The following is a 72,089-nucleotide window of genomic DNA, read 5'->3' as shown; positions in this document are numbered from 1 at the left end:
GATGCGCGTCAGAAAGGCAATGTCATGATAATCATCGGAAATATTAACATGAAAGCGGATTGGGAAAAGCACGTCACTACTGGACCACAAGAGAGAGAATTTGCAGAATGTTTAAGGGATGGCTTTTTACAACAGCTTGTTGTTCAGCCCACTATCGGATCGGCTGTGCTGGTTTGGGTGTTGTGCAATGATCGGAGCTGGTCAGAGAGCTGAAGGTTAAAGGACCCTGAGGGAACAGAGATCACATTATTATCAAGTTCATATTGATATTTGAGAGGGAAAAATAAAATCCAATGAGTCGGTATGTCAGTGGAATAAAGGAAATTACAACGGCATGGGAGGGAAACTGGCCGAAGTTGACTGGAAAGGGACATTTGCAGGAAAGAAAAATAATGATACATTTTCAAAGGTAGGAAGGACACTACGGTGGCTGACAAGTGAAGTCAGAGCCGAAGTAAAAGCAAAAGAGGGGGCGGAAAAGGAAACCACAGCTATTGGAAAGATAAAACATTGGGGAGCTTTTAAGAACCTGCAGAATTAAACAAAGAAGGTCATTTGGAAGGAAACGATGAATTACAAGAGGAAGCTGGTGACTAATATCAATGAAGATACTAATCTGTTTTAAGTACGTTAAGGGTAAAAGAGATTCGAGGGTCGATATTGGATTAATAGAAAATGACGCGGGAGATATTGCAATGAGGGATGCAGAGATGACAGAGGAATTGGATGCGTATTTTGCATCAGTGTTTACAGTGGAAGACGTCTGCACCATACCGGACATTCAGGAGCGCCAGGGAAGTGAAGTTTGTGCAGGAAAAATTACGACTGAGAAGGTGCTCAGGAAGCTAACTGCTCTGAGGGTCGAAATATCTCCTGGACCTGATGGAATGCACCCTCAGGTTCTGACGAAAGTAGCGGGAGAGAATAACCATATAACAATTACAAGAGAGTGCCGAACGGGTACTCTCACCTCATCCCACCGAGCTGCACTCAGCCAATAACCCTCCACTCCTTTCCTGTCCATATACCTATCCATTTTTTTAAAGGACAATATCCAATCTGCCTCTACCACTTCTACTGGAAGCACGATCTACACAGTTGCCACTCTTTGAGTAAAGAAGATCCCCCTCGTGTTACCCCTAAACTTTTGCCGCTTAACTCTCCTCATGTCCTCTTGGTTGAATCTCCCCTACTCTCAATGGAAAAAGCCCATCCACGTCAACTCTATCTATCCCCCTCATAATTTTAAATACCTCTATCAAGGCCTCCTTCAACCTTCTACGCTCCAACAAATAAAGACCTAACTTGTTCAACCTTTCTCGGTAACGTAGGCGCTGAAACCCAGCTAACATTCTAGTAAATCCCCTTTGTATTCTCTCTATTTTGTTGACATCTTTCCTATAAGTGACCAGAACTGTACACAATACTCCACATTTGACCTCACCAATGTCTTGTACAATTTTAACATTACATCACAATTCTCGATATGCTCAATTCTCTAATTTATACAGGCTAGCATGGAAAAAGCTTTCTTCACCAACCTATCCACATGAGATTCCACCTTCAGGGAACTATGCATCATTATTCCTAGATCACTTTGTTCTACTGCATTCCTCAGTGCCGGACCACTTACCATGTGTGGCCTATTTTGATCAGTCCAAGCAAAATTTAGCACCTCACATTAGCGCAATTAATCTTCAATAAATGAAATTGCATTCTATATCATCGCTGTGGTCACTTTTGTTTATTTTTGAAGGGGACACCTGGATTTGAACCAGGGACCTCTTGATCTGCAGTCAGTTGCTTTACCACTGAGCTATACCCCCACATTTTTAATGCTACAGATTGTGGAGGCATTAACAATAATCTTTCAAGAATCCATAGATTCTGGCGTACCGGATGACAGAAAAATTGCAAACGTTATTTCACTATTTAAGAAGGCCTGTTAGCCAGTTATCAGTGGTTGGGAAGTTGTCGGAATCGATGTTAGCGATGAGATTACGGAGTACCTGCAGGCACATGACAAGACAGGACAAAGCCTGTATAGTTTTCTGAAAGGAAACTCCTGCGCAACTGGTCTGGGTGCCGGTTACCAGTGGTGATTCACTGGTGCAGCATTAGTGTGGAGCGGGTAGTGTCGAGGAAACAGAGCTTGCAGAGCGACTTAGGTAGTTTAGGGGAATAGGGAAAGAAATGGAAAATGAAATACAATGTTGGAAATTGTACGGCCATGCATTTTGAAGGAAAAGACTAAACATGCATACAATTATTTGGATGGAGAGGGAATTCAAAGTACAGAGATCAGAGGGACTTGGGGGTTCTTGGGCAAGATACCCTGAAGGTTTCCCTCCAAGTTGAAACGTTTCTGAGGAAGTCGAATGCACCGTTGGCATTACTTTCTCGATGTATAGTATATAAGAGCAGGGATGTGATGTTGAGGCTCTATAAGGCACTCGTGAGACCACATTAGAGTATTGTGTGCAATTTGAGACTCTTATTTTAGAAATGTGTACTGCTGTTTGAGATGGCTCAGTGAAGATTCACCTTAATGATTCGAGAAATGAAAGGGTTACCGTATGAGGAACATTTGGCAGCTCTGGGGTTGTATTCCATGGAGTTCAGGAGAATGAGCCGGATATCATATAAACATTTCAAAGGTTAAAATGTCTGAACAGATCAGATATGGCGAAGTTATTTCCCATTGTAGGGGATTCTAGGACAAGAGGGTACGACTTCAGGATTGAAGGACGTCTATTAAGAACTGAGATGAGGAGAAATTTGTTTAGTCAGAGGGTGGTAAATCTGTGGAATTTGTTGCCACGGGCGGCTGAGAGACCAGGCCACTCGGTGTATTTATGTCAGAGATAGATGGGTTCTTGATTAGACAGGGCCTCAAAGGATAAGGGGTGAAGAGACAGGGTCGTGGGAATGATGGATGTTTGGGATCAGCCCATGATTGACTGGCAAAACAGACTGAATAGGCCATATGGCCTACTTCTTTCTTATATCTTAAAGTCTTAATACGAGATTTCAAAACCAACATAAAAAGCAAAAGAGCAATTGAGTAATAAAAAGTACAATTGAGCAATATTAGTTGGAAGTTGGAGTACTGGAAAGGCATGATGAAGGTAAAGATAGAGTACGAAAGTAAGCTGACTAATAATATTATCAAAGTTACCAAAATTTTCTTCTGATACATAAAGTAAGAAAAGTAGTGAGATTGAACATCGGATCGCTGACAGCGATGCTGGAGATGTAGCACTTTAGGACCTTGAAATACCGGACGAACTAAATAATATTTTGCATCAGTCTTCAGTCTGGAAAACACCAGCCGCGTGATGGAAGTTCCTGGTGTCAGGGGCATGAAGTGTGTGAAGTTACCATAACGGGACAGAAGGTAAGTGACTAACTCAAGAGTCTGAAGGTAGACTGGATGGACCAGATGCTGTACACCCCAGAGTTTAAAAAGCGCTGGCTGAAGACATGATGGGGTATTAGTGATGATCTTGCAACAACCACTCGGTTCTAGAATTTTTTCGGAGGACTGGAAAATTGCCAATATCACTTCACACTTCAAGCATGGAGAGTCCGAAGACAGGGAAAATCTAAGCTGCTCAGTCTGACCACAGCGGATGAGAAGATGTTGGAGTCAATCATTAAGGCTGAAGTCTCAGGGGACTTGGAGACACATGATAAAGTAGACCAGAAACAGCATGGTTCCGTCAAGGGAAAACTTGGCCTCAAAAATCTGTTGGAATTATTTGAAGAAATAACAATCCGGCCGGATTAGGCTCATTTAGTGTCCTCTACACCACAAACTCTCCCCCAGAGGTCTACGTGTCTTTAGTGAAAACAGGAGCCAAATCACAGTGAAGGACCTCGTCCGTCTCCGCCGGCATCGGGACCGAGGTGCCAAAAATCATTACTCTTGAAAACCAAGGTTATTCACTCTAGTTGTCTTTATCTTTATCTTTGACAGGCACATACGAACTTTCTACGCTCCGATTTTCATTTCTGAACGCGTCCCACTTAACAGAAAACATCCTGCCCCAATCGACAATCGATAAATGTGTTTCATTACCGTCTAAATTGACCTTCCCCAAAGAAAAATCTCAACGCACGGACTAGAACGATCTTTTTTCTATATTTATATTGAAACCGATGGCATTGTGATCACGAGTTACAAAGTGTTCGTTAAATCAATCTTTTATCGCTTGTCCTGTCTCATTTATTTCATCATAGCAGATCAAATATCGCGCACGCTCTCGTTGGTTCGTCAACGCACAAAAGAAAAAAAAATATCCTGAACGATCACCTACCCATTTTGTCCTTTACAAGTGTGGAATTAACATTCAACGTGCGGAATGTTAAAAACACCTACTCTCACAACCGTAATGCTCCTGCAATACACAGCGATATCTCCACAAAGCTTGCCGTCTAAATACTCTTGACCATTGGGTGGTTAGAATCTTTCCCCATTAACGTGATCATACCTTTCCTTGTTTACGGTTTCACCCATTGCGCGTCTGTCCGTGCCTTTGAGCGCGTTAAACGACCCCGCGGAGGAGAGGGACACGGATTAGTCGAATTCAGGATCTGCACTGACGGAAGACAGCCGAGAATTTTCCCTGACCATTAACTCTACTCTCCTACTTCAGTCCATCCCGCTCTATCACTTCTGCAGCAAAGGAACTCTGAAATACTGAACTGCCAGACCAGACTCTCCTGCAACCCAGTCTCATTATCGGCTCAGATACCATGATTCCAGGTTTTGATCCAAGCAGTGAGTTCACCGGCTTATTCTCAGATACTTCTACCACTGAAATATACGCACCTCAGGTCACCAGTCAGACCTTGCTCAATGATTGCATTCCTGACGTTGTGTGAGATCTTATCAACATGTCTGCACAATTTCCGCATTAGCTGTTCTGGCACCCTGGTTCCAATTCCCCTGTAAATGTAGTTTAAGCTTCATCATACAGCGCTAGCTAACCTTCCGACAAGATATTACTACACTTCCAGTTACGCACAAACCATCTTTATCCACAGGTCTCAGTTTCCCTGGAAAAGAGATCAGTGATCGTAAAATCGTATGGCCTGTCTCCTATACCAAACCCTTAGCCACGTGTTAATCTGAATCATATTTCCATTTCTCGCCTCATTAGGACGCGACACGTGTCGCTGTCACAACCCCGAAGATCCTGACCTCCACCTCAGCACCTAACTCTCTGAATTTCCATTGCAGAAAGTCGTCACTCCGATGTCATTGGTACCACAACCGCTGCCTGCTCACGCTCCTGCTGAAAAATGTTCAGGATTTGATCCACGTTGTCCCGGACCCCGGCACCCGGGAGGTAAAATACCATCCAGGAATCTGTCTTCCCCTTCCCTTTTGAGTCCAAAAACCAGACTCAGTGCCAGCGGTCCGACCACTGTGGCTTTTCCCTACCAGGTCATCCAACAGCAAACCGCATCCAGATGTTTCTGATGGTGATGGCCATAGGGATAGTCTGCACTGCCTATTTAAATCCTTTCCTCTTCCTGACTGTCCCACAGATCCCTGTGTCCTGCACCGTGGGTGTATCTACCACTCTGTTTGTCCTAGTCCATCACGCCATAGGGCGGATTGTTACAAGCGGCAGCTGTGTGCACTTCTCGCAGTTGTCGTCATCAGGAACTCTGGAGGTCTCCCCGCCTTCCACATCCCGCGAGGAGCCTTCCACTTAGGCGGTGGCCGCCCGCTTGTCCCTGTCTTACTTTAATGTGTTCTGTGCCTGTAACACTGGATCAGTGAACCTGAGCGAATTACGAACTGTTCAGCGTCTCATCTCTCAGAATGGCCACTGCTCTAACGTCCAAAAGACCCTGTTTCCGTCTCCTCTCTCAGATTAAACATTTACCTACAAGCCTGAACAACATTCTGACTGTTATAACTCATCCATGATGGAAAGATGAAACAGACACAGGAGACCGAACGGCCTTTCCGCACGATGTCTTATGTTCTTGTGAACCTTGTCACATCTTCGCTTTATCCCAAAATCATGAGATTATTGAGCCTTGTAGTCTACTTACCAACATCCATCTGTAAAGCAGCGTTGCCGGGTATAATTGAACCTCCTGCGTTCAGTTTCTGTTGACATTGTTGCGATAAACTCCCACCCAGTTTTTAGATTCAGTCCTGTCTGTAAACGTTTATTTCTCCGCTTCCCTAAATGTGAAAGCGATGAGACTTCCAAGCGTTCTCATCCATCTCAACAAACGTCCTTCCCAAATTCTTGCCGAGACGCGTCTAACGAGTCTTCGAATTGTAATATTTTACAGCTTCACCCTCCACAGAAGCTGCCTAACCTGAGCAAACTGTAACACTCTCGCTTTTATTTCCGATTGACAAGATGATATATGTGTTTGAGTGTATATGACTTTTCTTACAAATCAGGCATTTATTCTGTTCTCAAACACACATCAAAAGTTATCAGGGTGGCCGAGTGGTCTAAGGCGCCAGACTCAAGGAATGAAAGTCCTTCCGACAAACGGGAGTGTTCTGGTCTCCATCTGGGGGTGTGGGTTCGAATCCCACTCCTGACAAGATTTGTCTTTAAGCATTCAATCGAGGCGACGTTATTTCTGCAAACAAACCCTGTGTTTTTGAGGTGGATTAGAAAAACTGTTGGAGGATAAGATTATGTTTTTGACACTGTTCATCGTATTGCAACAGGTCACCGTACACCGAGTTCTGAGTGAGTGATTTATTCAGAAAAACAATTCACGGTGAAGCATCTCGTCCCGAAACGCCGACTGCTTACGCTTTTCCACAGGTGCTGCCTGGTCTGCTGAGCTCTTCCTAGCATACTCAGCTATTCAATATAGAAAAGTTTCTGAAGTGAAATCATTGGTTGTCAGATTATTTAATGGATGGGCATGTGAGCGTACATTAGCACCAGTTGATCAAAGGTCTGATTGCTGATGGGTAGTAACTGTTCTTGAACGTGGTGGTGCGAGTCCTGAGGCTCTTGTACCATCTACCCGATGGCAGCAGCGCAAAAAGAGCATGGCAGGATGGTGACGACCTCTGACGGTGGATGCTGTTTTCCGATCACATCGTTTTATGTGGATCTGCTTAATGTTTGGGAGTGTTTTCCCGTGATGGACTGGGCCGAAATCACTAACTTTTTAAAGATTTTCCTTCAAAGGTATGCTATTTCTGTACCACGTCTTGATGCAGACAGACAATATACTTTCTACGACACAACTATAGAAGCTCATCAAGGTTTTTGATGTCATGCTGAATCTCCGCAGTCTCCTAAGAAAGCAGAGGAAAGAGTTATACCAACAATTTAAAGTTACTGACGCGCCCCGCCTCTGATCCTCCAAGGAGAACTGGCTCAAGGAACTCTGGTTTTCCCTCTGCTGAGGACAACAATCAGTCCTTGGTCTTGCCGACATAGAGTGGTAGGGTGTTGGCATATCTTGTTTAAAACGATCCCCTCTTGATAAAGAGGTCAACATGTGCCTGGAGGCGCAGGAGGTTGGAGAGTTCCTCAATGGATACTTTGCTTCAGTATTCATAAGTGAAAAGGATCTTGATCAGGGTGAGGTCGAAATAGAACAGGCCTGTGTGATGGAGAATGTGGAGATTAAGGAAGAAGAAGTGTTGGATCTTCTTAAAAACCACAAATCCCCGGTTTCGGACGAGATATACCCCAGGTTGCTGTGGCACGTGAGAGAAGAGTTCGCTGGAGCAGTAGCTATGATCTTTGAATCCTCTTTGGCTGCAGGGGAGGTGCCGAAGGATTGGAAAACGGCTAATGTAGTTTCCTTGTTTAAAAAGGTAACAGAGAAACCTGTTGTGACCTGGTATAGACCAGAGAGTCTTACGTCGGTGGTCTGCAAACCATTGGAAAGGATTCTTAAGGGTAGGATCTACGAGCATTTGGAGAAGTACAGTCTACTCAAGGATAGTCAACATGGCTTTATGAATACTGAAGCAAAGTATCCATTGAGGAACTCTCCAACCTCCTGCGCCTCCAGGCACATGTTGACCTCTTTATCCTTTTGCGGCCCCATCTTCATTCTTGTCATCGTTGCTCTTCACATACGCATAGAGCACCTTGGGGTTTTCCTTAATCCTAGATGCCAAGGCCTTTTTATGCCCCCTTCAAGCTCTCCCTAATCCTTTCTTAAGCTCCTTCCTGGCTATCCTATATTTCTCATGAGCCTCTCCTGCTTCCTGCTTCTTATATCTAACATATGCTTTCTTCTTTCTCTTGACGAGTTGCCTCACATGTTTTGTTAGCCACGGTTCCCTTTTCCTACCATTTTTTCCTTGCCTCAGTGGGACAAACCTATCCTGAACCCAGCACAAGTGTTCCCTAAACTTCCTCCACATGACTTCTGTGCTTTCACCTTTGAACATCTGTTTCCAATTTACTCCTGCTCGTTCCTGCCTCATTCCTTCAGTTAGCCATTCCCCAGTTAAGCACTTTCCCATTGCCTGTTTTTATCCTTTTCCATAGCAATGCTGAAGCTAAGGGAGTTGAGGTCACTCTCACCAAAATGTTCTGCCACCTGATCAGGTTCATTACCTGGAAGTAGACCCAGTATGGCTTTTCCTCTTATCTGCCGGTCCACATACTGTATCGGGAATCTTTGAACACACCTGACAAATTCAGCCCCATCTATCCCCCTTGCAGTCAGGTGGTGTCAGTCAATATGAGGGAAGTTGAAATCACCCATAACTACAACCCTGTATTTCCTGCACCATTCTAAAATCTGCCTGCTTATCTGCTCCTTGGTGTCCCGAGGGCTATTTGGGGGCATATAGACTACTCCCAGCACACGTGATTGTTCCTTTCCTATTTTGACTTCCACCCTGACCAACTCAATGAACACGTCCTCCCTTTCTATAGACGTGAAACTATCCCTGACCAGTAATGCTACTTCCCCCCGCCCCCCCCCCCTTTCTACCTCCCATCCTATTCCTTTGAAAACACCTCAACCTCGGTACCTCCATCAGCCAATGCTGTCCTTCCTCCAGCCAGGTTTCAGTAACGGCCAGTGTCATAACTCCACATACTGATCCATGCTCTGAGTTCATCCCCTTTATTCTTAATACTCCTAGCGTTGAAATAGACACATTTCAACCCCTCTAAGTGGCTACATTTATGTTTTATCGCCTGCCTGTCCTTCCTCACCAACTCAAAACATATAGCATCATGCCCTTGTCCTTGTACCCTAATCTCTGCACTCACATTCTGATTCCCACCCCCTGCCAAATTAATTTAAACCCTCTCCAACAGCTCTAACAAACCTGGCCGCCAGGATATTGGTCCCTTTCCAGTTCATGTGCAGCCGGTCCACTTTGTACAGGTCAGACCTTTCCCAGAAGAGATCCCAATGTTCCAGAAGTCTGAACCCCTGTCCCCTGCACCAACTCTTCAGCCACCCATTCAACTGCCATGACTTCCAGTTCCTCCCCTCTCTGCCTCGTGGCACAGGCAGCAATCCTGAGATTACCACCCTTGCTTTTTAACTTTTGTATTAACTCTCTATATTCCTTCTTCAGGACCTCATCCCTACTCCTATCTATGTCATTGGTCCCCACTCGGACCACAGCTGACTGCTCACCCTCTTTCCTGAGAACACCGAGAACTCGATCCAAGATATCACTGACCCTGGCACCAGGGAGGCAACACACCATCCAGGATTCTCGATCTTTCCCACAGAACCTCTTATCTGTCCCCCTAACTATCGAATCCCCAATCAATACTGCTCTCCTCTTTTCCCTTCTTCCTTTCTCAGCAAAGGGGCCAGTCACTGTGCCAGAGACACGACCACTACAACTTGTCCCTGGTAGGTCATCCCCACGAACAATATCCAAAACAGTAAACTTATTGTTGATGGGAACGGCCACAGGGGTGCTCTGCTCTCTCTATCTATTCCCCCTCCCTCTCCGGACAGTCACCCAGTTAGTTACCTGTCTCCTGACTTTAAGGGGAGACTGTCTCCCTGAAACTTTGATCTATTACTGCCTCTGCCTCCCGAATGATCCGAAGTTCATCCAGCTCCAGTTCCCTAACTCAGTTTGACAAGAGCTGAAGCTGGATGCTTCTCTTGCTGGTGTAGTCATCAGAGACAACTGTGCTGTCCCTGACTCCTACATCCTACAATCGGAGCACTGGACTGTCCTATCTACTGCCTCCATCACCAACTCCTAAGTTAATTAGATTAATTAAAGGACCTTACCCGGCCTTACCCACTGGGAGCAAGTTCGTCCTCCGCCTCTGCTCGCCAAAACCTCTCGAGTCAAAGCCTCAAAGCTCCACTGCTGCTCTGGCCCCACTCACTCACTGGCCGCTCCGCTTGAGCTACCCCTCTTTTTATTTGTTTGTTGAGCTTTTCAATTTCCGATTGCCCAATCAGACTGCTTGGTCACCTGACCTCGACAGCCCAATCAGCTGCTTTCTGCTGAGTCTGATCTATTCAAATCTTTTCACTATTATTGTCCAAAATAACAAGAGTACATCGAAGTAAATAACACTTACAATGTGTCAAGAAAAAAAAACATTGTTTTAAAGATTGAAAAATATGGTGACACAAAAAAAGGGAAAAAAACACTAAAGCAAAGAAAAGTGAGGAAAAAAAATATTAAGAACTCAACCCCGGAGCCATGCATCATACAAAAAGCTTCTAAAGATAACCATCAAACCTCCAGCAAGAAAAAAAATACAATTAGATCGTGGAGAAAATTATCAATTAACTCAAATGTTAATAACGAGAAAATGAACCCCTTCTTTTCTCAAAATCAAACACAGTTTCAAAGGTTCAACTTCTAATTTTCTCCAAACTGAGACATAGCATCACTTGGAAGAACCACTGTAACAGAATGGGAGCCGACGTATCTTTCCACTTCAACAGAATTGCCCTCCTAGCTATTAATGTAACAAATGCAATAACATGTTGGTCAGACAAAGAAATAGCTTGGATATTTTCAGGAATTATTCCAAAAAGTACAGTTAATTTGTTAGGTTGTAAATTAATTTTAAGTGCTTTAGAAATTGTAGAAAAAAACTGACTTCCAGAACTGTTCCAGTGTAGAACAAGACCAAAACATGTGTGTCAGTGCAGCTGTCTCAGTTTTACATCTATCACAATAACTATCGACATCAGGAAACTTTTAGACAATCTCTCCTTCCTCAAATAGTAATGATGTACAATTTTAAATTGAATCAGTGCATGACAGCACAAATCGAAGAAGAGTTAACCAACTTCAGAATCCATGTCCAGTCCTCCATCAAAAAAGTCAAATTAATTTCCAATCTTGTTTAATCTTAAATAAAGGACACTTATCCCATTGTGATAGTAATTTATAAATTCTTCCAATGGAACCCTTCATCAAAGGGTTCATACTCGTAATAGTACCTAACAAACCGGCATTCAATATGTAAGGAAAATTAGTTAAATGTTTTTGTAAGAAATGTCTAACTTAAAGGTATTGTAAAAAGTGTGAGTACGAAAGAGAATATTTATCAACTAATTGTCTATCTTCTTTAAATAGATCCAAAAAAGAATTAATACCTTTATTTTCCAAAGTAAAAAAATTGGATCACTCAAAGAATGCTTTAAAAAATTATAATAAATTAAACTACAAAGTTTACATTTTTTAAGATTAAAAAATTACAGAACTGGAGCCAAATTTGTAAAGAATACTTAATCACAGGATATAAATTTAAATTAGCAACTTTAGCTAATTGTATAGCCAATTGTAAAGCAGCTCCAAATAACGAGGTTAAATAAAACTGTTTCACAGCTTTCAATTCCAAATCTACCCAAATTGGCCGTTCCTTCTTATCAACCCAGTGTAACCAAAAGGACATATATGGCACATTAACAGCCCAGTAATACATTCTTAAATTAGGTGAAGTAAGACCTCCATCCTTTTTCAATTTTTGTAAGTGACATTTACTAATTCTTGGTCTCTTATCATTCCATATAAAAGATGAGATAATAGAATCAATCCGATCAAAAAAACATCTTCCTCAAAAAAACAGGAATATTCTGAAATAAATATAACATTTTTGGTAAAATTAGCATTTTGACTACATGGATGTGACCAACAAGTGAAAATGTAAGTGGGTTCCAACCACTAAATAAATACTTCATAGAATCTACTCAGGGAACAAAATTAGCTTTGTAAAGATCCTTATTTTTTTTAGAGATTATAACGCATAAATATCTAAGAGAATCCATAATGTTGAAAGGAGTATTACCATATATAGAAACAGATTCATTTAAAGGAAACAGTTCATTTTTATTAAAATTTATTTTATATCCAGAAAAATCTCCAAATTCATTAAATAATTTTAGCAAGGCAGGGAGATTCCTCGGGATTAGATACATAAACCAGAAAATCGTCAGCATAAAGAGAAATCTCATTCACAAGAATCCCATGAATATGTTTAGCTACACGAAGAGTGATACCAAGGGATTCTAATTTTAAGTTAAATAACAAAGGACTTAATAGACAACTTTGTCTTGTCCTCCATGAAAACTGAAAAAAGAGATCTATAATTATTAGTAATAACAGAGGCAATAGGAGTTTTATATATCATTCTAATCCAATTATTTAAATTAACACCAAAACCAAATTTCTCTAAAACATTAAATAAATATTTCCATGCAACTCGATCGAACGCTTTTTCAGCATCGAAAGAGATGACACATTGTGGAATTTTAAAAGAAGATGGGTATATAATGTTAAATAATCTCCAAACATTTGAAAAGGAATAACGGCCGTTTATAAAGCCTGTTTGATCTTTAAAAATAACTTTACCCAAAAATTTTCCAACCAATTGGCCGTTATCTTTGACAGGATCTGAGCATCAAAATTCAATAATGAAATAGGTCTATATGAGGCACAATCAGAAGGACCTTTATCCTTTTTAAGAATTAAAGCAATAGAAGCGTCTTAAAAAGTAAAGTGTAAATCGCCTTTCACAAAAGAGTCCTTAAACATTTCCTACATATACGGCGAGAGCAATTTTCCAATTTTTTAATAAAATTCTACAGGGTACCCATCAAGTCCAGGGGCCTTACCAGATGGCATTGAAAAAATAGCTTTATGAATTTTGGCTTCAGTAATTTGGGCATCAAGAGTTTTTTGATCCTTAACAGAAATTCGAGGAAAAACAATCTTTTGTAAAAAAAAATCATTTTAGAAGAATCTACTGGAAATTTAGATTTATAAAGTTCAGCATAAAAATCTTGAAAAATCTTATTAATGTCTTCATATTCCCAAGTCAGGGTACCATCTTTCCTACAGATTTTCAAAATTTGCCTTTTGGCTCTGGCCATTTTTAATTGAGATGCAAGCAGTTTGTTATTTTTATCTCAAAACATATAAAATTGACTTTTTAGCTTAAGCAAATAGCCTTCAATAGGATGAGTTAATAATAAATTATATTGTGATTGATGTTCCATCCATTGTTTAAATAAGTCAATATCAGGGGAAATTGCATAAATATTATCTAAGTAACTTGTTTTGTAATCTTATCTAATTCTACTTTAGTGTGTTTTTTCAGGTTAGCAGAAGAAGAAATGATCTGACCACCTTAAAATGCTTTAAATGTATCCCATATGATTAATTTAGATGTACCCCCTATAACATTAAAAAGAAAAAATTATTTTACCTGGTTTTCAATGAAGCTAACAAAGTCTGAATTCTGCAATGATGTCTGAGACAGGCGCCAAGGTGGGTGGGCAAGGATGGCATCATCGAATTCGAAAGACAAACTGAAAGCTGCATGAGCAGATACAGCGATAGTGTCATATTCACAATTCTTAACACTGGGCAAGAAGCAAAGGTCAACTATGATATAATCGTTCCTTGAATATTTTCTATAAACATGTGACAAAAAAGAATATTCTCTATCATCAGGGTGTAAATATCTGCATAATCCAATCAATCCAAAAATCAGTCAAAAAGGTATTAATAAGTAATGCGGAGTGATTTGGAAGTTGCTGGTAGGTTGAGCTCTTGTCAATCAAAGGATTTAAACAACAGTTAAAATCCCCGCCCATTATCAACATACATTCATTTAAATGAGGCAGTACAGCAAATACATTTTTTTAAAAAAGATCATCTAAGTTAGGACCATACAAATTGACCAAAACAGCTATCAATTAAAAATCCACTAAAGAATCTGACTTAATATCCTCTTGAATGAACAAAATACTGGATTTAATAAAAACAGACACTTCTTTAGTTTTACTTTGAGAAGAGAAGTGAAATTGCAAAGTCTTCCACGATCCAAAAAACCTATTTTGATCTCCCGCCTTGATATGCGTCTACTGGGCAAAAATTGTATCAGGTTGAAATCGATTAATGATTTTAAAAGTCTTTTTTCATTTGATCGGATGATTCCAACCATGTACATTCTAACTTATTACATTAATCTGTTTAGATTCCATACTATAATTTTATTCTACTTTACACATACCAATTGGCACATACCAATACGGGATGATCAAAAATGGTGGCGATGGAGAATACAACCACACAGAAAACACACATGCTCCAGAACCACCCAATGGGGAAACAAATCCTCATTCTAACTCCATCCCACTCCCCCCACAGCCCAGAAAAAGCAGGCACCCTATGACAGAAAACACAGCCAAGACTGCTCTGTCTGTCTGAAAAAAAAGATTAAAAAAACTTCTCTATCCCTCCCCCAGTTAAAAAATGAAACCCACTGACCTTGTAAGAGGAACGACAAAGTCTCAACAAAGGAAAATGTTTACATTCCAGCATCTACAAACTATCCCATGTTTATATTTAATCTTTTTTTAAACAAAGAGGACACCAAAAAATTGTTATCTCTTAAAAAGTAAAAAACAGCTCCATCTTAAACTTAACATTAAATCCCCCAAAAAAGCTTTAAATTCAGTTATAAGATGCAATAATATTCATTATATAAAAAACATACTAATATATTGAAAAGAATTTAAAAAATAAGCAGTTATTAAAATCTAAAACATATTACCTAGAGAAACCAAGCATAGTGTTTAATAACAGATCAACACAATCTTTAAAACTAATAGTATACAAATAATTGAAACCTCCGCTAAGTATATATAAGAGAAGGAAATAGCCCCATTAGTAGGAAAAACTACCAGTTAGTTAATTAAGAAAAAAAAACACAAAAAATATCAAACCAGATATTAGGTTAAAGGAGTAAGTCCTTTTATGTTCTTTTTCTCCATCGAATGTCCAAATAACCATTTAAACAGTCATACTTGAACCATAAATCTTCTTACCAAAAACAACAATGGTATGCAATAATAAACAAGTCCCCTAATCTTCTTTTAATAGTCTCTCAATGAAATGTCCAAGTAGCCTTCATAAATCTTCTTTCCGAAATGTTATTATGCAGATAATATGCCAGACAGTTCAATCGGCAGTCACAGCAGGTATAGTTTAAACAAACGGCAGGGCAACTTTAGGATCACAAAATGTACGAGGAGGAGAATCAGGAGGAAAAACTTTAATCCTTGTTGGGTGACGCAAGGAAGGAAACAATTTCTTATCATATGCATGTTTCATTACCAGAGCAAATTTTAATCTTTGTTCAATTACCTCCTTAGAAAAATCTTCATAAAAACCGAGCTCAGATGTCTCAAATCTAAAAACTCTGTTTTCTTGCCTGTCACATTATTTGACCTTTAATCCTAAAATAATGAGAACAAACCAGAACAGCCCTTGGTTTATTTGGATCTTGAGATCTCGAAGTAAAAGTTCTGTCTGCTCTTTCTACAGTAGGCGGCTGTGATAATATAGAAGGAAATAAGGTATGAAAAAGCTTACCCATGTAAGCAGTTAAATCTCCATTTTCAACTCCTTCTGCAGCCCAACAATTTGTATACTCCTTCGGCGAGACCTAGTTTCCAGGTCTATAATCTTATTTCGATATCATTCCAAACGAGTTTTACTTTATTTTACTTTCAAGCAATTTTTGCTTAATTATCTTCAATTCCTCTTTGTGTGTAGTGACTTGAGCTTCCAGATCCTTAAGTTTTCCCAGAAATGACATCATTTCATTACTATTCTTTTCAAGTTCGTCTTTAAATGAACTGTGTCCAAGCCATATCTTCAGCCCACAATGGCATTTCATCAGATCCTTCCTTTTGCATCTTTCCTTTCCCGTTGCCTTTATCACTAGGTTCAGACAAGTATTTCCCACTCCTCAAAGACATATGGTTCCCCTTCAAGAATCAGCAACTGAAGATAGTAAATTCAGTTTAAACTAGGGGGAAAGGGACAAAACTAGGAGCAGCTCAGAAACTGCTGTTACTCCATTCACAGACAGGCGCAGCCTCCAGGAGCTATTCAAATCTTGATTGCACAATCCATCTGCCAAAACTACTTGAGCCAAAGCCTCAAAGCTCCACTTCTTCACTGGCCACACTCCACCCCAGTCAATTTTAATCTCCAGTCCCATTAAAGGTGAATATGCAGTAGAAGAAACTCCTCCCATGCCCAGAACTGGGTGTGGTGAGCAGCAGCAATAATTGCAGAGTTCAGCACCGATAGTCACTCTCAAAATAGCTTTAGCAACAGTGATGGACAAATATCCAGCATGCAGCTTATTGAAACTTTCTTCCCAGTGTGAACCCGGTAGTGTGTCACAAGTGTAACATTTTGTGAGATTTCACTGCTAACGTAATGGTCTCTCTGTTATGTTTCACTGCTGAGCTAATGGTTTCTCTGCAGCAGCAATGTTTAGCTTATGACTAGAAATAACAGGATTTTGCTGTGCCTAGCTATCCAATGAGAGAGATATTGTTCTTTCCTGTGAGTCTGGAAGGTAGATTTTTATGGTCTTTTGCCAGGGAGAGATGAGAAGACACGAATGGAAAGAAAGGGCCCTTTTACTTTTCTTTGTTTCCTTTACTAATCCTATAGTCAAAATAAGAATTAAATAGCTCAATTGTTTAATCGCATATTGTGTACCATTTGTTATTTTTGGGGTACTGATTTGTAACAGGGGACACATCATGCAGCATTCACACAAACGAGATTGCTTATATTTGGCCAAGCTCAGGGGCTATCACCCCCTATATTAAGTTGCTAGCTGAAGCAAGAGTTACATAAGGTTAAATGACTGAGTGAATCGCTCCCCACATTCACAGCAGGTGAACGGCATCTCCCCACTGTGAACTCAATGATGCACATTTGGTTGGTTTTGCTGACAGAATTACTTCCCAAAGTCTCAGCAGCTGATCGGCCTCTCTCCTGTGTGAACTCGCTTGTGTGTCTGTAGATGAGATGACTGAGTCAATCCCTTCCCACACACTAAGCAGGTAAACGGCCTCTATCCAGTGTGAACTCGCTGATGTACCTTCAGTTGAGATGAACAAGTGAATCCCTGCCCACAGTCTGAGCAGGTGAACGGCCTCTCCCAATGGGAACTTGCTGGTGTGCCATTAGGGTGGATGATCGAATGAATCCCTTCCCACAATCTGAGCAGGTGAACAGCCTCTCCCCAGTGTGAACTCACTGTAGATGAGATGACCGAGTGAATCCCTTCCCGCAGTCTGAGCAGGTGAACGGCCTCTCCCACTGTGAACTTGCTGGTGTGCCATTAGGGTGGCTGATCGAGTGAATCCTTTCCCACAGTCTGAGCAGGTGAACGGCCTCTCCCCAGTGTGAACTGACTGATGTCTCTGTAGATGAGATGACCGAGTGAATCTCTTCCCACAGTTTGAGCAGGTGAAACACTGCTTCCCAGTGTGAACTTGCTGGTGTGCCATTAGGATGGATGACTGAGTGAAGCCCTTCCCACAGTCTGAGCAGGTGAACGGTCTCTCCCCAGTGTGAATTCTCCGATGTACCTTCAGTTTAGATGACTGAGTGAATCCCTTCCAACAGTCTGAGCAGGTGAACGGCTCCTCCCTAGTGTGCACTCTCTGATGTGTTAGTAGGTGAGATGACAGAGCAAATCCCTTTCCACAGTCTGAGCAGGTGAACGACCGCTCACCAGTGTGAACTCGCTGATGTACCATCAGTTGGGATGAGCAAGTGAATCCCTTCCCACAGACTGAGCAGGTGAACGGTCTCTCTCCAGTGTGAACTCGCTGATGTACCTTCAGTTCAGATGACAGAGCAAATCCCTTCCCACACACTGAGCAGGTGAATGGCACCTATCCAGTGTGAACTCGCTGATGTACCTTCAGTTGAGACGAAGAAGTGAATCCTTTCCCACAGTCTGAGCAAGTGAATGGCCTCTCGCCAGTGTGAACTCGCTGATGTACTTTCAGTTCAGATGACTGAATGAATCCCTTCCCACACACTGGGCAGGTGAACGGCCGGTCGCCAGTGTGAACTGACTGGTGGCTCAGTAGGTGAGATGATTTAGTGAATCCCTTCCCACACACTGAGCAGGTGAATGGCCTCTCTCCAGTGTGAACTCGCTGATGTACCTTCAGTTCAGATGATTGAGTGAATCCCTTCCCACAGTCTGAGCAGGTGAATGGCCTCTCTCCAGTGTGAACTGACTGGTGGCTCAGAAGGTGAGATGATTTACTGAATCCCTTCCCACACACTGAGCAGGTGAATGGCCTCTCTCCAGTGTGAACTCGCTGATGTACCTTCAGTTCAGATGACTGAGTGAATCCCTTCCCACACTCTGAACAGGTGAACGGCCTCTCTCCAGTGTGAACTCGCTGATGTACCTTCAGTTGGGATGAGCAAGTGAATCCCTTCGCACAGTCCGAGCAGGTGAATGGCCTCTCCCCAGTGTGAACTCGCTGATGTACCTTCAGTTTGGACGAAGAAGTGAATCCCTTTCCACACTCTGAACAGGTGAACGGCCTCTCTCCAGTGTGAACTAGCTGATGCACCTTCAGTTGGGATGAGTAAGTGAATCCCTTCCCACAGTCTGAGCAGGTGAACGGCCTCTCCCCAGTGTGAACTCGCAGATGTAACTTCAGTTGGGACAAAGAAATGAATCCCTTCCCACAGACTGAGCAGGTGAACGGCCACTCCCTAGTATGAACTCGCTGATGTACCTTCAGATTAGATGACTGAGTGAATCCCTTCCCACAGTCTGAGCAGGTGAACGGCCGCTCGCCAGTGTGAACTGACTGGTGGCTCAGTAGGTGAGATGATTTAGTGAATCCCTTCCCACAGACTGAGCAGGTGAACGGCCTCTCTCCAGTGTGAACTCGCTGATGTACCTTCAGTTGGGATGAGTAAGTGAATCCCTTCCCACAGTCCAAGCAGGTGAACGGCCTCTCCCCAGTGTGAATTCTCTGATGTACCTTCAGTTGGGATGAAGAAGTGAATCCCTTCCCACAGTCTGAGCAGGTGAACGGCCTCTCCCCAGTGTGAACAGGCCTGTGAAACTGTAGGTGGGATGATTGAGTGAATGCCTTCCCACAGACTGAGCAGGTGAATGGCCTCTCTCCAGTGTGAACTCGCTGATGTATCTTCAGTTTAGATGAGCAAGTGAATCCCTTCCCACAGTCTGAGCAGGTGAACGGCCGCTCACCAGTGTGAACTGACTGGTGTCTCAGTAGGTGAGATGATACAGTGAATCCCTTCCCACAGACTGAGCAGGTGAACGGCCTCTCTCCAGTGTGAACTTGATGGTGTGCCATTTGGTCAGATGATCGAGTGAATCATTCCCCACAAATTCAGCAAATGACCAGCCTCTGCCCATTGTGAACTGACTGGTGTCCACAAGTGGGATAACTGACTGAATCCCTTCTCACACTTACAACAGGTGAATGGCCTTGTCCGGTGTGAACTTGCTGATGTACCTTCAGTTGAAATGACCAAGTGAATCCGTTCCCACTGTCTGAGCAGGTGAATGCGTTCCCCCCGTGTAAAATGCCAGTTGGTCTGATGACCGAGTGAATCCCTTGCTCCTCTTCTTAAATATCTGGACAGAGACAGCAAAACTGGTGTGTTGTGTTTGAGATTCCCATTGACAAATTCCTTGTCATATTTAACCTGTAAAAAGATTTACAAAATCGATCAATGGGTGTGGGACAACATTTCAGATGAGATCACTTGAGTTGGCAAGGTGTGAGCTGACATCACACTGTTACAGTGAAGTTCAACCCAAGTTGGAGAGAGAAATCATCTTCTAACTGGGCACAGTGCTGGTATCTGGAATGCCAATCAAACACTCTGATGCTCTTCCTGTCTCTATAACATAGGGGCAGTTCTGCCATCTCCAACCTGTGATCTGGCTTAGTTGTCTCTCTCCATTGGTATTATTCCCTGTTCCCAATGAGCTGCATGGGTGCCTGGTCCCACAGGAACTGAAACACTCTCTGTGTAAAAAAAACTTACCCCTGACATCCCCTCGGAATCTATTTCAAAGCACCTTAAAACTATGCCCCCTTGTGTTAGCCATTTCAGCCCTGGGAAAGAAACCTCTGACTATCCACACAATCAATGCCCCTCATCAACTTATCCACCTAAAAAAAAGGCTCTAAACATAAACAAGGAAATTATACATTGCTTTGAGGATTTATTAGAAGTCTACAAAACTATGAGGGAAACGATAGGTTAAATGCAAGCAGCTCTTTCCACTGAGGTTGGGTGGGATGACAACCAGAGGTCGTGGGTAAGTGGGGGAGGTGAAAATTTAACGAGAGCATGTGGAAAAGCCATTCACTGAAATGGTCGCGAGAGTGTGGAATGAGATGCCAGCACAAGTGATGAATGTGAGCTCGGTTTCACCATTTAAAAGAAGTTTGGATGGGAGCCTGGATGGTAGGAGTATGGAGGACGATGGTCCCAGTGCAGGTAGATGCATTAGACAGCTTAAATGTTTTTTTGGCATTGACTATATGCGCCAAATAGCCTGTTTTTGTGCTGAACTTCTCCATGTTTCTATGATGGAGAAGCTGGTCTAACTTGCTTCGAAGGGAAAACAAGTAGGAGTGACAATGGAACAGCAAACTACCTGCGTCTCAATATCACCAAGACCAAGGAGATGGTGGTGGACTTTAGGAGATCTAGGCCTCATATGGAGCCAGTGATCATTAATGGAGAATGTGTGGAGCAGGTTAAGACCTACAAGTATCTGGGAGTACAGTTCGACGAGAAGCTAGACTGGACTGCCAACACAGATGCCTTGTGCAGGAAGGCACAGAGTCGACTGTACTTCCTTAGAAGGTTGGCATCATTCAATGTTTGTAGTGAGATGCTGAAGATGTTCTATAGGTCAGTTGTGGAGAGCGCCCTCTTCTTTGTGGTGGCGTGTTGGGGAGGCAGCATTAAGAAGAGGGACGCCTCACGTCTTAATAAGCTGGTAAGGAAGGCGGGCTCTGTCGTGGGCAAAGTACTGGAGAGTATAACATCGGTAGCAGAGCGAAGGGTGCTGAGTAGGCTACGGTCAATTATGGAAAACTCTGAACATCCTCTACATAGCACCATCCAGAGACAGAGAAGCAGTTTCAGCGACAGGTTGCTATCGATGCAATGCTCCTCAGACAGGATGAAGAGATCAATACTCCCCAATGCCATTCGGCTTTACAATTCAACCGCCAGGAGTAAGATATGTTAAGGTTCCGGGGTTAGGACTCAATGTATTTAAGTAAACTACTTAAGAAATTTTTAAAAGCTATTATTAATGCTTTTTGAGAGGGTGATTTTAGATGCATATCATATTTTTACTGAGTTAAATATTGTATGTAATTAGTTTTGCTACAATAAGTGTATGGGACATTGGAAAAAAAATGTTGAATTTCCCCATGGGGATGAATAAAGTATCTATCTATCTATCAACTCAGGAGTTGAGCGATCGATACTTACGAAAAAAGTGGAAGCATTGGAAAGGCAGGAGGACACAACCATGGCTGAAATGAGAAGCCAAAGAGAGGGCAAACAAAAGAGCAAAAACTATTGGGAAGCTTTTAGGAACCAACAGAAGACGACTAAAAAAAAAAGTCAGATGAGCTCAGGAATTGGAATGATGATTAATGAGTCAGTCGTTAATGAGTCTTGGCAGCACCCAACAGTCTGATGCATTTAGAGGAACAAAATATCCGGGGCCTCAATATCTCTTGAGAACCAAGGTTCCCTGCACCAGTTACCTTTCAACTTTTATTTTGACTGGCACATACAAACTCCACACCCTCAAAATTTCACTTCTGAAGGCCTCCCACTTACCAAGTACTCCTTTGCCAGAAAACAGCCTGTCCCAAACCACACTTGTCAGATCCTTTCTGATACCATCAAAATTGACCTTTCTCCAATTGAGAATATCAACCCGTGGTCCAGACCTCTCTTTTTCCATATTTACTTTTGAATCTCATGGCATTAGGATCACTAATTTCAGTCATCAGCCCTGGATCATTTCCTAACAGCTTATTGAACACTTTACGTCAGGAATTCAACGTCCTGATTATGGGGACATTTGACAAACTCTACCCCATTTTGTCCTTTCACAGTGTGGGAATCCCAGTCAATATCTGGGAAGTTAAAATCACCAACTGAATCAACCTTTGTTTCTTGGCATGGTCTGTGATCTCTCTACAAATTTGTTCCTCTAAATCTCTCAGACTGTTGGGTGCAACCAAGTCCCAGTGATGGCTACAATATCATAATTCCCTGTCCTGTGCTCATCTTGCTTTCCTACGATGCTTCTTGCATTGTGATATACACAGATCAGCACTTTCATCGCACCATGCTCAACCATTTGATTGCTGACTCTATCTGAGGTCTGAACAACATCTGACTGGTGTCAAGAAAACAACCTCTCAATCATTGTCACAAAACCAAAGGAGCTAATTGTGGATGACAAAAGGAATGGAGACAGGCTAAACCGTATTGGCATCAATGAATCTGGGGTTGAGAGGGTCACCAAGGATCTGACATGGTCTGTATATACTAGCTGTGTTGTGATAAAAACACAACAGCACCTCTTTCACCTCAGACGGTTGAAGTTTGGGATGGGGACCCAAATCCTAAGGACTTTCTACAGGAACACAAATGAGAGCATCCTGACTGGCTGAATCACTGCCTGGTAAACTGCACGTTCCTTAATTGCAGGAACCTACAGAGAGGGGCGCGCACAGCCCAGCACATCTCTAGATGTGAACTTCCCACTATTCAGGACATTTGCAGAGGCAGGTGTGATAAAAGGGCCCGGAGGATATTGAGGACCCAATTCACCACAACCACAAACTGATCCTGCTGCTACCATCCAGGAAACGGTCCCACAGCAAAAGGACCAACGGGCTCCGGGACAACATCTTCCACCAGGCCATCAGACGGATTAATTGATTTCTATGTCTTATTGACTGCCCTATCTACATACTATTTGTTATAAATTACTATAAATTACACATTTAGACAGAGACGTAACGTGAAGATTTCTACTACTCATGTAGATGCAGAATGTATGTAATAAATTCAGTTCACCCTCTCCACTGTCTGTTCTGTCATTCTGGCTCCCGTTCCCCCTACAACTTACTTTAACCCCATCACACCCCCACCCCCACACACTAGTTCTAGCAAGCCTTACCACTAGGATATTATATCCTTTTTGTTCTGTTCCCATAACTAACGAATCCCCTATCAGCCCTTTGACTTTCCTCTGCTAATAATCCCCAACAGTTTCTAAAGTGGTCCATCTGTTGTTGTGTGGGATGGTCACAAGAGTATTTTGTGAGGGATGTTTAACCTCATCCCTTTCCTTTCCTGTGTCCTGTACCTTGGGTGTAACTCACCTCACTTCATGTCATATCTATCACCCCCTCCAACTCCTGGATGATCCAGAATTCATCCATTTCAAGTTCCAACTCTTTGAAGTGCAGGGTTACAAGCTGCAGCTGGATGCACATCTGGTAGGTGAGGGCATCAAGGACAATGGAGGTCTCCCCACCTTCCCACCAATGTCCCCTCTGACTTGTAATGACCAGTGGGCACATAAATCTCGTAATGTGCATTTTTTACCCAGTGACAACATGTGCACAGTGTACTTTATATAGAGAGGTATTCATTTTCACAGCTAGCAAAGCATTGTCCATAAGAACTTTGATCTCTGAGTTAGATCAAGTTCACCTGCACTCTCACACAACCTGTGTAACAGGCCTGTAACGGGTAATGAAGGATTTTCTCTCCAGAGCTTTTGCACTTTGTCCATATGCGGTTTGCTTGCTAAATTACACTTTAAAATGCCAAATTTCCAAATATCACTCCACTTCTTCACACTTCTAAATTCTCCGGCAACTTCTGCATCGCCACAATACACACAGGTAACATGAGTATTTCCCCTGAGCACTCCTGAGGAATTGAGGATATATAACAAAATCATTTTGAACCTCTGTAACCTCTGGCTAAAAGAATAATTGGGACTGAATAGGAATTTCTGAACTTAAGTAAACTCTGTCTTCAGCGGTTAACTAAGACAGGCTCATTCCCAGTTCTCTGTGGCTTGCAGAGAGACACACTGAGAGCTGATAACATTATACATTGTACCCTTATTAGTTGATAACATTATACATTGTACCCTTATTTGAGTAAAGGGAGGAGGACTCGCTGAAAAGGACAGGAATGAACATCTGTCTGTAACTAAGTCAGGGCCTTGCAAAGGGAATAACTGATAAGGACAGAACAGTACGTGCATCTGCAATTAAAACCTTCATTTAGTGAACTCTCTTATCTAAGTAATTAAGTTTTGCACCAACAGACTTGGTGAGCAAATCAGTTCAAATAACATCTTGCAAATAGTAATGTATGGGGCTTACTATGTATAAATACACGACTGTAACCTGACTGAGTCAGTCCACTTGTCAGATGGTGGCAGTGCTTACGTGCCTTCCCTTTGACAACTGGGTCTCAAACTCCTACAGGAGAATGCGCAATAAACTGTGGTGACGATAGCTGGTCTCCCGTGTTTTATTCAGATTCACTTTAACATTTGGCGTCATGAACAGGATCCCAATATAGGGAGTGCCAAACAAACGGGCTGAGTAAGCAGCTGGACCACTCTGGGGACTGCGGAGACCGACCAGACACCCAATAGGTATTTTGTCATTCTCCGTTAATTCCTTTCGAGGTACAGTCCCTCGCCCAAGCTGATCGCATACCTTGACGGGATCGGGAAAGAATCTGTTGGGAGACTCGTATAAGGTGGGCAAAATTTTACTGAGGAGGCAGATGGGCCAGGTAAATTTTAGTAAGTGGGCAGGAGGTGGTCCCAGGTAAATTTATCAATTTAACTGGAGGTGCCAGCCGTGTAAATTTATCTGATTGTTAATTGAGCAGAAGGCTTTGTGCCGGGTAAAGAACAGAGGTCAATTGCAGTCGAGTGATATGAGTGGGACAAGAGCAGACAAACACAATATGTGTGAGAGTTTTCCAGACAAGGAAAAAGATTTGCAAATGTTGAGTGCAGCACTGAATAATAAATTGGGGAACAAAATCTGGCCACTGGGGGGGAACCTGGGATATTACCTCATGAGAACAAGCAGTAAATTTGCTAAGGAAAAGGAACTGTGGAAAGAAGTGGAAATTACTGAAAAGGGAATGGAAGGATAAGGCAGATGCAAAGTGGAACAGTACAGTATTAGCAAGTTGGTGGAATAATGCATGTGATAAAGGGATAGAGGTATGCACTGCAGAAGGAACGCCAAAGGTTGGGAGAGGCTAACAGCGGAGCATGAATGGGTGGATGGGCGCCGAAAACGAGAGCAGGGAAAACAACGTAAGCAAACCAAAGCCGGCCTAGATAGGACAGCAGGGCTGGAAAGTCAGTCTGAAGTTCTAACTGATAGGGAAACAATGGATCCCGAACCCACGTCCGGCATACCGACCCTGTTTGAGGACAGTGACTGTGATGCTGAGTGCATAATGCGACTCCACAAGATTTATTCGCTCTGCTGCATGATTCTCTCAGCTGATGAGGGGTGGAAACGGAAGGCAGAACTGAGATACCAAACCAATCTGGAGTTACAGGCGGGAATCCATAATGAGAATGAACAGACAGACCAGATTATTCAAGCCTTGGAAAGGGCTCTCCAGCAACCTGCAAACATCACCAAAGTACATCAAAGCAAACCTAAGCCTGGAGAATCGGGACCAGTCTATTGGGAGCGATTTATGGCCTGCTAGAGCACTTTCACAGGAGACCGAGTCTTTAATGATGGGAATCCGTTCCCCAGTTTAAAGCCTTACTGCATCATCACGTGATGACGTAGGGTCGAGACGTTGGAAATCCAGCTCCCTCGTAAAAAGTAATGAAATAGAGTTTAAATGAAGAAGAGTCAAATAATATCTATTAGAAATTACTTATAACCAACTCGGGAATATCTTTTGATATGGCTCCTAAACTGAAACAGAAGAAAGCTATTACTTCGAAGACTGCGCAAATTGGTGGGGAAAAAGGCCTAACCGCTTCGGTGAAGCATCAGAATCAAGTTGGATCTCCTCCCGGCGAAGTGCACAATACTTCTGATGATGAAGGGAAGGAAGATGTAGCAATGTCGGCGGTCTCTAAGAAGAAACGGAAGGAACGCATGCGCGGAAGTATCTATGGGAAGATGTCAACAGAACTACAAAGCCTAACTACGGCTGGAAGTGAAATTGGATCGGAATCGGAAGGGGACACGGACTCTTTGGGAAATTCGAAGGAGGAAGAAAAGGAAAAGAAGAAAGAGATTAAAGGAGACATAAAAGATATCCTGAGATATATAATGAATGAATTAAAATCTATAAGAGTAGATATGATGAAAGAATCAACAGTTACAAGAACAGATATGACGAAGGAATTAAGAGCTATAAGAATAGATATAAGAAAAAATGGATGCACTTGAGAACCCTAGTAGACAAAATAATATTAAAATTTTTGGTCTTATAGAAGGTACAGAGGGAGAAAATCCAATAAAATTCTTTCAAGATTGGATTCCGAAAATTTTGGAAATGGAAGAAGGAAGTCAAGTAATTGAAATTGAAAGAGCACATAGAGCTTTAAGACCAAGATCTCAACAAGATCAAAATCAAAGATCAATTTTGATAAAATGCTTAAGGTATCAAGATAAAGAAATGATCTTGAAGGCAGCTACTCAGGGTGCCAAAGAGAGAAAAGGGCCATTGATAATAAAAGGGAAAAGAGTTTTTTTTTAACCCAGATATAAGTTACGATCTTCTGAAGAGGCGGAAAGAATTTAATCCAGTGAAAAAATCTTTATGGGAAAAGGGTTATAAATTTTTATTGAGCTACCCAGCAAAATTGATAATTTTTCTGGAAAATGGAGAAAGAAGTTTTTTTGTTGACTACCGGAAAGCGGAGAAATTTGTACAAGAACTACCCGATGTTCATGAAGAGGACTAATGAATTATAGAAATGAAATGGACTTATGATGAAAATTGAAATAAGGTTGGACTTGATGTACATTTATAAAGAAAAAATAGTTGAAGAGAATTAATTGGGAGTGGAGATATTAATTATTTTCTTTTTTTTTCTTCATTAATATATATATATATGTTTTATTTATTTCTTTTTGCGGGGGAGCTGGAGGAGATCCTGATCGATGGCTGCGAGTTTCACGTGTACAATCATGGCGATTGCCATGACCCGTAAAATGGGGGGGGCAATGCTGTGTTCTTTTTATTCGCAACATTAGTTGGGGGTATTTTGTTTTTTTTTCTTATATATTAGTTATCTTTTTTATATCTTTCTTCTTTTCTGCCTGGATGGTTGGGGAGAGACTCATAACAACATGGAGAATTTTAAAGAGTTCCCAAGGTATTATGAATGACTAATTTGCTTAATTTATTAAGTTCTAATGTTAATGGAATTAATGGACCTGTGAAAAGAAAGAGAGTTTTAATATATATTAAGAAAATGAAAGGAGATATAGCTTTTTTACAAGAAATGCATTTAACAGAAACAGAACATAAGAAATTAAAGAGAGATTGTATTGGAAGTGTTATTGCAGCTTCATTTAATTCAAAATCGAGAGGAGATGCAATTTTGATTAATAAGTCTTTACCAATTAAAATACAAAATGTAATAATTGATTCTGGGGGGAGATATGTAATTATACATAGTCAAATTTTTTCAGAATTACGGACTTTTATGAATATTTATGCACCAAATGAAAATGATACAAAATTTATACAAGAAGTCTTTTTGAAATTGGCTGATGCACATGATAAAATATTAATAGGTGGAGATTTTAATTTTTGTTTGGATCCAGTTTTGGATAGGTCAACCAAAGTTGCTACAAAATCAAAAGTAACAAAATTAACTTTATCATTAATGAAAGAATTAAACCTGATTGATATATGGAGAAAAATGAATCCAAGAGAGAGAGATTATTCATTTTATTCAAATAGACATAAAACTTATTCAAGGATTGATTTTTTTTATTATCAAAAAATATTCAAGATAGAGTGAAAAGTGTGGAATATAAAGCAAGAATATTGTCAGATCATTCTCCCTTGATAATGACAATGATAATGATGGATAAGGAGGAATCGATTTATAGATGGAGATTTAATTCAATTTTATTAAAACATCAAGATTTTTGTGATTTTATGAAAAAACAAATTTAGTTGTTTTTGGATACAAATTTACATTCAGTAGAGGATAAAATTGTATTATGGGAAGCGATGAAAGCATATTTAAGGGGTCAGATTATAAGTTATACATCTAAAATCAAGAAGGAATATGCAGCAGAAATAGATCATTTGGAAAAAGATATTATAAAGTTAGAAAAAGAATCTCAAAGACACATGACAGAAGAAAAACGAAGACAACTTGTTAACAAAAAATTACAATATAATACACTTCAGACATATCGTACAGAAAAAGTAATTTTGAGAACTAAACAGAAATATTATGAACTAGGTGAAAGATCACATAAAATTCTTGCTTGGCAGTTGAAAACAGAACAGGTTTCTAAAACAATAAATGTGATTAGAACAAGTGTAAATAAGGTTACTTATAAGCCTTTAGAAATTAATGAAACTTTAAAAAAAAATTATACTGAACTATATCAATCAGAATCAAAAAATAAGATTACTGAGATAGATAAATTTTTATCACAAATAACCCTTCCAAAATTAAATTTTGAAGAACAGAAAGGATTAGATATGCCTTTTACATTAAAAGAGGTTGAAGAAGCTTTAGGTTCACTTCACAGTAATAAATCTCCAGGGGAAGATGGTTTTCCTCCTGAGTTTTATAAAAAATTTAAAGATTTATTAATTCCTCCTTTTATGGAATTAATATATCAAGTGGAAAGAATGCATAAACTCCCACAATCCTTTTTAACAGCGATCATAACTGTACTGCCAAAAAAAGATAGAGAACCTTTAAAACCAGCATCATATAGGCCTAATTCTTTGTTGAATACAGATTATAAAATAATAGCAAAAATTTTATCTAATAGAATATCTAAATACTTACCAAAATTAATACATATGGACCAAACAGGTTTTTATTAAAAATAGACAATCAATGGATAATATAACCTGGTTAATTAGTATAATTCATTTGGCACAAAAAAGAGAGGAAATGAGTGTGGCAGTTGCTTTGGATGCAGAAAAAGCATTTGATAGATTGGAATGGGATTTTTTATTTAAGGTATTGGAAAAATATGAATTAGGAAAATCTTTTATACAATGGATTAAAATTCTAAATACTAATCCTCAAGCTAAATTAGTTACAAATGGTCAGATTACAACACCATTTTGTTTAACAAGGTCAACTAGACAAGGCTGCCCCTTATCACCTGCTTTATTTGTATTGGCAATAGAACCATTAGTTGAATTAATTAGAACAGATTCAGATATTGAGGGCTTTAGGGTTAATCAAGAAGAATATAAGATTAACTTATTTGCTGATGATGTTTTGATTTACTTAACAAACCCATTGCAATCTTTGCAAAGATTATCTTTTAGATTGGAAGAATATGGGGAAGTATCGGGTTATAAAGTAAATTGGGATAAAAGTGAAATTTTACCCCTTACCAATGGAAATTATAATCAATGCCGATTAGCAACTCAATTTCGATGGTCAATAAATGGGATAAAATATTTAGGTATTAGATTTAATAATGATGTAAAAAAATTATATAAACAAAATTATTTGCCATTATTAAAAACAATAAAAGGGGATCTTGATAAATGGATGATATTACCAATAACATTAATAGGTAGAGTTAATGTTGTAAAAATGAATATATTTCCTAGATTGCAATATTTATTTCAAACTCTACCAATACAATTACCTCAGAAGTTTTTTCAAGAACTGAATAAATATGTAAGGAAATTTCTTTGGAAAGGAAAGATGTCAAGAATATCATTGGAAAAATTGACATGTAAATTTGATTTAGGAGGGTTACAACTTTGAAACTTTAAGAATTATTATAAAGCAAATCAACTTAGATTTATTGCGTCTTTTTTTGATGAAGAAAAACGGGCATGGATTAGAATAAAATTAGATAAGATAGGAGAAAATACACCAGAAGATTTTATATATAAATGGGAATCCAAATGGATACGGGGAAAAAAAGAATCTCCTATATTAAGACATTTGATTGATTTATGGAATAAGGTAAATATGGATGATGAGATAAAGAAATCTTTATTAGCAAAAAGGACTTTAATTCAAAATAGGCTTATTCCTTTCACAATGGATAATAAACGTTTACATAATTGGTTTCAAAAGGGGATTAAATATATAGGTGACTGTTTTGAAGGAGGTATATTGATGTCGTTTGATCAATTAAAAAATAAATATAAAATATCAAATAACACTCTCTTCTGTTATTTTCAATTAAAAGCTTATTTACGAGAAAAACTGGGACAAACAATGTTGATACCAAAACCTAGTGAAATAGAAATATTAATTCAGAAAGGAAAAATTAAAAAATTTACATCTTGTGTGTATAATTTGATTCAAAAGCAGACAATTAAATTAGGAATTCATAAATCAAGACAAAAATGGGAATCTGATCTGAATGTTAAAATTGATGGGAAAAAATTGGTCAAGATTATGTTCTGATAGTATGAGAAATACAATAAATGTTCGACTTAGATTAATACAATATAATTTTTTACATCAATTATATATAACACCACAGAAAATAAATAGATTAAATTCAAATATGTCTGACCAATGTTTTCGATGTAAACAAGAAATTGGTACTTTTTTACATTCTACTTGGTCTTGTTCTAAAATTCAACCATTTTGGATTAATTTAAGATTTTTATTTGAACAAATTATTGGAGTACAACTTCCACATAGTCCATTGCTATTTTTATTAGGAGACATTGAAGGGACAATAACGAAATTTAAATTGAATAAGTGTCAGAAAAAATTTATAAAAATTGCTTTGGCAGTAGCCAATAAAGTTATTGCAGTTACTTGGAAATCTGATTTAAATTTAACTATGGATCATTGGAATAATGAAATATATAGTTGTATTCCATTTGAAAAAATTACGTATAATTTAAGAAATGAATATGAAATATTTTTGAAAATTTGGTCACCATACTTACGAAAGATAGGATTAGATACATAGGTCCTTTGAAGATAAAATTATAGTAATTGGGGAAAGTGAAAATAAATATCAAAATTATTTTGAACTCCATGGAACATGTGGGGATCCTCCGATATCCAGGCAATCTTTCTTCTCTTTTCTTTCTTTCTTTTTTTTTCTTTAGATAAGGATTAAGGGGGGAGGGTTAAGGGGAGGGGGGAGGGTTAATATCACTTTTCTTACCATTTCATTATTACATTTATTCTTGTAATTTCTAAAATTCTATAAATAAATAATATTTAAAAAAAGCCTTACTGCTCCAATGCTTACCAATTAAGTTAGCCAACATGATTAAAACAAATAATATGGATTGACCTGACAAAGACCGAAATGGAATGTGACGAGCTTTGACCCGACTTTCGAATCCCGATCGACCCCGAAGGGAACTAATATTAAAGGTAAATATGCTCAGCGGGAAGAAGGACGCGAGCAGGCTATATCTGGGGATCAGAAATGGGAACAAAATCCTAGCAAGGGACAGGTGGGGACAACAGCCCGTTTAGAAATTGACAAACAAGGATGCTTCCAACCATGAGTATCACCCCTCAGGAAGAGCCCAAAGTAATATTGCAGTAATATTTCCACTCTCGATCAGGAAATGGTATCAGAAAATGGAAAACAGCTATCAGACAATCGGTCTGTCTGGGTTCAAAGGCAGGGCACATACGTATTCACGTACCCAGCCACTGCAGGTGGAATTCCAGGGGAACCAGTGTGAAGTTTCATTTACAGTCACCACCAGTCGGGGTGTAATCTAGCAGAGAGAGACTTGCTCTGTCCGTTGGAAGTCGAGATTCTCTGCGTGGACAAGGATATCACCCTGGGACTAGTGAACAACCGACAGCTTCCCCAATTACTGGCACCCCCCCCCCCCCAGTGGTGGGCACTTAATCTGGATTCCACTGCGTTTGAACCCCTTCTCCCAGCGGCTGACACTCATGTGACTCTGTGCTATGACCCTCCAGGGTGCTCAACTGAGGAAAGCCAATATTATGCACCCCTCGAGGGACAGAAGTTCCCAGTCACGGTGACTGGAGAGATTAAAGGAAAAGAGGTCAGCGCATTACTGCCTGAAGTTCCGGATTTCCTTTGGCGACAGACAGGACTGGTGCTTCCCTATATCACTGTCTGGGTTTGCCCTGGGTTAAAGCCAAAGAGCCCAGAGTTCAATTCAGAAGGTTCAAAGGAACATCTAAACAAGCCTGATGTATTTTGGAAACAAGTCCTGTGGACTGATGAAGTTAAAATAGAACTCTTTGATGGCAATGAGAAAAGGTATGTTTGGAGAAAAAAAGGTGCAGAATTTCATGAGAAGAACACCTCTCTAACTGGTAAGCACGGGGATGGCTTTTGGCTTGTGTTGCAGCCAGTGGTAGAGGGAAGAATGAATTCAATTAAATACTAGCAAATTCTGGATGTAAACATCAAACTGTAAAAAAGCCGAAGATGAAAAGAGGATGGCTTCTACAACAAGATAATGATCCTAAACATAACTCAAACTCCACAATGCACCACCTCATGAGGTGCAAGCTGAAGGTTTTGCCAAGGCAAATAGCAGTGCATGCAAGACGGCTCAAGAATCTCACAGAACTAGAAGCCTTTTGCAAGGAAGAATGGGCGAAAATCCCCCAAACAAGAACTGAAAGACTCTTAGCTGGCTACAAAAAGCATTTACAAGCTGTGATACTTGCCAAAGGGGGTGTTACTAGGTGTTGACCATGCAGGGTGCCCAAACTTTTGCTTCAGGCCCTTTGCCTTTTTTGTTATTTTGGAACTGTAAAAGATGGAAATTTAAAAAAAAAGTTTCCTTGCTTAAAATATTACTGAAATGTGTCATCTTTAACTTATGTCTTTTGGAAATCAGTTCAACTTTTACTCGTTTAACTATTCACAGTAACAGAAACTTTGACCGGGGTGCCCAAACTTTTGCATGCCACTGTAATTGAGCAGGCCTCTTTTGAATCGGCTGTCTCTGCCCAGAAGGCTGAGCTGTTTGCTCTGACTCCTGCCTGTATCCTAGCAACAGACTAAAGTGCGAACTTTTACACGGACTCCAGTTATGAACTGACTACGGGGCTTTGGGGATTCCTGACTTCCTCTGGCCACCGCATTAGTAATGCTACCTTTGTGAACAACTTACTCACCGCTCTACAGCTACCTCGAGTTTTGACTATTATTAAATGTGCTGCCCATACTGGGGAATGTGATGAGATGTTCCAGGGTAATGTTAGGGCTGATGCAGCTGCCAAACAGACAGCCTTGAATCTCACACTTTTAGTCCCCTGGGGAACCCAGCAAGCTCCTATTAGATAAAATCTAAGCACGGGTATGCCGGACTTGTGGGAAATACGTAACTAACAGGGGAACGCCCCTGAAGGAGAGAGCAAACTATGGTCCCAAATGGGTTGCCACCTCGAACCTCAGACCGATTTATGGGTGACCCCTGCGTGAAAGGTCTGTGTTCCCTCCGTGTTCTTACCTATTTTGATAGATTATGTACATAATTGTACACACTTGGGCAAGGAGGGGATGGTTAATACATTATTACAACCTTGACTTCCAGAAAGCAGCTGAAAAGCGAGCCAAAGCATGCTTAAATTGTAAAAAAAACAAATGCTGGAAAGGGGATGCCTTGTGGTTCCGGAACTACCCCCTTGCCTGGTGGACCTTTTTCTTGTTTGTAACTTGAGTTTATAGAATTACCTAGAGTACATTGTTATAGGTATTGCTCAGTGATTGTAGATGTATTTAGCAGATGGATTGAAGCTGTTCCTACAACTATTAATACCACTATGACTGTTGTGAACATATTGCTAAAAGAAATAACTCCTCACTATGGACTTCCAGAAATGATAAGCTAGGACAATGGGCCAAAATAAATGAGGAAATCTGTAAAGAACTTGTATAAAACAGCAGTTCCACTGCACCCATCATCTGAAAGCAGCAACATAGTGGAACGAGCCAATGGTACTTTGAAAGATAAGTTGGCAAAACTTAGACAAGAAACTGGATTGACCTGGTTGAAGGTTTTACCCTTAGTCCTATTCCATATGAGAATCATGCCATCAAGTAAGAAATCACCGGCAGAAATTATCTACGGGAAGCCCATGAGAACCCCATGGGGACCCCGACCTTGTTTGCCGCTCCTCCCTGAGCGCTTACCTGCAACATTGGATATGCACACCTTGGGGGAGGAGATGGGAAAATACTTATGCAAATTAACAAAAACTCTCTAAAGCTTGCATTCACAGGTACGACAGGCCTATCGAGAGGACGAACCCCAAACTAAAGGTGACTATTCCACCATCCAGCCTGGAGAATTGTCCTGCTCAAGAACTGGGATGGTAATGTTACGAATGTGATGCAACTCTGAGGGGCCGAAGGGTACAATGTCACCCACTCCTTTTTGAGAATCACAAGATCGCTATTAATTCGGGTCTGAGACCCAGGAAATGAGAGAGAGATGTCCAGAATACACAAGGTTTGGAATGTGTCCTGGCCTCAGCGAAACGGAACCACTGATAACGGCCATTGTCTCTTGGAGAAGGAATTGTGTATTGAGTACTGTACTATTCATTGAAACCCCTCAGGGGACAACCAGAGTGGTCTGGTTGAGGGATTGCATCATCCCAACCTGATTGACATCTGAGACCCCGTGAATAAGGATAAAAGAGGGTCTGGGAAAAAAAACCCTTTAGACCAAGGGTGTTAAACTCATTTTAGGTCACGGGCCGGATTGAGCAAAATGCAGCTTCATGCGGGCCGGATCAGTCGGACGCGTGCAAACGCAGCTTTCATTGCCTCCGTTTTTTCAGCCGGCTCTCATGTGTCTGAGTCTCTGCTATAAATGCAAAGTGTATCACTTTACAAATTCCATTTCTTATGAAGAAGACTGCCGAATAAACACTAAAAACCCTAAAAACCTGGTACCTGAATAAACTCAGAATTAGGCATATCATACGCCATAGGCTTTACTGGGGCCAGCTTTAATAGTAATTAGATATTATCTCGCGGGCCAAATATAATTCCACCGCGGGCCGGATTTGGCCCGCGGGCCTTGAGTTTGACATATATGCTTTAGACGCACCAGGAGAAATGCTAGAGATCCCGTGACAGCGTTTAATAGCGACAGCCGGTGAGGGCTCGTGTGCATCCTTCCTTGCCAGGGTGGCGGGCTCATGACGGAAGAACGGCTTAGCTAAAGGAGAGGCCACAAGAGAACGGCCACACCAACGAAACTCCGACGGATCAAAATCATAAAAGGAAAGCCGGCAAGTTTTTCTCCAAATCTCTCTCTCTCTCCAACCATTGCAACCCAGTGGTCCCCAAAGGCTGCAGCCTGCAAGAACTGAGTGAACTTCATATTTCCATCGGACAATACATTATCCCCCAGACAACGACAGAGCTATTTCTTATGATTATTATTATACCCACACTTTTAGATTTAGTATTGACGATGTATATTATCTGTATATTTGCATTGTGAGTATATTTGCATTGATATTATTTTTGTGTATTTTTACTAATAAATACTGTTAAAAATAGTACCATCAGACTTCAACGGACGTCTCCATCTTTGCTGGTAAGTGACACAGTTATGGGGTTCATAACAGTAAGAAGTTGGGACCGAGGTGGAGAGGACTGTACCAAGTGCTACTGACAACACCTCCTGCAGTGATGGTGGAAGGGCAGCTCCGGCGGATACATCGAACGGACTGTAAACACGTTACTGGCAGAACTGATAAGGACTGGAAAATGTACTGGTTAATGCTGATTTTAATGACCCTAAGGGAACCTGCCCCTGTCTCGGGAGGCCCCCAGTTTAACACTTTCTTGTCCCTCTGCCACACCTATGCTGAGCAAGTTGAGCGGGGAGCACATTGGGTATGTGCCCGGATTCTCCAACAGGGTAAGACTATGTCAGTGGTGCCTCTGAATACTAGCGGAGTCAATTCAGTTCTGGTGTTTACTGATAGCTGTAATGGTAACATTGTCAATTGCACCATATCCAGGTCTGGAAGGCGAGACTGGGGATGGTGTTGCTTTGAGGGTTGGAGTCGTAGATCTCCTCCACAAGACTTCTCCAAGCTATGGCCGGGGATAAGAGTTACATCTCCAGCAGTGGTTCGTACTACTTGTTGTGTAACCAGAATGAGAGTGCACCTTATCAAGTGGGAAGTAGTAACTGTACCAAGAGTCAAACTTATGATACCCCTGGACCACTAAATGGAGCTTATTGGGTTTGTGGAAACGGGGCCTATCCCTGGCTGCCGGGAGAAAGAACAGGGCAGCGGCATGGAACCACACCCTACCAGACGGGTTCTCGAGGGGGGACGAGGGTCAGAGTGGTTGTTGCTACTTGGCCGACCTTATGCCACACTTGAGGATCCTGGCTCAGCCTCAGGATCAACCCCATTGGAACAGGCAACGAAGGGGTATAACCGAATCTGAGAGATTATGGATGATTCCCTCTCCCTCCTATGGGGTAGTCAGAAATTCCAGGGAAATAATTAATTTACCAGCCACTCTAGAAGAATTGGCCAATAATACAGCTGGAGCACTGACTGACACTCAAGTACAGGTAACTGAGATGATTGCAATTCGCCAAACAGTGCGACAGAATCGGATGGCCCAAGTCTTTATATTAGCAGAAAAAGGAGGGACCTGTGCTATCATAGGTAAGGAATGCTGTACCCATATCCCTGACGAATCTTCCAATGTTACTGGCTTGTCTAAACACAGAACCCAAGAGATTCTGAAAATTCAAGATGTTGGCAATAAGCTGCACAATTTTGGGACCAGTAAGGCAAGGGGGTGGCCCTGGCCTTTCAATATATTCGGGGACTTCTGGGGGTTGTTTTAGCATTTTGAAGTCTGATTGTATTAGTTTTGATTATTGTCTGCATCCTTCGGTGCCTTTGGCCATGTTTTGTATCATGTTGTAGAAGCAGAACCCCATAACCATATGCCCTCTGCTTTGCTTTTACTTTGGCTTTGAAGGAGATCTAGACCTCATATGGAGCCAGTGATCATTAATGGAGAATGATTGGAGCAGGTTAAGACCTACAAGTATCTGGGAGTACAGTTAGACGAGAAGCTAGACTGGACTGCCAACACAGATGCCTTGTGCAGGAAGGCACAGAGTCGACTGTACTTCCTTAGAAGGTTGGCGTCATTCAATGTCTGCAGTGAGATGCTGAAGATGTTCTATAGGTCAGTTGTGGAGAGCGCCCTCTTCTTTGTGGTGGCATGTTGGGGAGGAAGCATTAAGAAGAGGGATGCCTCACGTCTTAATAAGCTGGTAAGGAAGGCGGGCTCTGTCGTGGGCAAAATACTGGAGAGTTTAACACCGGTAGCTGAGCGAAGGGCGCTGAGTAGGCTACGGTCAATTATGGAAAACTCTGAACATCCTCTACATAGCACCATCCAGAGACAGAGAAGCAGTTTCAGCGACGGGTTACTATCGATGCAATGCTCCTCAGACAAGATGAAGAGGTCAATACTCCCCAATGACATTAGGCTTTACAATTAAACCGCCAGGACTTAAGAACTTTTTAAAAGCTATTATTAATGCTTTTTGAGATAGTGATTTAGATGCATATCATATTTTTTACTGAGTTAAGTATTGTATGTAATTAGTTTTGCTACAACAAGTGTATGGGACATTGGAAAAAAAAGGTTGAATTTCCCCATGGGGATGAATAAAGTATCTATCTATCTATCTATCTATCTAATGGCAACATCCTCTCCATGTCCACTGTATCCAGGCTTTTCAGCATTCGTAAGGTTTACTTAACCATACATCCCACCACCATCCCCACCGTCCCTCTGAACTCCATTGAGCACAGGTCCAGAACCATCAAATGCTCCTCATACATAAAGCTGATCATCCCTGAGATTATTCAGGTCAAACTTGTTAGTAACTGCACTGAACACATTCCCAAGTATAACAGACAATCAGGAAATTTAAACCATTCCAGAGTGAATGGAATAAAAAGAAACTGGATTCACCAGAATCACTCAACAGGTAAGGAACTGCTGTGGGGAGAGCAACAAAGTTAACGATTCAGGTTCACAGTCATTTGTCAGAATGGATTCAAAATTTATCATTTTTAGTGCAGATCTCCAGCAACCTGAGTTTCTGTTTGATTTCCACTGTCTGACAGACAGGTGACAGCGAGGAGGAATTTCCAAACAGTTCAAACACTGAACACCCCCCCCCCCCACCCCAGGTCTATTTCTACTGGTTCAAACACAGACCAGCCCATTTACTCACAGCCTCTCCTTGAGAGGGATGGAATATAAACTCATTCTCTCCTCAGATTAGCAGCATTGCTTCCAAAGGAACTGAACTCCAGAAAAAAAAAACCATTTGATCCCAGAGCAGAAATACTCGCTCAACACCTCGTAAACCTGGGCAGCTTGATCCCCGGGTCCATGTTACTTGGATCTAAACAGGGGTGCAGTGCTGCCGGAGCTCACCGGAGCATCACCCCAGCACCTCTGTAAAAAAATCAAAATAAACAAGCGGGGAATTTAACAGCTGCTGCATATTAAATTGAGGGAATTTTACGGAAGCGGGGGTTAGGGAGAGGGGTTGGTGGCTGGTGAGGAAAATATCACTAATAACATTAGCATAGGATATTGGATTGTTTTTGGTGAAATCCTGGAGCTGTCACTGTGGTGGTCCGTGGATTACTCGCTAATACAAAAGTAAATTTTTCTCACTAACAACATTATGGCTTCTAAGCAAACAACATTATTTCACTTGCTTGATAATTAGATTTGATGATAATTAGAGAATGCAACCATGCAATACTTTCTTATTATTAAATTAAGTATTATATGTTGTATTGTACCAGTTATATACTGAAATGCAGTGATTGGCTATAATCTTGTTAATGTCTTATTTAGCACTGCATTTCTGTGGAGCTCTGGAAATCATATATATTTCTTTCATCTTGGTATAGTGGTTGACATTATAAAAAGCGCTATTCATTCATATATATATATGTATATAATACACACACACACACACACACACACACACACACACACACACACACACACACACACACACACACACACACACACACACACACACACACACACACACACACACACACACACACACACACACACACACAATCTGTGTACCTGCTCATTACATGAATGGGACAAGGAAGTTGCCCAGTACACGAAAGGAGCAGGTACACAAATACACAAATTGGGTGACATACTAGCGGTGATTGATAAGTTTGTGGCCTACGGTGAAAGGAGTCAATTTTACAAAACCTAGCAATTTTCAATTATCTGTAACAGAAAAAGCACAAAACTGATTAACTTTCTGCATAATCACTCAAAGAGTTGAACTGCACGTGCAGGTACCGAGAGCTGTATAACTTTCAGCCGCGAACTTATCAATCACCCCTCGTACAGCTCAGGTTGGGGGGAGGAGCTACCCAGACAGAATAGAAGGTGCAGATCCTGGACTTTGAGGATGGCTTTAACTTGGCAGAAGAGGAGGTGATGGATTGACACGTCGGAACGGGAATGGGAATGCGAATTGGAATGAAAATGTTTGGACACCGGGAAGTCCCGCTGGGAGCGGACAGTTCAAAGGTCAGTTTATTATCAAAGCACGTATCCATGAAGAACTCTTGCAGTTTTTTTTTCTTCTCCAGAGAACCACAAAACAAAGAAAGAGCATGAAAGTCGTTCAGAGAGAAAAATCAAACTCCCACCCCACCCCCCGCATCAAAAAGAACGGCATCCCGATCATCAACCCCCAAAACCCACCCCTCCCGCACAAAAGGGAACAATAACATCGATCCGCCCCCCAAAAAAACAACCCTACCCCGCACAACTGCGCAGGAGCTGGTGTCACCAGTGTAGAGGCGGCCGCATCGGGAGCAGCGGACACAATAGGCGACCCGGGAAGATTCACAGGTGAAGTGTCGCCTCACCTGGAAGGATGTTTGGACAACGGAGAGAGTTCGGCCGTCCGGCCCTTTCACTGTGACTCCCTGAACTCCACATCAAATCCGTCCAAACGAATCTGGGCGAACTTTAATGACCAATAAATATAAATCCTGTCAGCGATCAGCTGTCTGAATGAATGACTGACTTTAAAGAGGAAGGGGTGTCTATGGTCCACATTGTCAGGGTGTTGAGTTTACCAGGAGACAAAGACTGCAGGGACGAGAGGTTTTCTGTTGACTGTGTGTGGACCCCGCTGGCAATTCTGGTGTTGTGACCCGAATCGAGACAAACACCACGCTGCCCACTCCACCAACAACACTGCACAGCCGGACACATAACAGGGGGCTTTACATCTCACAACACTGGATTCAGTGATGAAACCCGTGATTAATGTTGTTGTCCCACTGAAATCATCAGAAACGTCCATTAAGGTGTTTTTAATTACAAGCGCTCCCACACAAGTGCAGCCAATGTTTCTGGATGTGTGACCCATTTATGTGAGAATTTAGCTTTTTGATTCATCAGAGCTTCCCATAAATATGTACAGTTCAGCTAAGCTTCACTCCAGAATTTCCAGAGCAACAACCCAGTCAAATGGTTCCACACAATTAAAATGGTTTATTACATTTGTATTAATTTTAAATTTTGTACAACCTATTTAATTTAACTATAGAATATGTATATTTTTGTAATTCATAGCTGTTAAAATCTATTGTTATGAGTTAGGTTCTACTGCTGCCGCAGAGACAACAAATTTCATGACATGTGCCGGTCTGATATTGATTCTGATATTGATATGGGAGACCCACCACCGGTCACCTGATCCCAGTTACCGCAGATCGTAATGCGAGGCTGAAGCCTTTTCTATTTATTGGTATTCCTCAGAAAAGTCTACAGTTAAGTTTCCTTCTGTGGTTCCAAAGCAGAAGCTCAGTCTGTCTAATATTTCCACACAATTAAAATGGGGATATTGTTTATTATCATCACGTACTGAGCTACAGTGAATAGCTTGCCTGACGTACCGGCCACACAGATCAATACATTACGACAGTACATTGAGTTGATATACGACAAAACAATAACTGTAACAAAGCATTATGGCTGCAGAGAAAGTGCAGTGTAGATAGACATATGGTGCAGGGTCACGTCGAGTTACATTGTGAGGTCGATTACATTTTATCATTCATTTGGCTTATAACCACAGACAGGAAGCCGTCCTTGAGCCGGGTGGTTCGCACTTTAAGACTTTTGTATCTCTTCCCCGATGGGGGAGCGGGTTTGCAGCAAGAATGTCCAGATTGTGAGGATGTTTGAGTACATGGCCCGCTTTTCCGAGGCAGGGGAAGTGTAGGAAGAGGCCATGGAGGGGAGGCTTGTTTCTCTGATGTTCTCTGTTCTCCAAAGTTCTCTGCAGTTCCTTGCAGTCATGGCCAGAGCAGTAGCCATACCAAGGCGTGAAGTATCAACAAGAAGCTCAGAGACCTCGGCCTTCACCCTGTCTTGTGCAGCTGGATCCTGGACTTACTGTTAGATTGCCAGCAGGTGGTAAGAGTGGACTCCCTCACCTCTGTCTCTCTGACCCTCAGAACACATACCCCTCAGGGGTGTCTCCTTGGCCCCCTCCTTTACTCTCTGTGCACCCACGACTTGTGTCGCCACTCACAGCTCCAATCTGTGAATTAAATTTGTTGACGACACTACATTGATTGGCCTAATCTCAAATAATAACTTTCAATCAATCTCCTGACAACTCGGTCCAAACAAACTTTTCACCCTTCTTCAGGAGATTAGTCAGCGGAAGAGCAATACCAGCAAAGTTCTTACAGAACTTGCGATAATATCCAACCATTCCCAGAAACCTTCCAAGAGCCTTGTTACCAGTCGGAATAGAAACTTCAGAAAATTGCCTGGACTTTTGCCTGAACAGGAGCTAACTTGACTTGACCTACAACATAGCCAACATAGGTCACAGTGGCATGGCCAAATTCACTCTTAGGTAAGTTAACTGTAAGGCTGGCCTGGGAAAGCCTGTCAAAGAGCTTTTCTACTGCAGAGATACGGTCATTCCAAGTGTTGCTCCCTGTGACTAAGTCATCAGTATCGGTATCTGTGTGCTCCAACCCTCGAATTACAGAATCAATCATTCCCTGGAATGTTCCTGGGGCATTTTTCATTCCAAACAGCAAAACATTGTATTCGTACAACCCAGATGGTGTCACAAACACAGAAATTTCTCTACCTCCGTCCGTCAATGGAACACACCGATACTCTTTCAACAGATCAGTCTTTGTTAGAAATATAGCTTTTCCAACCTTACGATGCAATCATTCAACCGAGGGATAGGATAGGCATCTGTTTTTGTTACTGCATTTACCTTTCCATAATCAGTGCAAAATCTAGCAGTGTTATGCATATATAGTTTTAAATATATATTTCCCAAACTTGGGTGGGAAATGATACAGTCTTACGCTGGTGTGGTAAGGATATTCAGTTCAGTTCACGGGATTGAAGTGAGTGAGAGATTTGGCATCCAAGTAAACAGGTGTCGATGTTCTCCGAATCTTCCAATTTAGTCAAACGTGACCAACTAAAGAGCTTCGTCTTCAAGTGACAATCTACCAACCCAGCCAAGGGTTTTCAGCAGATTTCACAGGGTTGCTCTGACATGCACTAATAGTCACAGACCGATTCCTCTTAACCGATCCTCAACCCCAAACGCGTGGACATTTTAAACTTCAGTGACAACTCTTCCCACTAGCCTTTGTGTGTCTGCGTGTCCTACGAAACAAACAGCAACACTCCTTTAAATACCATTGTGCTGAACACCAGCTGTCCATCATGCAGGCTCTCCACTCTATCTGTCTCTGTAACAAGCTGCTTGTGCTTGTCTCTCTATCTCTCTCTCCCTCTCCCTTATAGACATGGTTCTTAAAGGCACAGTCCATAATCACAGGCAATTTACACTTTTCTACATTCATGCAATATGTGTGTTGTTTAATTGGTTTGCCTTGACCAATATCTACGTCATATACTGTGACCGTGGTTTGCTTGGGAATGGCGGGAAATAAATCTTTAAACTTCAGAATTAATTTCTTCAGCTGTTGTTGTTGCTTTGGCTGCAGATGAGCCAACTTATTATCAATGTTTTCTTGAACAACCGAGTTCATTAGCCTAACTGGGACCGTGTTTGGCTTGTGAAAAGTCTCAGACGAGTCAATTGTTTCATTCTCAGGGTTGCCAGATTCATATGTTTTGACAACAACACTCACAGATGGTGCCTGCTTGTCAACATAAGGCTTTATCTTATTTATGTGTACCACCTGTGTTATTTTACATTGGTCTGGTCTTTTAATAACATAATTCAGATAGTTAACTTGAGAGACTATTTCATACGGTCCATTGAGTTTCGCCTTAAGTGGGTTCAGCCACATTGGAAATAAGGCAAGCACCTTAACCCCACCTGGTATTTTCTTTCACAAGTCTGCTTATCAAACAAAAACTTCATTGTGTTTCGACAAATCTTTAAATTTTGTCTTACTAGACTACAGGACTGGTGTAGTTTGTTTTTGAACTTCAAAACATAGTCTAAGAAGTTAACATGTACATCCCATCAATCCACTGTTCCTTTAACAAGGTCAAAGGTCCCCTCACGCAGTGACCAACTACAAATTCAAATGGACTAAAGCCCAGTGATTCCTGTACCAACTCTCTTACTGCGAACAAAAGCAAATGTATTCCTTCATCGCAGTCTTTTCCATTTTCAACACAGTATGTCTTAATCATTGTTTTGAGGGTAGAATGAGATCTTTCTAAACCCCTTGTGATTCTGGATGGTATGCAGATGATGTAATTCATTTAGCTCCCAGTTCATAAACTACCTGCTAGAATAATCCAGATGTAAAATTACTTCCTTGATCAGACTGGAATTCTTTAGGTAAACCAAATAAAGTAAAAAACTTGGTAAGAGCCTTTGCCACATTTTAGCTTTAATATTCCTGAGAGGTATTGCCTCTGAGAATCTGGATGCAGTACACATAATAGTTAGCAAATACTGATGGCCAGCTTTAGTCTTTGGCAATGGGCCAATACAATCCACTGTAACTTTGGAAAAGGGTTCACCGAATGCAGGTATAGGCCACAGTGGGGCCACTGCTATGGCCTGATTAGGTTTACCCACAACCTGACAAGTGCGGCAGGTTCTGCAAAAGATCACAACATCTTTCCTCAAATTAGGCCAGTAAAATTCCTTCATAATCCTTTTTACAGTTTAATTCACTCCAAAATGGCCACCTAAGGACATACTGTGGGCCAAAGTTAAATTTTCAGTCCTGTAAACATTAGGAACTACAACTTGGTGAACAATTGCCCATTCCTCACTCACAGGTGTAGCAGGTGGCATCCACTTCCTCATTAACACTCCATCCTTGGGATAATACCCTACTGGCACTTTCTTAATCTCATCATCAGAGAGAGCTGTTTCTTTTAAAGCTTCAATCTCAGGGTCTCGGTTCTGTTCTGCTATAAACTCCTTCCTAGACAGGGATACGTCTTTCTCATCAGACTGTCTACATGAATCCTGTTGAAACAATGAAGGCAGAAAAGTCCCTGACAAGTCAGCATAATCTGAATCCCGATTTTGGCTATCACTGGTATCAGAATCATGCTGCACAGTACTGTCTGCGTCGGCAGACTTTTTAGCCATACTGTGAGTTACTGCGCAGGAAGGATAAATGATAAAATCCATCTGTGGGTCGTCAGTGGTTGGTTTAGTTGTCAACTGCACTACAGGAACAACTTTACCATCTGCCAGGTCATTCCCTAACAGCAAAGTAACATCTTCCACCAGTAAACTGGAGCACAATCTGATCTTAACAGGTCTGGAAACCAACCCTGACTGTAAAGGTACCTTGGGCAATGGCACAAAAACCACGCCGCCCCCAATGCCTTTAATAAGATTTACCTCACCAGTGTCAGTCTCATCACCAAACTTTAGAACGCTGTCTCATATAAGTGACTGAGAAGCCATCAGAGACGCACCTTTTGAATTCTTCAATTACAACCAACTCTTTCAAGCTGTTAAAATCATCATTTATATTTTTATATCTGCACCAGCCAAAACACAAACTTCTCACAAGAAAATTCCATATAAGTCTGGTTCACACATTTCCTTGAATTTCTAAACTTTTGCCTGTATGATTCTGGGACCAACTTGTAAGTTTGAGCACAGTCTGTTTCACTATGTCATAATCAGCTGCTTCATCAACTGTCAAAGCAGAATAGGCTTGCTGAGCCTTCCCCTCAATTACACATTGTAAGAGAATAGGCCAACCCTTTTTGGCCACTTTAAACTCTGAGCAACTTCTCAAAATGCTGAAAGTATTTATCAACCTCTGCCTCGTCAAGTGGAGGGTACCAATTTAACTTCCCGACTGTCCTCAAACTTATCACCAGAGTCTAACGCTAGACCCCTTTGCTGCAATCTCTCTATGTTTTCCAGCTCGAACACCCTCTGTCTTTCTGCTTCCTCCCTCTGTTTTTCTGCCTCTCTGGCCTCAAACTGCCTCTGCCTTTCCGCAGCCTCCATCTTTAACTTTTCTAACTTGTAATGGAGCTCAAGCTCACTAGGTTTACTTTCAAGAAACACCTCCAACTCCTCCACTTTAAACACACCTCAGATACATGATGTTCAGCTATAATCCTCTGCATCTGTGCCTTCCTCAGTGTCAATTTCACCTTAGCAAGTTTAAACCTTTTCACAATACACAACAACACGATCCTTCTGGCGTCCTCTAATGCCTCAGAGGTTGGTGCTTCCAGACATTTATCAACATCCATTGCTGCTGATTTTGCAGACAAATAAATCAAAAGGGATTTCCCCAATGAAATCAATAATTAATTAATCAACACGCCCTCAAATTTGTTCATATCCCAGATGCAGGCCCCAATTTTGTTATGAATAAAAATTTAGAAACTAAAGTTTTAGAAATTAACCAGGAACAATAGACTACTGGAGTCTAGTTTTGATGTTAAAACCACTATCTTTATTAGTATCTACTTACAACAAAGTAAATTAAGCAAGATACTAGCAAAAGTTAACAGTTTTATGTGTATATATGTGTGTGTAAATTGTTACGTACCCCATAACTGGGTCACTTACCAGCAAAGATAGAAAGGTCCATTGAAGTCTGATGGTACTATTTTTAACAGTATTTATTGATAAAAATACACAAAAATAATATCAATGCAAACATACATAATATACGTTGTCAATGCTAAATCTAAAAGCACGGGTATAATAATTATCAATAAGAAATAACTCTATCGTTGTGTAGGGGATAATGTATTGTCCGATGGAAATATAAAAGTCACTCAAGTTCATGCAGGCTGCAGCCTTTTGTTGGAGTCAAGAGAGACAGATGTTTTAAACTTGCCTGCTTTCCTTTTTATGATGTCGATCCTTCGAGAGTTCCGTTTTTGTAGTCGGTCCTTTAGCTAAGCCGTTCCGTGGAAAACTCATCATCCGGGCAAGGATGGACACACACACGTGTCACCACCGGCAGTCGCTATTAAATGCTGTCACGGGATTTCTATCGTTTCTCCTGGTGCCTCTAAAGGGGTTGTTCCCCAGACCCTATTTTATGCTTACTCACGGGGTCTCAGATGTCAATCAGGTTGGGATGATGCAATCCCTCAGCCAGCCCCCTCGGCTCATTCCCTGAGGGCTTCAAATAAATAGTACAGTACTCAATACACAATTCCGTCTCCAAGAGACAATGGCCGTTTCCCGTGGCTTCGTATCGCTGAGGGGCCAGGACGTTCCAAACCACATGTGGACTCTGCGTGTCTTTCTCTCATTTCCTGCGTCTCCTGACCTGAATTAATAGCGATCTTGCGATTCTCAAAAAGGTGGGGGCTACTTTGTACCCTTCAGCCCCTCAGAGTTGGGGCACAGGTGTAACAAAATATAACTCCCAAACTATTGAGCTCGGGGAAAACAAGGCTTAGAGTCTTGAGATGGTAAAGTCTGGAAGTTCAGTTCATGCACGGAATAGGTGATGAAAGAGAGATATTTGTAATCCAGGGTAAATGTCGAGAGAAGGCAATTACGTCGAATTCCAAAGGTTCCATTGTGGTGAAACGAGAGAACAGTTGCTGTAGATTTTATGCTTCATCGTTTCAAATCCACATACGAATTATCACCGAAAGTGACTTGTCACAAGGGGTATCGCCTTCAAGTGAATTATCACACCACACCCAGCCAAGCGTTAACACATAAGTAGTCTTCACAGGATACCCCAAATCCGATCCACACCTATGGATCAAATGAGGTGATAACCACACATTCGATGTATGGTGAATCAACACTTAACCCACCTTTGTGGGCATAGGAAAGCTCTAAACAGTGACCCTTGGCCACTAGTTCCCTGGTTTCGATCCTTCCATTTTTCCTCCGTCTTCTCAGCCTGACTCTGAGTGTGAGTCCTCGGTTAAAACCAAACAAGCTTTGAGCGATGTAAACAAGCTGCAAGCCCGACTGATTTGCCTTCTTAATCACTCTCTCTCTTAAAATGAATGTCCTCAGCAAGCAAAAGCAAGGAATTAATAAGAACGTGAACTGACTGGTGTGCCAGTAGTTGGGATGACTGAATGAATCCTTTCCAACATTCTGTGCAGGTGAATAGTTCAGAATGTGTGAACTGACTGGTGTTTCTGTAGGGTGGAGGACTGAGTGAATCCCTTCCCACAGACTGAGCAGGTGAACTGTTTCTCCCCAGTGTGAACTCGCTGATGTACCTTCAGTTTAGATGATTGAGTGAATCCCTTCCCACAGACTGAGCAGGTGAACGGTTTCTCCCCGGTGTGAACTGACTGATGTCTCTGCAGGTTGGATGAATCAGTGAATCTCTTCCCACAGACTGAGCAGGTGAATGGCTTCTCCCCAGTGTGAACTCGCTGGTGTGTCAGTAGGTGAAATGACCGAGTGAATCCCTTCCCACAGACTGAGCAGGTGAACGGTTTCTCCCCAGTGTGAACTCGATGATGCACCTTCAGTTTAGATGATTGAGTGAATCCCTTCCCACAGACTGAGCAGGTGAACGGTTTCTCCCCGGTGTGAACTGACTGATGTCTCTGCAGGTTGGATGACGAAGTGAATTTCTTCCCACAGACTGAGCAGGTGAATGGCTTCTCCCCAGTGTGAACTCGCTGGTGTGTCAGTAGGTGGGATGACCGAGTGAATCCCTTCCCACAGACTGAGCAGGTGAATGGCTTCTCCCCAGTGTGAACTTTCTGGTGACTCTGTAGGGTGGATGAATCAGTGAATCTCTTCCCACATTCTGAGCAGGTGAATGGCTTCTCTCCAGTGTGAACTTTCTGGTGACTCTGTAGGGTGGATGAATCAGTGAATCTCTTCCCACATTCTGAGCAGGTAAATGGCTTCTCTCCAGTGTGAACACGCTGGTGTCTCTGTAGGTGGGATGACTGAGTAAATCCCCTCCCGCAGTCTGAGCAGGTAAACGGCCGCTCCCCGGTGTGAACTTGCTGGTGAGCCATTAGGTCAAATGACCGAGTGAATCCCTTCCCACAGTCTGAGCAGATGAACGGCTTCTCCCCAGTGTGAACATGCTGATGACACTGCAGGCTGGATAACCGAGTGAATCTCTTCCCACATTCTGAGCAGGTGAATGGCTTCTCTCCAGTGTGAACACGCTGGTGTCTCTGTAGGTGGGATGACTGAGTAAATCCCCTCCCGCAGACTGAGCAGGTGAATGGCTTCTCCCCAGTGTGAACTTGCTGGTGTCTCACTAGTTTCGATGCCAAAGTGAATCCCTTCCCACAGTCTGAGCAGGTAAACGGCCGCTCTCCGGTGTGAACTTGCTGGTGAGCCATTAGGTCAAATGACCGAGTGAATCCCTTCCCACAGTCTGAGCAGATGAATGGCTTCTCCCCAGTGTGAACATGCTGATGACACTGCAGGCTGGATAACCGAGTGAATCTCTTCCCACATTCTGAGCAGGTGAATGGCTTCTCTCCAGTGTGAACACGCTGGTGTCTCTGTAGGTGGGATGACTGAGTAAATCCCCTCCCGCAGACTGAGCAGGTGAATGGCTTCTCCCCAGTGTGAACTTGCTGGTGTCTCACTAGTTTCGATGCCAAAGTGAATCCCTTCCCACAGTCTGAGCAGGTAAACGGCCGCTCTCCGGTGTGAACTTGCTGGTGAGCCATTAGGTCAAATGACCGAGTGAATCCCTTCCCACATTCTGAGCAGGTGAATGGCTTCTCCCCAGTGTGAACTCGCTTGTGTGCCATCAGGTCAGATGACCGAGTGAATCCTTTCCCAGAAATTCAGCAGATGACCAGCTTCTGACTGGTGGGTCCACAGGTGGGTTGACAGACTAAATGCTTTCTTACACACAGAACAGGTGAATGACCTTGCCCAGTGTGAACTTGCTGATGTACCTTCAGTTGAGATGACTGTCTGAATCCATTCCCAATGTCTGAGCAGAAGAATGGGCTCTCCCCTGTGTAAAATGACGGGCGTGCCAGTTGGTCAAATGACTGAGTGAATCCTGCCCCGTAGTCTGATCAGGTAGGATGGTCGATTGGACCCCTTGCTTCACTTCTTAAATATCTAGACAGAGACAGCAAAACTGGTGTGCCATGTCTGAGCTTCCGGGAGACAAATTCCTTCTGATTTTTAACCTGTAAAGAGATTTACAAAATCCATCACTGGGTGTAGGACAACACTTCGGATGAGATTACTTGAGTTGTCAAGGTCTGATCCAGCATCACACTGTTACAGTGAGGTTCCACCCAAGTTGGACAGAGAAATCATCTTCTAACTGGGCACAGTGCTGGTATCTGGAATGACCATCAATTCTCTGATGCCCTTCTTGTTTCTATAGGAATGGGGCATTTCTGCGGTCTCCAATTTGTGCCTTGGCTCAGTTTGGCTCCCTCCATTGGTATTATTCCCTGTCCCTGCTGAGCTGCATGGGTGCCTGGCCACACAGTAACTGAAAAATTCTCACGCAAATAGTCTTTCTTGACGTGCAGCTGGGATTTTCTTATATGTATTATTAACTTAAAGTGCCACAGTTTTAATGCCTTATAAAAATTTCTTGCTGAGATGAATGGTTGGTCCGCACAGCTGTTAAAGGCTCTTGCAGAAAAGTACCAACAAAGAAACAGGCCCTTTGGGCTATATAGCTTGTGCTAAACTATTTAAACTCCCCACTCTCACACCCCTACCATTCAGGTCCCTACACAAAACTCCTTAAATGTTGAAATCCAGCTCGCATTCACCATTTGTGTTGGCTGCTCATTTTGCACACAGATGACCATCTGTGTGAAGAAGTTTCCCCTCATGTTCCCCTTAACATTTCACCTTTCACCCTTAACCCATGGCCTCTGGTTGTAGTTCCACACCATCTCCGTGGTTAAAGCCAGCTTGCATTTTATCTATGCCCTTCTATCACTATCAAATCTCCCCTCAATCTTCTACATTCCAAGGAATAAAGTCCTAACCTGTTCAATTTTTCCTCGTAACCCAAGTCCTCCAGACCTGGCAAAATCCTTGTAAATTTTCTCTGAACTCTCGGAACCTCTTTTACAACTTTCATCTATCTACTGTTGTCAGTGCTTTGGTTCATGAAGGCCAATGGGCTGAAATCTTTCTTTCCGTCTCTATCTAACTGTGATACCACTTTCAGTGAATTACAGACTTGTATTCCCAGGTCCCTTTCCTCTAAAACACTCCTCAGTGCCCAACCAGTCACTGTGTAATACCTACACTGGTAGGTCCTACCAAAGTGCAACACCTCACACTTGTCTGCATTAAATTCCATTTTCCATTTCTCAAACCATTTTTCCAGCTGGTCCAGATCGCACTGTAAGCCATGATAGTCTCCCTCGCTGTCCACTACACCCCAATCTTGGTGTCATCCACAAATCTACTGATCCAGTTAACCACACTATCATCCAGATTACTGATATAGATGACAAACAACAACAGATCAAGCACTGATCCCTATGACACACAACTAGTCACAGGCCTCCAGTCAGAGAGGCAATCATCTGCTACCACACTCTGGCTTCTCCCAAAGCCAGTGTCTCGTCCAATTTACTATCTCATCTTGAATGCTGAGTGACTGAACCTTCTTGACCAACCTCCCATATGAGACTTTGTCAAGTGCCTTGCCGAAGTCCATGTAGACAACATCCACTGCCTTGCCTTCATCCACTTTCCTGATAACTTCCTCGAGAAACTCTATAAGATTGGTGAGCCATGAACTACCAAGCACAAAGCCATGTTGTCTATCCTTAATCAATTCACATCTATCCAAATACTTATATATCCGGTTCCTGCACATAAGTTCCAATAACTTTCCCCCTACTGATGTCAAGCACACCAATGTACAATTTCTTAGTTTATTTTTAGAGCCTTTCTTGAACAGCGGAACAACATTGGTTGTCCTCCAATCCTCCACTACCTCACCTGTCACTAAGGATGATTTAAATATCTGTGCTTGGGCCCCGACAACTTCTGCACTTGTCTTCCAAAGGGTCCCAGGGAACAATTTGTCAGGCCCTGGGGATTTATCCATGGCAATTTGCCTTCAGACGGCAAACACCTCCACCTCTGTAATCTGTACAGTGTCCATGAACTTGATGCTGCTTTGCCTCACTTCTATAGACTCTGTATCCACCTCCTGAGTAAATACGAATGCAGAAAAAATCTCCCCCATCTATTTTGTCTCCTCATATGGATTACCATTCTGATTTTGTAAAGGATTATATTTTTCCCTTGCAATCTTTTTGCACTTAACATATCTGGAGAATCCATGAGGATTCTCCTTCACCTTGTCTGCTGGGGCAACCTCATGCCTTCTTTCATCAGAGTTCACTTGAATTTCCTGTATCTCATAAGTAGCCCATTTGTTCCTATCTGCCTGTATGCACCTCCTTTTTATTGAACTGGGAGATGAAAACAAAAGGGGTGATAGAGCTGCATGGTGGGGGGTGGGGGTAAGGGGGGTTAAACTAACGTCTCAGGGGGAATGGATGCCTGAATAACAGAACAGATAGTGGAGGGGTTGTGGAGACAGGTGTTGTTCAGACCTCAGACAAGGTCAGGAATGAAAAACGTTGAGCATGGTGCAGTGTATATGCTGAGCCCTGTATATCTCAATGCAAGGAGCATGATAGGAAAGGTGGATGTGTTCAGGGAATGGATCAACACCTGGAATTAAGATAGTAGGATCTGTCAACTGTGGACTGGGACAGGCTGCTTTATGGCAAAGGTTTGCTTGGTAAGTGGGAGGCCTTCAAAGCGAAATTTTGAAAGTACAAAGCGGGTATGTGCTTGTCAGAATAAAAGGTAAAGATAGAAACTGCAGGGAACCTTGGATTTCAAGAGATATTGAGACCCTGGTGAAGCACAAAATGGAGTTTCATAACAGGGATAGGCAGGCAGGTTCTTATGAAGTATAAAATATACAAGAGAACACAGAAGAGATAAATCAGGATGGCTAAAAGCAGGCATGAGGTTGCCATTGCAGAAAAGATGAAGGATAATCCTCAGGGATTCCAGAGATAGATTAAGAGCAAAAGGATTGTAAGGCACAAAGTTGGTTCTCTGGAAGACCAGAATGGCAATCCACGTGTGGAACCAAAGCAGATGGGGGAGATCTTAAATATGTTTTCATCTCTATTTACTCAGGAGATGGACAAAGGTTCTATTGGAGTGTGAAAAAGCCACATTAAAATTGTGGACCCTGTACAGATTAAAGAAGAGATGTTATTTCACTGTTCAACATAGAACATTGAGCATAGAAATCTACATCATATTCCAGGCCATTCAGCCTACAATGTTGTGCCAACCACATAACTTACTCTAGAAACTGCCTAGAATTTCCCTAGCACAGAGCCCTCTATTTCTCTAAGCTCCATGTGCCTATCTAAGAGGCTGTTAAAAAACCCTATTGTATCTACCTCAACCACCACTGCTGGCAGTGGATTACATGCACACACTATTTTCTAGGTAAAAAACTTACCCTTGCCATCCACTCAGTAACTATTTCCAAGCACCTTAAAACTATGTCCCCCCGTGTTAGCCATTTCAAACCTGGGGGGAAAACCTCTGGCTATCCACACGATCAATGCCCCTCATCACTTTATAGACCTAAAAAGGGTCTAAAGATCAGAAAGTAAATTATACATTGCTTTGAGGATCTGTTAGAATTATGAGGGTATAGAGAGGGTAAATGCAAACAGCTTTTTCCACTGAGGTTGGGTAGGATGACAACCAGAGGTCATGGGTAAGTGGGGAAGGTGAAAATTTAACGGGAACATTTGGGAAAGCTCTTTAATGAAATGGTCGTGAGACTGTGGAATGAGACGCCAGCAAAAGTGGTGAATATAAGACCAGTTTCAACAATAAGAGAAGTTTGATAGGTACTTGGATGGTAGGGTCATGAAGGGTGATTGTCCCTGTGCAAGTAGTTGCATTAGACAGCTTAAATGTGTTCTCAGCATTGACTAGGTGGGCTAAACAGCCTGTTTCTGTACTGAACTTCTCCATGTTTCTATGACAGAGAAGCTGGCCAAACTTGTTTGGAAGGGAAAGGTAGGAGTGACAACAGAGCAGCAATGACTGGAGTTTCTGGGAGCAATACAGGAGCTGAGTGATCGATACATCCCAAAGAAATGGAAGTATTGGAAAGGCAGGATGACACAACCATGGCTGAAATGAGAAGCCAAAACAAACATAAAGACCAAAGAGAGAGCAAACAAAAGAGCAAAAACTATTGAGAAGCTTTTAGAAACCAACAGAAGACGACTAAGTAAAAAGTCAGATGAGCTCGCATGGAATTATGATTTTTAGTCATTAATGAGTCTTGGTAGCACCCAACAGTCTGAGACATTCAGAAGAATAAAATATCCGGGGCCTCAATATCTCTTGAAAAGCAAGGCTCCCTGCACCAGGTACCTTTCAACTTTTATTTTGACAGGCACATACAAACTCTACACCCTCAAAATTTCACTTCTGAAGGCCTCCCACTTACCAAGTACTCCTTTGCCAGAAAACAGCCGTCCCAAACCAGATTTGTCAGATCCTTTCTGATAACATCAAAATTGACCTTTCTCCAATTTAGAATCTCAACCCGTGGTCCAGACCTCTCTTTTTCCATATTTACTTTTGAATCTCATGGCATTATGATCACTAATTTTTGTCATCAGCCCTGGATCATGTCCTAACAGCTTATTGCACACTTCTACGTCGGGATTACGCACTGATTAAGGGCACATTTGACAAACTTTACCCCATCTAGTCCTTTTATATTATGGGAGTCCTAGTCAATATATGGAAAGTTAAATTCACTTACTGTATCAACCTTTGTTTCTTGGCATGGTCTGCGATCTCTCTAAAAATTTGTTCCTCTAAATCCCTCAGACTATTGGGTGCAACAATGTCCCAATAATGGCTACAATATTGTAATTCCCTGTCCTGAGCTCATCTGGCTTTCCTACGATGCTTCTTGCATTGTAATATACACAGCTCAGCACATTCATCACACCATGCTCAGCAATTTGATTGCTGACTCCATCTGAGGACTGAACAACTTCTGACCAAGCCTGTAAAGATGGGAATCTGCCTCCCCAGTTTAACTCCCTACTGCTCCAATACTTACCAACTAAGTTAGCCAACATGATTAAACAAATAATATGGATTGGCCTAACAATGACCAAAATCGAATGTGACGAGCTTTGACATCTTGTTGGGACCTGACTATCAAATCCCAATCAACCCTGAAAGGAACTAATATTAAAGGAGAAGATGTTCAGTGGGAAGAAGGATGTGAGAGGGCTATATCTGGGGATCAGAAATGGGAACAAAAACCTACCAAGGGACAGGTGGGGCAACAACCCATTTTCAAATTAACAAGCAAGGATGCTTCCTGCCGTGAGTACCACCCCTCAGGAAGAGCCCAATGTAATATTGCAAGTTGCTGGAATTCCAATTCCATTTATGATTGATATGCCGGCAACCACAACCACTCTCAATCAGGAAATAATATTGGAAAATGGATTCCAGCTATCAAACACGACAATCACTCTGTCTGGGTTCGAAGGCACGGAACGCACGTATTCACATACACAGCCACTACAGGTGGAATTCCAGGGGGATTGACAAAAGCCAGTATTATGCACCCCTCTAGGGACAAAGTTCCCAGTCACATTAGAGAGGTTAAAGGAAGAGAGAACAGTGCATTACTGGCCGAAGTTCCGGATTTCCTTTGGCGACAGACAGGACAGGTGGTTCCCCATACCACCGTGAGGGTTTGCCTTGGGTTCAAGCCAAAGAGCCTAGGGTTCCTTGCCTACACCCTGATGAAACAAGCCTCCAGCACCAAGGGAGGCTGGCCAGACTTGGCCGCATGCCAACTCTGATACTGGAAGGACTCAGGTGAAGACAGGACATCTGGTAAGACACTCTTTTAATATTGACCGAACCCAAGAGGCTGTACCCCATCTCTGGGCAATCTCAGGCCATGAAATTGGCCTTGCTTGTTAATTTCTAAAACTGCCCCCCGTCTGGATCACCATGAAAGAAGGACAGACTCTCCCATCCACTCTGCAATATCCCCTCAAGCACGAGGCAATGTTTTATGAGAATGGAAGCCCTTTTGTGGATCCAGCAGGGAAACAATATTCTGGTGATGCGATAGTGACAGTGAAGTAATTGAGCAGGCCTCTTTTGAAGCAGCTGTCTCGTCCAGAAGGCTGAGCTGTTTGCTCTGACTTGTGCCTGTATCCTAGCAACAGTTAAAAGTGCGAACAATTACACGGACTCCCGTTATGCATTTGGAGTTGTACATGACTACCGGGCTCTCTGGGAACATGGGGATTCCTGACTTGCTCTGGCCACCCCATTAGTAATGCCTCCTTTGTAAACAACTTACTCACCGCTCAACAGCTACCTCGAGTTTTGGCTATTATTAAATGTGCAGCCCACACCCGCATGGCCAACCAGGTCACTAAACTCAATGCTTCAGCAGATTAGACAGCGAAAAGTGCTGCACAATCCTCGATAGTTGTAGTCTCCTCGGGTCCCCATCAAGCAATCCTCCATGACTCAAGCAGAACGAGTTTGCCAGACATGTGGGAGGTACGTACTTTTCAGGGGGACGCCTCTGAGGAGGAGTGCAAGCTGTAGTTCCAGGTGGGGTGCCAGAAAGACCCCGACCGAGGTTTCTGGATCACCCCAGCGGGACTGGTTTGTGTTCCTACACAGTTTTTACCTATATTGGTCAATTATTCACACACCTGGAAAAGGAGGGAATGGTTGTTAACCTGCACCCTGCACACCGGGTACGACTCCCTTGACCATTTTCGTGTCTACAAGTTGATGTTACTGAATTGCCTAGAGTACATTGCTATAGATACTGCTTAGTTATTATAGATGCACTTAATAGATGGATTGAAGCTATTCCAACTACCAATAATACTGTTAAGACTGTTGTGAAGGTATTATTACGGGATATAATTCCCAGGTACGGCCTGCCAGAGATGCTGAGCTCTGACAATGGCCCACACTTTGTGGCGAAAGCAAGCGAAGGGGTGTGTAACAAACTAGCTATCAAGCAACATTTCCACTGTGTACACCACCCACGGGCCGCTGGCTTAGTGGAAAGTGTCAATGGCACTCTGAAGAGTAAATTGGCCAAACTAACAGCGGAGACTGGACTCGCGTGGATGAAGGTCCCACTGTTAGACCTATTCTACATGAGGGTCACCCCACAGGGGAAAACAGTGTTGTCACCAGCTGAAATCATTTATGGACGGCCCATGAGGACATCCTGTGGACCAAGACCTTGTGTAACATTGTTCCCAGAAAGTCTACCAGGTAAATTGGATATGCATACCCTCGGGGAAGAGATGAAATACATATGCCAACTAAACAAAATTTTCCAAACATTACATTCACAGGTACTACAGGCTTACAAGGAAGAGAACCACCCCACAGAGAGGAGTGACTATCCCACACTAGAACCTGGGAATTTTGTCCTGACCAAGAACTGGGATTGAGGGAAAATCAGACCTCGGTGGAGAGGACCATATTAGGTGTTACTGACCACTCCACGGCTCTGAGACTGAAGGGTTAATCTCGGTGGATACATCAAACAGACTACAATCGTGTTACTGAAGGAACTGAGTAGAAGGACTCTCTCGGACTAAAGGAAAAAGTATTGGTTGATCGTGGTGTGATGAACCTCCAGGTTTCTTGTCACTCAGAGAGTGCCTGAGTGACGTCAGCCGCCGGCTTTCTCGGCTCCTGTTTGATTCTTACTGAGAGAGAGGGAGGGGTGGAACTATTTGACTCTGCAGCGTGCTTACACTTGCTCACAGCTTGTGTTTACATAGCTCGCAGTTTGCTTTATTTAAGCAAGGACAGTCAGAGACAGACAGTCAGATGGAGAGAAAGAAAGAAGATGGAAGGTTCGAAACAAAGGACCTAGTGGCCGAAGTTTGCTGTTTGAACTCTCCTGTGCCCACAAGGGTGGGTTGATTATAGATCCAGCAGATACCTGGAAAATACCTGAGGAGGAAGGTAAAGCTGCGTGAGCGCGGGTGACGTCAGCGGCGAGCGCGGGCTTTAAAAAGCGACCCACTTTCAGGAGCGGGCAGCGGAGTGCGCAGGAGCAGAGTGCTGGGCTTTGGCTCAGCGGGCTTCGGCGCAAGAGGACTTCGGCAAGAAGCCTGCTTTTCATTTATTCTGACTAATCTAGGATCAGGTAATGGGGGAGACAGTTAGAGCAGTGGTGTGCTCCGTATGCAGTATGTGGGAGGTCAGGGTCAACACAGTTGTCCCTGATGACCACACCTGCAATAGGTGCATCCAGCTGCAGCTCCTATCAGACCGAGTTAGGGAATTGGAGCAGGAGCTGGATAAACTACGGATCATTCGGGAGGCAGAGGCAGAGATAGATAAGAGTTATCGGGAGGCAGTCACACCGAAAAGACAGGAGGTAGGCAAATGGGTGACAGTCAAGAGAGGCAGGGGGAGCAGACAGAGAGAGAAAAGCACCCCTGTGGCCGTTCCAATCAAAAATAAGTATACCGTTTTGGATACTGTTGGTGGGGATGACCTACCAGGAACAAGCTGCAGTGGTCCTGTCTCTGGCACTGAAGTTGGACCCGCGACTAGGAAGGGGAGGAGGGAAGAGAAGAGAGCAGTAGTGATAGGGGGTTCTATAGTCAGGGGGGCGGACAGGAGATTTTGTGGGGAAGATCGGGAGTCTCGGATGGTATGTTGCTTCCCTGGTGCCGGGGTCCGAGACATCTCAGATCGGGTGCAGTTTATTCTCAAGAGGGAGGGCAAGGATCTAAATGTTGTGGTCCATGTAGGGACCAATGACGTGGGTAGGATGAGTGAGGGGGTCCTGCGTAGGGAGTTCAGGGAGTTAGGTGTGAAGCTGAAGAGCAGGACCTCCAGGGTAACAATCTCAGGATTGCTACCTGTGCCACGTGCGAGTGAGGCAAGGAACAGGAGGATTATAAAAATTAATACGTGGCTGAGAGGATGGTGCAGGAGGGAGGGATTCAGGTTTGTGGATAATTGGGCCTTATTCCAGGGAAGGTGGGATCTGTTCCGAAGGGACGGTTTACACCTGAACTGGAGCGGTACTAACATTCTTGCAGGGAAGTTTGCTAGAGCTTCTTGGGGGGGGGTTTAAACTAAATTTGCAATGGGCGGGGATCCAGAATGTGAGAGAGGATAGCGAGAGGATGAATAAAGGACAGGTGGGGACTACACGGTTCCGGAATATTAAGTGTGTAGTAGAGGAAGGTGGGGCGGAACAAGTGATAAGGAGGACTCGTGTAGAGAGGGATGGTCTGACTGAACATGGAGTTAAATGTGTTGCAAGAATAAGTAAATGTAGGAAGGACAACAAAATTCTAGGGGCGTATAGCCCGATGGGAGTTCAGGGAGCTGGGTTAAGCACAATAGGCAGCGATTCAAACAGAGAGAGGAGAAATGGGTTAAAAATTCTATATCTGAATGCACGAAGTGTCAGGAATAAGGCGGATGAGCTTGAAGCTCAGGTGCGAATGGGTAACTATGATGTTGCTGGGATAACGGAGACATGGCTGCAGGGAGATCAGACCTGGGAAATGAATGTACAAGGGTATACGTGCATGTGGCAAAGCTAATGTCGCAGTAGTTATGGGGGATTTCAACATGCAGGTGAACTGGGAGAATCAGGTTGGTGCTGGACCACAGGATAGGGAGTTTGTAGAGTGCCTACGGGATGCATTCTTGGAACAGCTTGTACCAGAGCCGACCAGGGACAAGACTATTCTGGATTTAGTGTTATGTAATGAACAGGATTTGATAAGCGATCTCGCAGAAAAGGAGCCATTAGGAGGTAGTGATCACAATATGATAAGCTTTTATCTGCAATTTGAGAAGGATAAGGGCAGCTCGGAGGTGTCAGTGTTGCAGATGAACAGGGGAAACCATGGAGCCATGAGGGAGGAGCTGGCCAAAGTTGACTGGATGGATAGCCTAGCAGAAAAGACAGTGGAATAACAATGGCAGGTATTCTTGGGAATAATGCACAAGGTGCAAAATCAGTTCATCCCCCAGTGAAGGAAGGATTCAAAGGGGGGAAAAGGGGCCTCAGTGGTTGACAAAGGAAGTCAGAGACTGCATAGCATTAAAAAAAAGGAAATATGACAGAGCTAAGGTGAGTGGGTGGACAGATGATCGGGAAATTTTTAAGGAACAACAGAACTTAACTAAAAAGACAATACGGGGAGAAAAAATGAGGTACGAACGCAAGCTAGCCAGGAATATAAAGGAAGATAGCAAAAGCTTTTTTTAGGTATGTGAAGAGAAAGAAGATATTTAAGAACAATGTTGGGCCCCTGAAGAATGAATTGGGTGAAATTGTTATGGGAAACAGAGAAATGGCAGAAGAATTTAATGAGTACTTTAGATCTGTTTTCACTAAGGAAGACACAAGCAATCTCCCAGATGTCTGGATGGGCCAAGGACATAGGGTAACAGAGGAAATGAAACAGATTGACATTTGGAAGGAAACGGTGATGAGTAGACTGATGGGACTGAAGGCTGACAAATCCCCAGGTCCAGATGGTCTGCACCCTAGGGTACTAAGAAGGTGGCTCTGGAAATTGCGGATGCATTGGTAATCATTTTCCAATGTTCCTAAGATTCAGGGTCAGTTCCTGAGGATTGGAGAATGGCTAATGTTATCCCACTTTTTAAGAAAGGAGGGAGGGAGAAAACAGAGAACTCTCGACCTGTCAGCCTGACATCGGTGGTGGGAGAGATGCTAGAGTCCATTATTAAGGATGAAATAGAGGCATATCTAGATAGCAGTGATAGGATTGGGCCAAGCAAGCATGGATTTACCAAGGGTAAATCATGCTTGACTAATCTGTTGGAGTTTTTCGAGGATGTAACCAGGAAGTTAGACGGGGGAGATCCAGTGGATGTAGTGTACCTCGATTTTCAGAAGGCATTTGATAAGGTCCCACATAGAAGATTGGTGGATAAAATCAAAGCTCAGGGCATCGGGGGGAAGGCATTGACATGGATAGAAAACTGGTTGGCAGATAGCAAGTGTTAGGGTTAATGTTAGGGTTAATTCGAGACTGCCACTACAGGTCAGGAGTGGCTCGCGTGATATTAGGAGACAGGAGTACAAGGGAGGGAGGAAGCGAAACTGAGGATTCTGCTGCACCGAAACTGCTAGTGTCACGCGATTCAGTAAACAAAAGAAACAGGTAACTCGTGGGTGAATGGCATCGGGCCAATAAGGAGGACACAAGTGCCCGATATTACCAAATATGTACAACAAAGTTCGGCCTTACCAAATATGTGTAGCGAGGGGTTGGAATGGGGAAAAGGGGTATAAATAAGAGCAGAATGTAAGGGGAAGGCAGAACGCGCCTTCTCCAGCGATGCTTGTGTACTCGCTGTGCCAGTTACGATTCTGCGATAAAGCCACGTTTCACTATAATCAGGTGTTGGTTGTCTCTCTTCCAAACGACCACAGGGCATAACCTGAGCCCAGCAATTGGTGACCCCGACGTGGGGAGGGAAGAGACAACACAGGCTGGCGGGTCCGACGGCAGACAACTTGCGGCCGCACCTCGATTAAGGTCAGGAAGTGCCTGTTATATCGAAGACTTCCACTAGATAGTTAAATTACTGAGTTAGATCTTGTCTGCTGACGGAACCTCACCAACCCCAAATTACCTTGGGAAAGTTCATTCCAGGTGCGGAATCGTGACTGGTAAGTACTTACTTTTTCTTATCCGTTTTAGCAGGATCCTCCGCCCGTGGAAAAGTCTTCTGAGTGAGGGGAGTTGAGAACCCCGCCGCCCACGAAGGGCATAAAAGTCTCAGAATTGAGGAGGAGAAAAGTTACGCGGTACACCGTAGTGCACGGAGATACTGACGGCGCCTACCTTAGACTGGTTGTTAAGAGGAGAAATCTCCCACGCGAAGGTCAGGTTTTAAAAGGCGATTGTCCCACATTTGATCCTCTCCGTTTACTAGGGAGCCATGGAGCACTTCAACTTCAAGTTACCAAAACTCAGACATTTGCGTGTTGAGTAACAGAGTATATGAGAGTTTTTAGAAATATGGTAAAATTGATAACTGTGCGAGTTCAATAATCTAACAGTGAGCAGCCGCAGGGGTCGGACACCATCAAGGTAGGAGTGGAAGTGTTCCTCCGAGGCCCGGGGAAGCTCACCTGGAACGAAAAACGGTGGCATGGTCCATACCCTGTCACCGAGGTCTCCAACAGGGCATTAAAAGGTAAGAAGGGAGGGGGACAATAACTGGCATCATTTTCTCCTGGGACGTCTCGTTCAGGGAGCGCCGGACCCCTGCGGGGCCAGAGTGATATTAGACGCCGACCCAAAGAGGGATAAAGTTTTTCTATTTAACCTTTGTGATGTGATTGACTGCTGGGGAGGTTCAGAAGCCGGATGGAAAGGATACGAAGTCTACATGTATCCCTTTGCGGCACTCGGACTAGGGTATCCACCCATCTATCCCAATAAACGAACGGCGGGAGGGCAGTGGTGTGCCTCTTGGGATGATGTTTGGTGGGGAATGGGGTGGACCAGACGGAAAGCTGACCAGGAGCCTGATAGAACTCCGGGCGTTGGCCAACGAGCTGAAAGAGCAGTCCGGGGTAAACAACCCAGTGGTAGATTGGCTGAATAAGACCTTGGGTAAGTGGGGAGCGTTCCTGGGACAGTTGGCTCTGGGACTGTCTATTTCAATTGCTATCTTTTTCACGTGTGGTTGTTGTTGCATACCCTGTATCAGGACCCTAGTCGTCCGAACTATAGATCGAGCCTTGACCGGAAAGGATGGACCTCCACCGGCGTACCAGGCACCCTTGTTCCCGGTGGAGAGGGAGGACACGGCCCTCCCGGAAACGGACGCACTATGGGAAAACACGGACTGGAATGGGCCATGCAAAGGGGGAAATTGAGAGTTGCTTTTGAATAAGTCTTCTGAAATGTTGCATGCTACTTGTAAAAATTGCTGATGTTTAGGGAACCCCTACCCATATTTTGTGACCCTAGGTCGGACAAATCAGGATATGCAAAGAGGGAGGACACGCCAAAGAGTGCCGGGGGATGCTCACCTCCCTGCCTGATCCCGACAGCCGCGGAAAAAGCTTGTAAGGGATGTGGCCTCAGGGAGGCCAAGGGAGGGAATGTTAGGGTTAATGTTAGGGTTAATTCGAGACTGCCACTACAGGTCAGGAGTGGCTCGCGTGATATTAGGAGACAGGAGTACAAGGGAGGGAGGGAGCGAAACTGAGGATTCCGCTACACCGAAACTGCTAGTGTCACGCGATTCAGTAAACAAAAGAAACAGGTAACTCGTGGGTGAATGGCATCGGGCCAATAAGGAGGACACAAGTGCCCGATATTACCAAATATGTACAACAAAGTTCGGCCTTACCAAATATGTGTAGCGAGGGGTTGGAATGGGGAAAAGGGGTATAAATAAGAACAGAATGTAAGGGGAAGGCAGAACGCGCCTTCTCCAGCGATGCTTGTGTACTCGCTGTGCCAGTTACGATTCTGCAATAAAGCCACGTTTCACTATAATCAGGTGTTGGTTGTCTCTCTTCCAAACGAACACAGGGCATAACCTGAGCCCAACAAAGCAAAGGGTAGCGGTGAATGGGTGTTTCTCGGAATGGCAGGTGGTGACTAGTGGGGTGCCACAGGGCTCGGTATTGGGACCACAGCTGTTTACCATTTACGTTAACGATTTAGATGAAGGCATAGAGAATAGCATCAGCAAATTTGCTGATGATACTAAGCTGGGTGGCAGTGTGACATGTGATGAGGATGTTAGGAGAATTCAGGGTGACTTGGATAGGCTGGATGAGTGGGCAGATACTTGGCAGATGGCGTTTAATGTGAATAAGTGTGAGGTTATCCACTTTGGGAGTAAGAACAGGAAGGCAGATTATTATCTGAACGTTATAGCGTTGGGTAAGGGAGTAATACAAAGAGATCTCGGAGTCCTTGTTCATCAGTCACTGAAGGTGAATAAGCAAGTGCAGCAGGCAGTGAAGAAGGCTAATGGAATGTTGGCCTTTATTACAAAGGGAATTGAGTACAAGAGCAAGGAAATCCTCTTGCATTTTTACAGAGCCCTGGTGAGACCACACCTGGAGTATTGTGTACAGTTTTGGTCTCCAGGGTTAAGGAAGGACATCCTGGCTGTAGAGGAAGTGCAGCGTAGATTCACGAGGTTAATTCCTGGGATGTCTGGACTGTCTTACACAGAGAGGTTAGAGAGACTGGGCTTGTACACGCTGGAATTAAGGAGATTGAGAGGGGATCTGATTGAAACATATAAGATTATTAAGGGATTGGACAAGATAGAGGCAGGAAATATGTTCCAGATGCTGGGAGAGTCCAGTACCAGAGGGCATGGTTTGAGAATAAGGGAAAAACTTCTTCTCCTAGAGAGTTGGGGGGGGTCTGGAATGCATTGCCTCAGAAGGTAGTAGAGGCCAATTCTCCAGATGCTTTCAAGAAGGAGATAGATCGGTATCTTATGGATAGGGGAATCAAGGGATATGGGGACAAGGCAGGAACTGGGAATTGATAAGGAATTGATCATCCATGATCTCAAAATGGCGGTGCAGGCTCGAAGGGCTGAATGGTCCACTTCTGCACCTATTGTCTATTGTCTGTTGAATGTGTGATTGTCACTTTGTTTGATCCACTGGAGTGGATCTTTAGGTTTGGCAGTATCCTGTGAAGACCACTTGTTGTAACCCTTGCCTGGGGGTGGTAATTCACTTGTACAGGGTACCCCGTGACAAATCACTGTTGGTGATAATTCCTATAATCCATATGGGGATTTTGATGGAGTATCCCGTGGCTACCACTTTTGTAAACCCTTAACTGGATTTGGGTGTGTTATGTGGTAACCACTTGTGAGAAAGAGATTCTGTGGAAATCACTGTCGGTAATACTTTGTGTGTTGGATCTGGATTGGGAGTACCTTGTGGAATCTACCTGTGTGTTAACGCTTGCCTGGGTGGAAGTTCCCTTTGAAGACGGTACCCCTGTTATAAGTTAGTTTTGGTGATAATTCATATGTGGATTTGGAACGAAGACGGATAAGATCTTCGGCGACTGTTATCCTGTTTTACCACCGTGGAACTTGTGGAATTGGAAGCAATTGCCTACTTTCGACATTCACCTTCGATTACAAATATCTCTCTCTCATCATTTATTCCGTAGATGAGCTGAACTTTCATACTTTACCATCTTAAGACTCTAAGCTTGGTATTCCTTAAGCTCAATGGTTTGGGAGTTATATTTACACATAAGTATACACATAACACTGTTAACCATAGAACACTACAGCACAGTACAGGCCCTTCAGCCTTCCATGTTGTGCCGACCCATATAACCCTTAAAAAAATGTACTAAATCCACACTACCACATAACCCTCTATTTTTCTTTCATCCATGTGCCTGTCCAAGAGGCTCTTAAATAGCCCTAATGTTATAGCCTCCACCACCATCCCCGGCAAGTCATTCCAGGCACCCACAACCTTCTGTGTAAAAAAACATACCACTGATGTCTCCCCTAGACTTCCCTCCCTTAATTTTGTACATATGCCCTCTGGTATTTGCAATTGCTGCCCTGGGACACAGATACTGACTATCCACCCTGTCTATGCTTCTCATAATCTTGTAGACCTCTATCGTCCCCTCTCATTCTTCTACTCTCCAAAGAGAAAAGTCCCAGCTCTGCTAACCTTGATTCATATGACTTGTTCTCCAAACCAGGCAACATCCTGGTAAATCTCCTCTGCACCCTCTCCATAGCGTCCACATCCTTCCTATAATGAGTTGACCAGAATTAAACATTAAGAGCATTCTCACCAGAGATTTGTAGAGTTGCAACATGACCTCTCTACTCTTGAACTCAATCCCCCTGTTAATGAAGCCTAGCATACCATAGGCCTTCTTAACCACCCTATCAACCTGTGCAGCAACCTTGAGGGATGTATGGATTTGAACCCCAAGGTCCCTTTTGATTGTTTTGCTTAAGTTGTTATATTATAAGTAGATACAAATAAAGATAGTGGTGTTAACATCAAAACCAGACTCCATGTGTGGTCTATTGCTGCTGGTTCATTTAAATTGTTACAGGTATGTAACAGTGGTGTTCGTGTTTATGTCTTTGAGAGGGATCATCCCAGCATCCGGGGTCCCCATGTTAACACATTTCTGTGTCTCTGTCACACCGATGCCAAACAGGTAGATCTAGGGGCCTGCTGGGTTTGTGCCAAAATTCTGCGGCATAGTAAAACTATGATTCCAATGTCAGTAATCCCGCTCAACCAGAGTGAGGAACTCTCAGCCTGGGCTTTCACAAATAACACCCGGGGAAGAGAAATGCGGAACTGGGATCCAGTCAGAGATGACTGTGACTGTCAGTGTTTTCAGGGATGGTATCTCAGGCTCCCACCAAACAGAACTTCCTATACTGGGAAACATGCATCCTGATCAGACTTGCAGGTGCCCGGCAGCGGAGAGGAATAACTGAGACTGAGCGATTTTGGATGATCACTTTTCTCTCCTATGGAGTAGCCAGGAATCCACCAAAGATAATCAATTTGGCTACAGCACTTGAGCTGGCCACAATACTGCAGAGGCCCTGACAGAAATGCAGGCCCAAGTAACAGAAATATCCACTGAAATGATTGCAATCTGGCAAACAGTCGTACAGAATCGCATGGCTTTAGATTTTATCCTAGCTGAGAAAGGGGGAACCTGTGTTATTATTGACACAGAATGCTGCACCTATATCCCTGATGAGTCTACTAACATGACATCCCTCTCCGAGCACACTGCCAGGGAGATTGACAGCATCAAGAAAGGTAGGGCAGGATTTACACAGGTTCACCGAAGGGTCGAAATGGTAGTATTTGAAGGCCTGTTTGGTAATATGTGAGGCATGATATTGCATTATGGCTTAATAGTTGTACATATCATTGTAATAATTAGTGTTGTGCACTGTTTTTATCCATTGATAAGTCAATGCTGTACACGGATGCTTTCTCTGTAAAAAAATTACTGCTTTGTTGATCATGTAATGATCAAAAGGAGGAAGTGGTAAAGTATGTAAAAGGGTTAACGCTTCCTTAAACAATAGCCGCCTGTTTTTCTGAAAGAAATTGCTGATGATCAACCGATGTACTAAGCCATGCTGAGCCATATTTCTTCTTGAGGGTAGCTAGCTAGGGTTTCTGGATGTTTATCTGAATTGTGCTCTCATGCGTAGAGATAGGACAGCTTCAGTCTGTTCTGTGTGTGTAAGCCATTATGACTATTTTGTAATTTATCTTAAGGGGCTGTAATATAGTAAATAACTTTGGCTCCAGCCTGCCTTGTGTGGTGGGTATCTGGACAGATATATCTGTGGTGTAAGGGGAATTGTTAGTCAGTTAGTGGATTGGGCGGGAACAGTCATAGACTATTCCTGTTTGAGCGACTAACTGAGTAAGCCCCAGGTGCTTGGAGTAAAGACTTTGTATTTATACGGTCTCTGAGTGACTTTTTCCAGATTCGACTTCCACAGAATGGGAGTGGTTTTAAAGGACTGGGCTGCTGGAAGCACATTACCAGACCTGGAGTGATTGCAACTGGATCTGACAGAGGCATAACTGGTTCCTCTGGGCACATTCAGTCTCACTCCAACAATTTCCTACCTTCCTTTTACAGGTATGTAATGTCTAAAGGACCAGAGTTTGAGTAAATGAGACTCACCAAACTTTCTCCTGACTGAATCACTGGATCCTCTGAATCAGATGGGTTCTCTCCAGTTGATGCTCTCAATCCTCAGGCAGGTTCACTTGTTGATGTTCCACTGTCTTCAGTGGTGGTTTGCTTCCAGTTGGGTTTTTCTTCCAATAAATCTCTCACCGCAGGACTAACTTTAACATGAAAGATAATGAAGCAAATTGCCAATAGAAAGGAGAACCAAATATGTTGCTTAATGTTACTAAGAGCAAAACTCACTGAAATTTAAATGTTGAAGGCAGATATAATGACCTCAGTGAACAATCTTTTATTGTCCCTCACACGTCACAAAACGATATGGGATAAGAAGGAGCCATCATTCAGTTATGGTAAGACATAAGACACAGAAACAGAATTAGGTGATTCGATCCATCTGGTCTGCCCCACCATTCAACCATGGCTGATTTTCATTCCAACACCATATTCCTGCCTTCCTCCTGTAACCCTGAAGCTACTTAGCAATCATCAATATATTAATCTCTGTCATAAACATACCCAAATGGCAGCCTCAACCACCCTCTGCAGCAACAAATTCCACAAATCAGACTTCCTTTGGCTGAAGAAATTTTCTCACCTCAATTTTAAAGGGAAGCATCTTTATTCTGAGACTGTGCTGTCAGATCACCGACTCTCCGTATAATGGAAACATCCTCTTCATGTCCACTGTATCCAGGCTTTTCTGCATTGGGTAGGTTTACTTAACCATACATCCGTCCACAACTCCCACCGTCCCTCTGAACTCCATTGAGCACAGGTCCAGAACCATCAAATACTCCTCAGACATGAAGCCGATCATTCCTGAGATTATTCTTGTAAACCTTGTTAGCAACACACCACGTGATCGTGCGTCCCAAAGCGGAGGGCGGGACAGATCTGCGGCGCACTGGCTCACGTGACCTGTTGGCGGGACTCCCCTTTCAATTCTGCGGAAATAGACAGCCTGGGCTCCTGGTTTGGATCGCTCAATGCAGATTCAGTGAAGTCAATACATTTCTGACGAGCCCAGATAACTGGGTACTAAATGAGTAATTGGCCCTCATTTCGGGGCTCAAGGCCAACATCGGATCTCCCCGCTCGGGTTCGGTCTCAATACTCACCGATGGGAAAGTGATATCTTCAGCCCACAGACAGTGAACCCGAACCCGCAGAACGCAACCCGCCTGTAGACTGTGAGCATGCGCAAAGTGATTGGTGCATCATCCGGAGGGCGGGGCCTCGGAAGCGACGCACAGAAGCTGCCAATCTGTGGTTAAATGGGAGGGGAAAATGGGATCACGTGACTCCTCCTTCCCCCGGGCAGTGACTCCAGCTATCCATTACTCTTTGGAAAGAAGCAAACTTGCCATTCACATCTCCTCTCACCCTGAATGTATTAGCCATTTCACCCCCAGGAAAAATATATCGTCTTTCCACTATTTATTCCTCTCGTAATCTTACAAAATGTCCATCCAGTCTCACCCCAGCCAGCGCCGCTCTGGAGTAAACAACACAAGTTTGTGCAACCTCTCGTTACAGCTCATGCCCTCTAATCCAGGCAATATCGTGGTAAACCTCTTCTGCGTCTCCTCCAAAGCCCCGACATCCTTCCGAGAGTGGGGGCGAACAGAACTGTATGAAATACTCCAGATGTGGCCTAACTAGTTTTATAAAGCTGTGTTACGAACTGTAACGTTTTAGAAACGAAACAGCAGCAATAGAGTTCACACTGGAGTCTGGTTTTGATGTTAAACCACTTATTTATTAGTATCTACTTATAGTAACTTAACCAAATAAAGGAAAGGTAACAGTGTTATGTGTAAATATAACTCCCAAACTATCGAGCCTGAGGGAACAAAGCTTAGAGTCTTGAGATGGTAAAGTAGGAAAATTCAGTAATCCCCGGAATAAATGATGGGAGAGAGATATTTGTAATCCAGGGTGAAACGTAGAGAAAAGGCCGTTACTTCGAAATAACCGTCGTCGAAATTTCTATCCGTTGAATCTGTCCATAAACGAGTTATCAGCGAAAGTGACCTGTCACAGTAATACCGTCTATCAGGGGTTACCGCACAACATACCCAGGCAAGGGTTAACACAAGTAACAACCCCACACATTCGTTGTGGTTCTGTGCACCGATGATCAACCCACTCTTCTGGGCATCGGAGAGTTCCAAGCCTCAGCTGCGACAAACTGAAGCTATCAGCTTTTCCACTCACACACACACACACACACACACACACACACACTCTCTCTCTCTCTCTCTCTCTCTCTCTCTCTCTCTCTCTCTCTCTCTCTCTCTCTCTCTCTCTCTCTCTCCCCCCCTCTCACTCCCCCCCTCTCTCTCTCTCACTCTCTCTCTTCAGACTGACCGACAGCCTGTCTGCAGATCGCTCTCTCTCTCTCATGATTAATCCACAGTTAGCGCTGTCAGCCTGTGACTGACGTCATAGTCCCGCCTCCTCACGCCGGCGCTCTTAAAGAAACAGTCACAGTACGACCGCAGGCACGTAACAGCTGCAACACAACTTCCCGACTTTTGAACTCAATGCTTCAACTAATAAAGACAACCACGCCATTTGCCTTCTTAACCACCCGATGAATCTGTGCAGTCTCTTTCAGGAGCGATGAACTTGGAGTCTGAGATCCCTCTGATCATCAACACTGTTCAGGGGTTTGCATTTAACAGTGTACTGTCTCATGCATTCGACCTACCGAGCTGCCAAGATGATCATCACTGATCAAATCTCACTGAGATTTCTCAGGTCCTGTTGAATTTATTGCCAAGTGCACAAGTACGGGAAGGTACAGGTACAGAGAAACATTGACTTGTGGCAGCATCACAGGCAAGTACATTCGGATAACACACGGAACACAGATTATACGATTCTCTGTCAGTAACAATCTATTATCTATAAACATGTCATTAACCGTATTTTATATACAGTACGTTCTGTCATGATCAATATTTAAATGTGCAATAACGGACTTGGAAATGTTGAATTTGGTCCATGTTTCCATTCCTCCTGTAATCCACAACCAGCTCCTTTGTTTTTGACACAATGAGGGAGAGGTTGTTTTCTTGACACCACTGTGTCGGGGTGATGACTTCTTCTCTGTCGGCTGTCTCGTTATTATTTGAGATTAGGCCAGTCAGTGTAGTGTCGTCAGCAAATTTAATAAGCAGATTGGAGCTGTGGGTGACGACACAAGTCATGGATATACAGAGAGTAAAGGAGGGGGCAAGGAGACACCTCTGTGGGGTATGTGTGCTGGGGGTCAGAGAGACAGAGGTGAGGGAGCCCACTCGCGCGATCTGACAGGAAGTCCAGGATCCAGCTACACAAGACACGGTGAAGGCCGAGGTCTCTGAGCTTCTTGTCGATACTTCTCGCCTTCGTATGGCTGCTACTCTGCCCATGACTGCAAGGAACTGCAGAGAACTTTGGAGAGCGGAGAACATCAGAGAAACAAGCCTCCCCTCCATGGACTCTTCCTACACTTCCCCTGCCTCGGAAAAGCAGGCCATGTACTCAAAGATCCTCACAACCTGGACATTCTTGCTGCAAACCCGCTCCCCCATCGGGGAAGAGATACAAAAGCCTTAAAGCGCGAACCACCAGGCTCAAGGACGGCTTCCTGTCTGTGGTTATAAGCCAAATGAATGATAAAATGGACTCGACCTCACAATGGAACTCGACGTGACCCTGCACCATATGTCTATCTGCACTGCACTTTCTCTGCAGCCATAATGCTTTGTTACAGTTATTGTCTTGTCGTATATCAACTCAATGTACTGTCGTAATGTATTGATCTGTGTGGCTGGTACGTCAGGCAAGCTATTCACTGTAGCTCAGTACGTGATAAGAATAAACAATATCCCCATTTTAATTGTGTGGAAATATTAGACAGACTGAGCTTCTGCTTTGGAAACTCAGAAGGAAACTTAACTGACTGTTGTAATTTCTGAGGAATGCAAATAAACGGAAAAGGCTTCAATCTCGCATTACGATCTGCGGTAACTGGGATCAGGTGACCGGTGGTGGGTCTCCCATATCAATATCAGGATCAGGTTTAATAGCACCGGCATATGTCATGAAATCTGTTGTCTCTGCGGCAACAGGAGAACCTAATTCATAACAATAGATTTTAACAA

At 42.9% G+C, this 72,089-nt stretch overlaps 1 protein-coding gene and 2 non-coding genes across 3 annotated transcripts; 1 reads left to right on the top strand and 2 right to left on the bottom strand.

Annotated features, from left to right (window-relative positions):
* Positions 1-1,754: 1,754 nt before the first annotated feature.
* On the bottom strand, positions 1,755-1,826 carry trnac-gca (transfer RNA cysteine (anticodon GCA)). Its single transcript has one exon. It is a non-coding gene; the product is annotated as a tRNA-Cys (tRNA).
* A 4,645-nt stretch (positions 1,827-6,471) lies between these two features.
* trnal-caa (transfer RNA leucine (anticodon CAA)) lies at positions 6,472-6,585 on the top strand. Its single transcript has 2 exons — positions 6,472-6,509; positions 6,551-6,585. It is a non-coding gene; the product is annotated as a tRNA-Leu (tRNA).
* Positions 6,586-17,376: 10,791 nt separating this feature from the next.
* LOC140723322 (uncharacterized) lies at positions 17,377-69,087 on the bottom strand. The gene is given in 4 exon segments (XM_073037921.1): positions 17,377-19,653; positions 48,262-50,250; positions 67,924-68,090; positions 68,531-69,087. Coding segments are annotated over 2 exon segments (3,771 nt in total). The 5' UTR covers positions 49,858-50,250; positions 67,924-68,090; positions 68,531-69,087; the 3' UTR covers positions 17,377-17,478.
* Positions 69,088-72,089: the final 3,002 nt, after the last annotated feature.

The sequence above is a fragment of the Hemitrygon akajei genome, unplaced genomic scaffold (assembly GCF_048418815.1).
Source record: "Hemitrygon akajei unplaced genomic scaffold, sHemAka1.3 Scf000109, whole genome shotgun sequence".
Taxonomy (NCBI): Eukaryota; Metazoa; Chordata; class Chondrichthyes; order Myliobatiformes; family Dasyatidae; genus Hemitrygon; species Hemitrygon akajei.
The sequence above is the reverse complement of the archived record's forward strand: the minus strand, read 5'-3'. Positions and strand labels throughout refer to the sequence as shown.